Consider the following 62598-nt stretch of genomic DNA (forward strand, 5'->3'; position numbering starts at 1 on the left):
TCGGATGAGTAGCAATGTTGGTAAGGGATGAGTCAATCGGATGAGTAGTCATGTTGGTAAGGGGTGAGCCAATCGGATGAGTAGCCATGTTGGTAAGGGATGAGCCAATCGGATGAGTAGTCATGTTGGTAAGGGGTGAGCCAATCGGATGAGTAGCCATGTTTGTAAGGGATGAGCCAATCGGATGAGTAGCCATGTTGGTAAGGGGTGAGTCAATCGGAAGAGTAGCCATGTTTGTAAGGGATGAGCCAATCGGATGAGTAGTCATGTTGGTAAGGGGTGGACCAATCGGATGAGTAACCATGTTGGTAAGAGGTGAGCCAATCGGATGAGTAGTCATGTTTGTAAGGGATGAGCCAATCGGATGAGTAGCCATGTTGGTAAGGGATGAGCCAATCGGATGAGTAGCCATGTTGGTAAGGGGTGAGCCAATCAGATGAGTAGCCATGTTGGTAAGGGATGAGCCAATCGGATGAGTAGCCATGTTGGTAAGGGATGAGCCAATCGGATGAGTAGCCATGTTGGTAAGGGACGAGCCAATCGGATAAGTAGCTATATTGGTAAGGGGTGAGTCAATCTGATGAGTAGGCATGTTGGTAAGGGATGAGCCAATCGGATGATTAGCCATGTTTGTAAGGGATGAGCCATTCGGATGAGTAGTCATGTTGGTAAGGGATATCAAGAAAAGCCAGTTTTTTTTTTCAAATTCGAAAAAAAACATCCACCCTTGGGACATTGCTTCGAGCCTGCAGTTGAGAATCACCGGTATAGGGAATTGCATAATTGGCGGGATCTTAAATCCCTCTTTTCTCACCTGCAGCCTGTGTTTAGCGGTGAATGTCGATCGTCATGGTTTGATGACCATACTTCACCACCCTACTGGTTAGTACGAGTTGGTTAAGTAGGGTGGAGATACCAGCACCGGTTGAGATGGTGCCTTGCCACTCGCTCATGTTGGCATGGTCGGGAATGAACGCGGGGTTGGGTGATGGTGGTGAGGTTATGAAGTGCAGTGTGCTAACCTCACCACCACAGCTTCCCCAATCTTTGTCTTCTATCTGTATCATGTTATGCTTGTTCGTGTATCTCTGTCTGTAATGGAACAGCACATACAGTTTTCAGTTTAATTTATTTGGTATAGCCCTGTGAGCCATTCGGCTCTTGAATCGGGCGCAACCGCAACAAACAAAAACATGAACAAGAAAACATCTTAAAGTGACTGTGACCATGTGCAAACATAAAATCCAAGAAAAGACGGCAAAATATTGCAGCAAAAGCACCTTACACCAACGCGGTGTGCAAAAATCCCAGTGGGATGCAAACTAAACAACCACAAGACAACTTAGATTAAAGTCATCAGTCTAACTCCGTACTACAACAAACAAACATGGCCAAACCAAAAAAGTTTTCGAAATCACCAAAATAAAGCCATAAAAGCAATGTAACAGTGATCATAGGAACTGTGACCGAATTTTCACAATAAGCAACATAAACAACATGTACCACAAAACCCTGCAGCCATGGCTGGCTGCATGAGTCACTCTACAACAGCAGGAGCATCAGTCGGAGTATCAAAATGTTCAATGCACCTTAAGATCAGCACACTAGATCAAAACACAGATTATACTTTGCAGCGGTCATCCGGAGCGAAACATTTTCTTTTATTTTAGGCCACTGAATACCAGTGGCAGCTAGGGGTGTACAACTCCTCTAGAGCAGTTTTGAATAAAAATCTCATAGGTAGTGATTCAAGTTGCAGTTTATTAGCAATAGCATTCCAGATCCTGGGGGCATCAATCGCAAAGGCCCTTCCTCCAAAATTTGCACGGCAATAGGGAATGTGAAGCTGGTAAATTAGTGAAGACCTTAGGTCAAATTTGTTCTTTTAAACATAGAGGAGATCCAGCAGGTAATATGCGGATTCTTTTTGTAAGTACATCGTGAATAAATAAGATCTGGTGCACAAGCCGTCGAACATTAAGAGATATTAAGTTTCACCCAATGTCGAGATCACAGTGGTGAGTCCTATTTGGGCAGTTGAATGCACATCTTAAGGCCGAGTGATAAATTGAGTCAAGCTTCTTCAGTACAGTACTTGAGGCTGATTTATACACGATGTCACAGTAATCAAGTAGAGGCAGTATGGTAGCTTTTATCAATTCCAAACGGAACACAGGGGGGAAGCAATGCTTGTGTCGATACAGAAAACCAATTTGTAGTTTTGTCTTTTTACCAATATAATCAATGTGACCTTCAAAATTCAGTTTTGATTCCAGGATGACCCCAAGATACTTTTTGATTTTGACTTGCTCTATTTGATAATTATTTAAGGAATGTAATTGGGGAAAAATAACTTCCTGCTCTGGTCCTGGTGAAAAGCATAGCACCTTGGTTTTGGAGGTTTTCAGGACTAGTTTAAGAGCAACTAGCTGATGTTGTAGTTTGTTGAAATCACCCTGGAGCTCAGCAATCACGTCATCTGGAGAGCAGCCAGCAGTAATCAGTATCGTATTCTCAGGTTTTTTCGGTAAAGTCACGTAGGTAAAACATTAAAAGTAATGAAAGTAAAATAAAACAAAACAAAAATAAAAATAAAATTCACGACGTTTCGGAGGCAACACAAGTCTCCGTCATCAGGTGGGACCGTCACAGCCAGATTAGCTGCATCAAGTGAAGCAATGATTCAAAATGTAATCCCTTATAAGCAAGTTGAAGGGGGGGAGGAGAGGGGGGGGGAGTTCATCAGAATGTGGTAGCCAATGAATGGAACGTATCGGGAGGGAGGGGGGTGGGAGGGGGAGGGAGCCAACAAAACATTTGGCGACGGCTTGGACGCGGCTGCTGCGCACGCCAACACAATGGGCAGAAAGGGGGGAGGGGAGGTCTGATACACATGATAGAACAAAGGAACGAAAATGCCCATGTTTATACCAATGCAGGCTGAAAAATGAAGAGAGTACTGTTAAAAAATAACTGGGGATGTTAACACTCGGTGAAGTAAATTAAAATAGTGCCTGTCAGATAAGATGGTCCAAAAAGTGTAATTAAGTCTTTTTTGCGTGGTTAATAACATCTTTCCAGTGATTACTGAGTTTGTACCCATCATCACGGTTGAAATTATGTCTGTGTTTGTATATTTGTATGGCTTCGTGTACAAACCTTTGATGGTAGCCAGGAGGCTTGCAGAGAACCTTGGTCTCGGAAAAGACAATATCATGAGAGCCCGCCGAGTTGTAGCAATGATCGGCAACGGCCGAAGAATCAGTTCTGCCGTGTTTCAGATCTGACTTGTGCTCGCGGACACGATCAGCAACATGACGTTTTGTTTCTCCAATGTAGCAATCACCACAAATGCAACTCAATTTGTAGACTCCAGGATACTGTAAGTCAGGAACGACATCCTTCACAGATGGAATCAGATCACGGATTTTATGCACTGTGCTGAATCGGACTTGGATCTTATGTTTGTTTAGAATTTTGGAGATCTTTTTGGTCACGCCTGCTATGTATGGTAACGTGATAGTTTTGGTCGGAGTTTCATGTGGTTGTTTCTGTGTGGTGGGAGAGACAGCTTGGCGGATAGTACGGTCAGAGTATCCGTTCATCCTGAGGGCCCGATGTACATGTCTTAATTCATCAGTCAGGTGGTGTTGGTCAGAAATGCCATGGGCTCTGTGGTATAGCGTTTTGATGAGAGAATTCTTTTGAGATGGGTGGTGGTGGGAATCCACCCATCTCAAAAGAATTCTCTCATCAAAACGCTATACCACAGAGCCCATGGCATTTCTGACCAACACCACCTGACTGATGAATTAAGACATGTACATCGGGCCCTCAGGATGAACGGATACTCTGACCGTACTATCCGCCAAGCTGTCTCTCCCACCACACAGAAACAACCACATGAAACTCCGACCAAAACTATCACGTTACCATACATAGCAGGCGTGACCAAAAAGATCTCCAAAATTATAAACAAACATAAGATCCAAGTCCGATTCAGCACAGTGCATAAAATCCGTGATCTGATTCCATCTGTGAAGGATGTCGTTCCTGACTTACAGTATCCTGGAGTCTACAAATTGAGTTGCATTTGTGGTGATTGCTACATTGGAGAAACAAAACGTCATGTTGCTGATCGTGTCCGCGAGCACAAGTCAGATCTGAAACACGGCAGAACTGATTCTTCGGCCGTTGCCGATCATTGCTACAACTCGGCGGGCTCTCATGATATTGTCTTTTCCGAGACCAAGGTTCTCTGCAAGCCTCCTGGCTACCATCAAAGGTTTGTACACGAAGCCATACAAATATACAAACACAGACATAATTTCAACCGTGATGATGGGTACAAACTCAGTAATCACTGGAAAGATGTTATTAACCACGCAAAAAAGACTTAATTACACTTTTTGGACCATCTTATCTGACAGGCACTATTTTAATTTACTTCACCGAGTGTTAACATCCCCAGTTATTTTTTAACAGTACTCTCTTCATTTTTCAGCCTGCATTGGTATAAACATGGGCATTTTCGTTCCTTTGTTCTATCATGTGTATCAGACCTCCCCTCCCCCCTTTCTGCCCATTGTGTTGGCGTGCGCAGCAGCCGCGTCCAAGCCGTCGCCAAATGTTTTGTTGGCTCCCTCCCCCTCCCACCCCCCTCCCTCCCGATACGTTCCATTCATTGGCTACCACATTCTGATGAACTCCCCCCCCCTCTCCTCCCCCCCTTCAACTTGCTTATAAGGGATTACATTTTGAATCATTGCTTCACTTGATGCAGCTAATCTGGCTGTGACGGTCCCACCTGATGACGGAGACTTGTGTTGCCTCCGAAACGTCGTGAATTTTATTTTTATTTTTGTTTTGTTTTATTTTACTTTCATTACTTTTAATGTTTTACCTACGTGACTTTACCGAAAAAACCTGAGAATATGAATCATTGCAGTCACGAAAGCTTCAAATCTAGAATCAGTATCGTGTTATCTGCAAAAAGATTTACCCTGGAATGATCGAGGTCAGTGCCCAAGTGATTGACATAAAGAGAGAACAAGAGGGGGCCAGGGATGGAACCCTGTGGAACCAGTTGTGTTATCTCAACACTGTTTGACCTCCAACCATCTGTGAATACAGTTTGGGTGTGAGATAAGAGGTAATTATTTTTACCATTTTACTGCGTTTTCGGAAAAAACGAGGCAACTTAGTTTACTAAGCAGGGTGTTGTGGTCTACTGTATCAAAAGCTTTGGACAAGTCAAGAAAAAGACAGGTGCAGTACTGCTTATTATCAAGGCTACTGTAAATGTGATTCAGAGAGTCTAATGCGGCAGATGTGGTGCTGCATATTTTTCAGAACCCAGATTGTTTAAGATGTAATAGATTGCTGGCAGACAGGAAACTGCTAATTTGGTAGTTCAATAATTTAAAAAAAATTTCATATCAACGGGGACAAAATTGAGATAGGTCGGTAGTTATTTGAATCATCTTTAGGGCCCCCTTTGTGAAGTGGACGAACACAGGAAAGTTTCTATTTTAGAGGAACTGATGCTTCTTTGATGGACAGGTTTAAAATATGGGCTGTAGGTTTGTATATTAGGTGACCAACAGTTAGTAGAGCAAAGACGGGAATATTATCTGCTCCGGTAGAGGAGGACCCTTTGAGGTCGGACAGTTGTTTCAGAACACTACTTTCCTGGATTGGCTGAAAACTCAATTCGTAAAATTTTTGGACAGGGGTGTAGAAATTTGCATGAGCAGGGGTGAGTCGCAATACATTATCAAAAAGGTTACCAGCGTCAGAAAAATTAAGGTTAAAATTCTAGATTTGAAGCTTCCGTGACTGCAAGGATCCATACTCTTTGCTCTTTTCGTAGGTTAACCTACGTGACTTTGCCACTTCCTAGTTTGAAACGAAAACAATAAAGTTTGGACGGGTTCCGTCTCAAGTTCTTTCTGACAAAAATTGAAAATCCGTGCGTCGCGCCGTGGACGACTGCAGAAAAACTGAAAATAAACAAGTAACTTGTTATAAAACCACAACTTAGTTTGTAGACACCAGGGTATTGCATGTCAGGAATCACATCCTTCACAGATGGGATCAAATCACGGATTTTGTATACTGTGTGGAAGCGAACCTGGATCTTGTGTTTGTTCAAAATTTTCGGAAATATTTTTGGTAACCCCTGCTATGTATGGCAAGGTGATGGGTTTGATTGGGTCCTCAGATGGTTGCGGCAGCAGTTACACTAAATAGACGCAGTTTAATCCATCACCTATTTTTTTTCAAGTCAGAATGTGTGTTGTCACCTGCTCAATACCTGCTGCTGTGTTTGTGTACAAGTAGCTTGCTGTCTGGCAATTCTTGCGAGCCTAAAGCACTAACCTGCTTCCATTCCTCCCTTCAAACTCATCTTTTCTGCCTAGCCCAGGGGGCTGGCAACTAAAGTTAGGGGCCGTCCATAAATTACGTCACGCGATTTTTGACCTCCCCCCTCAAATATGACGTCACAAAGCTCTGCCCTCCCCAAAAACCATATTTCCATTTTGAAATAAAACATGCTTCAAATCGCTTTAAACTATTGTCATTGTAGTGCTATTTAATGTGGCGCTGCACTCTGATATTGTAGGAGTGGTGTTATAACAGTGTTGTTATAACAATTCTATATTTATTTAAAGTTGCGCATTTTGATGTGATGTCACAAATGTCTGACCCCCCCCCCCAGGTGTGTGGCGTCATTTATGGACGGCCCCTTATCAAGAAAAGCCAGTTTTTGTTTTCAAATTCGAACAAAAAACATCCACCCTTGGGACATTGCCACTTGCCTGCGGTTGAGAACCACCGGTATAGGGAATTATATAATTGACGGTGTCTTAACCCCTTCTTTTCTCACCTGCGACCTGTTTTTAGCGGTGAATGTCGATCGTCATGGTTTGATGACCATACTTCACCACCCTACTGGTTAGTACGAGTTGGTTAAGTAGTTGTGGAGATACCAGCACCGGTTGATATGGTGCCTTGCCACTCGCTCATGTTGGCATGGTCGAGAATGAACGCGGGGTTGGGTGATGGTGGTGAGATTATGAAGGGCAGTGTGCTAACCTCACTGCCACAGCTTCCCAAATCTTTGTCTTTTATCTGTATCATGTTATGCTTGTTCGTGTATCTCTGTCTGTAATGGACCAGCACATACAGGAAACGAAAAAAAGCAAGTTTGGATGGGTTCCGTCTCCTGTTCTTTCCAATAAAAACTGAAAATACGTGCGTCGCGCCATGGACAACTGCAGCAAAACTGAAAATAAACAAGTAACTTGTTATAAATTAAAGTTGTGACATGCCTTCTCATGTTCCTTCTGTAATGACAGTAGAGTCAATCTACGGTGTGAGTGAACTAGTGGCCACGGGAGGTAATGACAGGGGAGTCAACCTTTGGTGTGAGTGGACTAGTGGCCACGGGAGGTAATGACAGGGGAGTCAGCCTGCGGTGTGAGTGGACTAGTGGCCACAGGAGGTAATGACAGGGGAGTCAGCCTGCAGTACGAGTGGACTGGTGGCTGCGGGAATGATCGGGAATAGGAGCGTGGCCAGGTCACGGGAAAAGACCGTAGAGAGCTGATGAAGCAAGCGTCTAGAACCAGTGAGAAGGTTCGGGAATTGGGGCGTAGCCTCGGACCGTATAAAAGGGAGATGCGCGGGAGACTCGGGGCTGTTGCGGTAGAATCTCCGCCTCATTGAGTGTGAGCACGTGGCTCCTAAATAAAGAAACCATCTGAAGACAAGTGCGTCCAAGTCGTCATTACACTTCCAACTCAACAGAGAGAAAGGTCGCGTGTTCATTCAGCTCGACCGTACAGTCACAGTGGATAGAGCATGCAGCCTCCTCCGGTGTGTTTCCTGAAGTTTAGTTTCATCCTCTTGTACGAGGAGTCTTGTTTGTGCGTCCGTCTCCCCGAGGCGCCCAGGTGTTTACTGCACAAACGATTGCGTAGTCTGTTTTGCTCTTGCTCATACTTTTATAGATTAAATTATTGTAATTCAGATATATTAAAAAATCTATATTTCTGTATTAAATTATTATTTCATGAAATCATCAGTGTCTGTACATACTCGACATCCTTTTACCACGGAGTTCCACGATAAAAGGATGGCGAGGACTCTAAAAGATTTGCTGATAGTACTTTTCTGTGGGGAAAAACCGGTGTGGTTTGTTAGACAAATATGAAGTACTGTACATCAATACAACGTAATACGGTCCACATTCAATCCACACCTTTATGTAACCTCCAAATCCCATTCACCAAATCCCTATAAATACAATCCCTTGTACACGTACAAGCACATATAATCAAGTGGTGTACAGATATGAAGGTTAAAACCATTTTAAAAACATTTTTAGTACAACTACAATTTGTAAAAAATAAAAACGTTTTGAAAGTGTAGACATACTTTTGTGTCACCATTTAGTATAGACGACGGCCCATATCGGATTCGATCAACTCCCATATACAATTTTCATCAAAGCCAGCACAGGGTTTCATAAATAAGTTGCTATGATGACCTTTGTACTCAACAAAATTTGCTTTGCCGTGCTTATTGTCACGGGTGTGTTTATTGCCTCGTTATAGGTGAAATTGCATAATTTTTTGTTTGCTGTAGTGTGGGGTGCCTTGGACAGCTGCCTGACGTTACAATATATCTTGGCAGTCTGCAAACGTTCACTCTGGAATGAAATAATGCTGTCTCTGGTGTGGACCAATCAGTTTCAAGAACAATGCATATACTATCAGAGTATGGGTTTTTTTTTTGCATTCTGGCCACAAATATTGCGGTTAATGCAGACACGATTCCTTGTAAAAGGTTTCATTTTGTTGTCTTAACATCTTAACACCTGTTTTGTTGCCAGAAAAAAGGGGAAAATCTATTCTCACACCCCAATGGGCTTTGCCGGGTAAATAATAAAAACTGGGGCTCTTGGAGTGCGAATTGGTGCGTGCGAGGACTTGGGAACACGTTTGTATGATCGTGAATGCAGATGGTGCGTGAATGGAGCCTCCATCGTTGGAACGCGGCGTTTCCCCGTATCGTCTTAGGAGTGTACAAGGCAGAGTTACAGCAGGAAGAGGAAGGCTGAGTGCTGGTGTTGCATAAGTTGTTGCATTTGGTAGTGAACTTCGTGCGTCACACATCAGTCGACCCGTGGCACCTGGGTCTGCCCCGTGACCTCCTGCCAGCGGGCGTTCGACACTTCACGTGGCCTCAAGGTGCATTTGGCCTGGCACAAGCGTCGTGGTGACGTCACCGCCACTTAGTGGCGAATGGCGGTTGTTGTTGTTGTTGATGGTGGGGCCCACCTGGCTCGACGCGACGGCCCTGGTTACGCTATGATGACACACACCCCTTCAGAGGCTCATTTACGGCCGAGTCGACCTAAGCGAGTCCCAGAAAAAGTTTCCAATACCGCCTGCCACTCTTGTTACCAATTAACAAGAATAAAACACAATGTCATGGGTTTCCAAGAAAGTGCGCAATTATACGTGCCATTTGAGGCCATAGAAAGGTGTGGAAGGCTCACTGGCAACGGGGCAAACTCAGGTGTTGTAAGTTGACTTTGCTCCCCGCTGTGCCAACTTGCTGCGTTTTATCCGCCCGGCTCTCCAATCGTTGTTACGAGCATCGCTCTTCTGTCCTCCGTTGTTGGAGGGCGACTGCCTCCAGCTGCCCAGTAGCGTCCGCCACGAGTCTCCACCACAGAGGTCGATTAAATTCGCACCATTTAATCTACACCAACTTTTCAAAGACACTTAAAGGCCTACAGTAACTCTATTACATGGCTACGAAGTGACATTAATCTTTGATTCCATGCCTCGGATTCACAGTAATTGACATCTGTTACATATTATGAGCATTATAAATGTCAGAATTATTATTTTCATCAATCCAGTGTAAAAGACATTATTAAACTGTGGACACACCCACGCTCAAGGGCTGTGTGCTCATATTTTTGGTTATTGGAGCAAATCTCCACGGGATCTTGAGTATAGCTCAAGCATCTTGAAATAAAACCCGACGCGACAGCATTGCAGATGCTCTCATGAAGAGAATATTGACATGTGTGAAACACATTCCAGAATATGGGAAAGCAGTGTTTACAGATTCTGTACACAGTCTGTTAAATAATAACAATAGTAAACCTAAGGATTTGACAAACAAGAGCAATGCTTTAGAAAAGAAAAACCCTGAGTTAAACAATAAACATTATTTTAAAGCTTCCAAGTAACCAGCCAACCAAATAAAGCATTCGAGCTCTCCGATGTGTGTTTCTAGTTGTCCTGCGTGTGCCATTGTGCACGGTGATTCACTCCACGTGTTGGGAGCTTCACGCCGTGACGACACGCGGGTAGCACAACCCGAAAACGCAATGGAAAGCCGCACAGCACGCCTCTTTGTTTAGTACAGCTTGGCTACGTGCAGTGCGGAAGAAGTTCAACGTACATATGAACAGCACGACCGCAAAACCATATGCAAATCGTGAGTTTGCGGTTGGCGATGGATGGATTCTCGCGGCAGCCCGACCGGTTACGCATTTTTGTAATATTGTCGTCTGGTCTAAATCGACGTCGTTTTTTCGAATTCCAATAGGATCGTTGCCCCCATAGTTTGCGACAACCGATAAAGTCCACGAATATTTAGTCGATTTGGGAAGTCATACAGCTAAAAGCTTCTCTCCTCCATGGGTTCCATCTATCTTCATTTTGTATAGAAATGTTGAACTTCTTTCGCATCGTACGTGGCCAACCGTGCTAATCGGAGGAGTGGAGTTTTTACGCCTCGTTGAGGAGGAGCCGCGGATGTGAAGATCCACAAAGAGAACCCCCCCCCCCACAACCGGTGAGCTTTCTTGACCTCACTTCGGGCACAAGTACGACAGGACAAGGTTAATTTCATTCTTGATGATCAGGGCGGGTGGGTGAATCCTATCTGGGAAACGGTGGGCCGCGGTCATGTCCCAGACGTCCACAATGACGACTTGCAAACCCGCCATCATTCGCCGCATGACTTGGTCGAGCTGCTTGGCCAGCCAGTCGCTTCCGATGACCGACTTGTAGCTGGTGTTGGCCGTCTTAATGATGACCAGGGTCTCGGGCGAACGAGCCAGCAGGCGAACGATGGAAGCACGGATGTTGCGGATGCGTTTCGCGTAGATGATCACGGGGTACGATGTGAAGTGAGCCCACAGGGTGAAAGCCACGACCGTGTCCTTGCCACCTTTCGGGGGAAAGGGTTGGTGAACACACGCGCACACAGCAGACAAAGCACAAAGGGTGTCCACTGAATGCGAATAAACGGTAGGGGAAAGTGCTGTTGGCAGGCCAGAGCTGCATATGGACACCTTGTGCCGGCATAGGGACAGAAGCAATTGGAGGTCCCGGTCCCCTTGGCTGGACTGCTGATGGACAAAGGAGCGCCATATAAATAGAAATAATTACCCTTATAAAGCACCTATTGACGTAGGCATGGTGCAAGATGATGGAGTGTTGTGGTAAGCACCACGCCAGTGTGCCTTCGTTACGCTAATGCTGATTGTTTACACACCGTATCGGGTGCTCACATTAAGATGAGTCCAGTTATGGGAGGTCCAGGCTAAGTTCAAAATATCAAGGCGCAGCCCTGAAATTGCACGCTCTCACCACCGCTAGTGGACGCACCTCCACGAGAGGGATCTCAAGAGAGAACCCGTTAAGAGGATGTTTGACCTACTTTCCACGCCGGCCAGACGTATTGGAAGAGGTGGGAGTCCCGATTGACTAACTGCGCTGTACCTATTCACATTGAACTCATTCTGGGTGGACAGAGTGAGGCATGAGGAGTCTTTCTTTCGATTCGAACCGAAAGAAAAACTAAAGTAACTTCATCCTTACCGAGGCAGCTATCGTAGAGTGCGGTCGTGTCGCTACAGCTCTCTGCGGTGAGTACAGATGACGCCTTTTGGCGTCATCTGGTCCAACACCATGTGAGACTAGGCTCTAAGGAAAGCTGTCTCGGGTGTGGACCAATCAACTTCAAGGACAGTGCATACATTATCAGATTTGTGTTTTTTTTTGCATTACGACTACAGGTATTGTGGTCTATTCAAACATGACTCCTTGTAAAAAAAAAAGGTGTCAGTTTTGTTGCCAGATAAAAGAGTAAAAAAACAATTATCAATTATCAAGACTGATGATGTACATGCACGTCATCCGAATGGGAAAGGGTGGTGTGAAGTCTGCATGAGCTGGACTGCTGCTGCCATGCAATCTCCTGCTGCCGATGCTGCCATTTGGGCCACTGCTATATATTCGTTGTTGCTGCTACACTATACACCTAGTCTACACCAAGTCGTTTGTACAGAACTGCAACCTGTGAACATTACAACTCTAATCACTGGTGACGTATGTATGTACGTATGTTGCATTTATTTCGCACCATACATGGCCAACCGTGCTAATCGGAGGTGATGTATACCATTGTGTAACACCACTCAATGGTATGGAGACCGAGAGTAGGTGTGGCGACTTATGCAACAGCTTCTTGATGAAGGCACACATGCGGTCACGCCACAATTAAGTTGTCATGGTTTAATTAAGCAGGCCTGCAGAAACCTGAAATAACTACAGCGGCATTCCGGCTTCGACGTGCCAATCGCTCACCAGGAATGCCATCGAGCTCGTTGGCGATGTAGTGCATGGCGGCGAAGGATCCTTTCTGGGACCGCAGCGGGAAGCCGTGACAGCGATAGGACAGGAATGTCTTGCCGCCCATCCCCGTGGCCAGGAGAGGACCCATTTGTTTTGGCGAATGCACGTCGATGATCTGCATGCCTTCGCAAAGGCAAGGGGAGGGAAAAAAAATGGCACGACAGCTCGGAAACGAACGGCAACGTAGCGATGCACTTAAATATGAACGTTTTTTAATCGCTCTGCATTACCTGCTATGATGTATGGATCATACACACGCATGGGATTTTGACAATGAAAACGTGGAGAGAGCAGCATGGAGAGGCATATGGACGCTCCTTGCAAATCTTCCACGGTCATCCCGCCATATGACCCCTATCGGCCTGCAATCCACTGGTAATCTTGCCCATCTGTCATCCGATGTCCTCAATTATTTTCCTGTTTTTGAATTTTACCAGGTAAGGCCCACTGAGCTATGAAGCTCTTTTTCAGAAGGGACCTGGTCACAAGTGATAGCCCAATGAAGTAAGTGGCTTACGTGGAAATGTTTAGCAGCCAAATACTTCAAAAGCATGTTTCTAAATGTAGTGGGAAAAACCAGAGGACCCGGAGAAAAATGCACCCACGACCTCCTGTATACCAAGCGAGGTAGTTAACATCTCGCCACCGCGGTGCCCTGCTCCATGCCAGTTTTTTCACTTCGTAAATGATTTCCCTGGTCTCTTGATTTCTCACCTTGTGCTTTGTGTGTGTGTATATATGCCTTTCCCCAAAAAATTATATTAAGTGTGATATTGCCTATGTTTTATGTCATGGTTCCTCGTAGACATATATAATCAAACCATGGATTGCGAGTAACTTGGTCTGCGAGGGTTTTGCAAGATGAGCAAACTTTTTCAATAAATATTAATTTGATAAACGAGCGAGGTCTTGCAATACGAGTAGTACGTATACGCTTTGTCTGCCGAGCGTCACGTGATCACAACTGATATACGAGTGCTTTGGATTACAAACACGTTTCCGGAACAAATTATGTTAGCAATCCAAGGTTTTAACGTATGTGGATTTAATGTGCCCTGATCGTATATAAAAAAAACAGACGCCGAAACTAATTCGAATTCCACTGAGAAGTTGAACAACATGCTTGGTGGCTTAGGCAGATAAGAAATATAACCAGTGACACACACACACCTGTGACACTCCACCCTTGAGGTAACAAAGGCCCTCGGGAGGCCAAAGGGAACACCTCTGCTGTGTTAACTGTGCCCATGGCAAAAATAACACGGCATTAGAGCTGTTAACTTAGTACTAAGCCTTGGCATTTGGGAAGTTGAAATGTTTAAAATGACAACCACCGCATATGAATATTTTTAAACGTCATGGTATTAAACGTTAACTTTGGTGATAGGACGTACTGTTACAAGATGATACAACCTCAGGCCGGAAGGTTTCAATATGACTATTTTGCATATTCTTATTAACAATCACTGTTATCCATGGATAATTGCCATAAGGTCTGGGTTAAGCATGTGGAACTTAAATGATAATGAAATGATGGAAGCTCGGGTTGAAGCTCGAACCTAAGGATCATTCAGGACAATAGGTATTTTTAGATATGTATTATAATTGTCAATTCCATGCGACCAACATAATGTATGTAATGGAAATAACCAAAGCCATGCCTAGACGCCTTTGTCTCCCCATTATCTATCATTGCATACTGCAGCAGGTATTCATATTACGGCTGAGTCGACCTAACGGGGGAATCATAACACTGTCTAACAAACATTTTCTTTTTGTTCCTGGGTAGTAAGTGGTATTTCCTAATTCCTTATGCCTCAAAAGTACAGAAAATGGCTATTATTCCCCACAAACTTTGCTTTTGTGACCAGGACAGTGATATTTTAAAATTTACCTATTTTCAATCAGAAAACGTGTGCATGTGTCTTTCGTTCACATAAAGTCCTGGTCACAAAAGTTTGTGGGGAATCATCGCCATTTTCTATACTTTTTAGGCAATTAAAAAATAACACTTAGTACCCAGGAACAAAAATTGTGTTATATAGTGTTATATCAGAGCAGATAACCGCCACTGTATTTATTGAGGGGGAATCGAACTTGGCGAACCAAACTCAGTAGGAGAGGGGTCAAAGAGATAAACAACAAAGAGATCAACCACAAACAGATAAACAAAGTGATGATAAACAAAGAGATAAAACCCAGAGTGAGGCAGGCGGATTTATCCCAAAGAATGTGCCACAGACACACAACAACAACAACAACCGCCATTCGCCACTAAGTGGCGGTGACGTCACCATGACGCTTGTGCCAGGCCATGTGCACCTTGAGGCCACACACAAACACGCCACATTGGGGGGCAGGGAGGGTCAGCTTCTACGAGTCAAAAGACATCGCTAGGGGCAACTAGATATATTGGGATTCTCATAATCTTGGGATGAACTCCAAGAAAAGATGTTAAGCCGAGCTGATAACCCCTGGGGCCAGGGTATTCAGGGAGCCAGAACAAGAGGTAAACTAAGACTGACCGAATGAATAGAGGGATGTAAAAGTGGGAGGAGCATCTGGGCGTTTTGACGTGTCTTAGGCAAATAATTTAAAAAGCTAGACATTCCTATGTAACAACACACAAAAGCACACGATCCGGTCCTGCATTGGTAGACTCCGGGGATAGCACTCGTAATTTGGCTAAGAGTGAACTTTGCAGAGGCAAAGTGTCTGAGTAGTGGAGTTCTTGGTGAGGAAGTCTTGAAGTATCGCTGAAAATTTTCTTTTACGTTTTTCTTTATATTTTGAAGCCGCTTGCCAAGTCACGGACTTCGAGATGGTGTGCTTTACTAAGCAAAGAGGTGTGAAAAGTTACGTGGTTGAGGAAAATTGTTGATGAAGAGTGTCTGGTGGCAATGGACCTGGTATAGCATTCCTCATGCTAGTGTTGTGGGCGAAGGCATTTTCAAATAATACTGTGATAAGCTAAGATGTGTGAGAAGTTAAGTGGAGATATGAGTCATACACAAATATCGAACGTGCATGAAATATTGTCCAAGCTATAGGCTGGAAAAAGTTGTGTTTAACACTTAGGTTTTCGTGACTAATATTATCCATAATATCAACAGAAGGTGTGTACCGGATTAATGGCTCCTGTTGCAAATGATGTGTTGGTCAGACAGGATGATCAGCATGAGACTAAAATAACACCAAAGGAATATTAAATACTCCCAAATACAACTGTCGGCAGTGGAAGAACCCGCGTGCCAACAAGGACACTCAGTTGATACTCTTTTGTTCTTTCAGTAAAGTCACGTAAATATAAAATCAAATAAATCACGACGTTTCGGGCGCTCGAAACATCGGGCGCTCGAAACGTTGGGACGTCGGGAAGCTGAGTGTGGGACACGGGGGGTGGGGAAATAAAGATGTACTAGTAAGCCGACAGGTATGATGGAAACAACCACAACCAGTTAAGGCATTACCTGGTTAATAACATCCTTCCAATGATTGTTCAATTTGTATCATTGACAGTATTACGTATTGTTCAATTTGTATCATTGACAGTATTACGTATTGTTCAACTTGTATCATTGACAGTATTAAGTATTGTTCAATTTGTATAATTGACAGTATTACGTATTGTTCAATTTGTATCATTGACAGTATTAAGTATTGTTCAATTTGTATCATTGACAGTATTACGTATTGTTCAATTTGTATCATTGACAGTATTAAGTATTGTTCAATTTGTATCATTGACAGTATTACGTATTGTTCAATTTGTATCATTGACAGTATTACGTATTGTTCAATTTGTATCATTGACAGTATTACGTATTGTTCAATTTGTATCATTGACAGTATTACGTATTGTTCAATTTGTATCATTGACAGTATTACGTATTGTTCAATTTGTATCATTGACAGTATTACGTATTGTTCAATTTGTATCATTGACAGTATTAAGTATTGTTCAATTTGTATCATTGACAGTATTACGTATTGTTCAATTTGTATCATTGACAGTATTAAGTATTGTTCAATTTGTATCATTGACAGTATTACGTATTGTTCAATTTGTATCATTGACAGTATTACGTATTGTTCAATTTGTATCATTGACAGTATTAAGTATTGTTCAATTTGTATAATTGACAGTATTAAGTATTGTTCAATTTGTATCATTGACAGTATTAAGTATTGTTCAATTTGTATAATTGACAGTATTAAGTATTGTTCAATTTGTATCATTGACAGTATTAAGTATTGTTCAATTTGTATCATTGACAGTATTACGATTGATTATACATACTCCTAGACAACAAGCGAGCCAATGTTACTTGTGATAACTTTACACATAATCCCTTCTTAATCACATCCGCATTAATATTAATCAGTATATATTTTCGTATCACGATCATCATTCATAATACTTAATGACACACACATTCTTCATTAGACTTAAAAACATTTAATTATATTAACATCACACAATTACGATTTCTTTACATATTTTACATCATTTCCACATTATTTGAATCATTTTATTTTATTATTTTATTCATCACAATTTATACAACACTGGATAAACAAAAACAATTATCCGTTATCCTAGTTTTAATTGTCAAATCTTCATTCATAATTGTTTTCCTGCTCATCACATTCAAAGTCCTCATTTTTATTGCTCTGCACAAGAACATAATTTTCATTTGGTGATAAATGTGGCACCGATTACATGCTTTCAAATAGCCTCAGTAAAAAATCACGTTGTGAGCATCTAAAGCCATAAGTCACTTTTTGCTGTGTCTTTAAAATAAACATTATTGCCATTTAAATTTTAGAGAGGGCCTTGGGGCTTTAGACATTTACTGGACCTGTGAACCAGTTTTACACCCAATAATTACTTGAGCTAACGATTAACCGAACGCTCCCAAGTGTACATCGTGACCGTTTTGAATGACAAGAGCAAGCATCCGTGTGTAGTGTCGCACTGCCTAAAATATATATAACTATGATAATCAATATGTGCTATGCCCTAAAATTATCATGGCTCGAACGTAGGATCTTCACTAAAAAGAAACATTAATTTGACAAAATAAAAAATGTACAGCATTTATAACAATGGAGTTAAATGTATATTTGTTTAAAATTTCCATCTAAATGTCCGTGTCAACCCGGTGTATATTTCAGGAGCTCAGCAAATACATTTGTTTCTTTCGGTTAAGTCACGTCTAAAGATAAAATAATAAATTAAATTAAATAATTGAATACGACGTTTCGATTGCAACACAAGCAATCATCATCAGGTATAATGAAATAGCGACATAAAATCTAACCAGAAAACTATAGACAGACATATTAGCAGACAGATATCACCAAGATACATAGCGAGAGCAACACAGGTAACAGAGAGGGGTGATCGTCTCTCTGGGGTGGCCTTAAATAGACAGAGGGGGGGGGGGGGCGGAGGCAGAGAGAGGGAGGAGGGTTAGAGAAAAAAAAATTAGCATATCAATGAGTGGTCAACAGACGTGGTGCTGCGAATGCGATGGCACGGCAAGCAAGCCTGAAAATCAGGAGAAGGACACACTAAAATTAAATAACCTAGTAAAATAAAAATTAAATAATAGAATACGACGTTTCGTTAATTGTGTGTTGACCGACCCTCTGTGTTGTATTACATTACATTTCGATATTTTACTAGGTTATTTAATTTTAGTGTGTCCTTCTCCTGATTTTCAGGCTTGCTTGCCGTGCCATCGCATTCGCAGCACCACGTCTGTTGACCACTCATTGATATGCTAATTTTTTTTTCTCTAACCCTCCTCCCTCTCTCTGCCTCCGCCCCCCCCTCTGTCTATTTAAGGCCACCCCAGAGAGACGATCACCCCTCTCTGTTACCTGTGTTGCTCTCGCTATGTATCTTGGTGATATCTGTCTGCTAATATGTCTGTCTATAGTTTTCTGGTTAGATTTTATGTGGCTATTTCATTATACCTGATGATGATTGCTTGTGTTGCAATCGAAACGTCGTATTCTATTATTTAATTTAATTTATTATTTTATCTTTAGACGTGACTTAACCGAAAGAAACAAATAATAATTCCTGCAGTCACGAAAGTTCTAAAATTAAGATTGAACCACTTCTACGGGGAAGTTTTAAGCTTATCTTTTTCTCTCTCTCTGGCGACTTGTTTTCTCTGCCTGTGTCCTCGCTTTGGATTGTTCACACTTAAATTCTAACTTAGCAATCTTTGAAATACGTAATCAACCAGGCTATGCGTTAATTGTGTGTTGACCGACCCTCTGTGTTGTATTACATTACATTTCGATATTTTACTAGGTTATTTAATTTTAGTGTGTCCTTCTCCTGATTTTCAGGCTTGCTTGCCGTGCCATCGCATTCGCAGCACCACGTCTGTTGACCACTCATTGATATGCTAATTTTTTTCTCTAACCCTCCTCCCTCTCTCTGCCTCCGCCCCCTCCCCCTGTCTATTTAAGGCCACCCCACAGAGACGATCACCCCTCTCTGCTACCTGTGTTGCTCTCGCTATGTATCTTGGTGATATCTGTCTGCTAATATGTCTGTCTATAGTTTTCTGGTTAGATTTTATGTCGCTATTTCATTATACATGATGATGATTGCTTGTGTTGCAATCGAAACGTCGTATTCTATTATTTAATTTAATTTATTATTTTATCTTTAGACGTGACTTAACCGAAAGTAACAAATAATAATTCCTGCAGTCACGAAAGTTCTAAAATTAAGAATCAGCAAATACAGTTGGTTGAGAACAAACCCACCACAAACATTGCTGACGTCAGTCGTGTTCCTCGCGACGATCATCGTGTCGTCAACATTGAGTGTGCCTCTCGCAAGAGCTGTGGCTACAGGGAACACGGCGACTCTGGTCTACCAGTGACCAAGACAAGATTCGTCGAGGAACTAAACCCTGGTGGACCAGCTGAGCACTTTTAAAGCTTGATTGAAAACTAATTTCTTTAGAACTGATTTTTTTGAGTGTAGTAAAGTTTTTTTCTTCTGGCAAATGAGGTTCCAATGGTGTAAATGCTTACCCCGAGCTCTCATACTCTGATGGTGCATTGTCTTTGAGTTGTGCGCCTTTTGGCGTCATCTGGTCCAACACCATGTGAGACTAAGCTCTAAGGAAAGCTGTCTCGGGTGTGGACCAATCAACTTCAAGGACAGTGCATACATTATCAGAGTTATGTTTTTTGTTTGCATTATGACTGCAGGTATTGTGGTCTATGCAAACATGACTCCTTGTTAAAAAAACGGTGTCAGTTTTGTTACCAGATAATAGGGTAAAAAAACAATTATCATATTTTTTCTTCTGGCAAATGAGGTTCCAATGGTGTAGTAAAGTTGTTCTTCCCTCCAGTAACACCTCCGATTTGCACGGTTGACTACGAACGGTGCGAAAGGTACATACATTCACACAATTGCGTACCTGGAATTGCGCTGGTGAAATATTCCCACCACTGCCTCATGGTGGAATCGCCATACATGTAGAAGGTCTTTCCCCTTAGGCACTCGGTCATGTTTGCAGGCAAACTAAAGTCCCGTGCTTTGCAGGCCAGTGAGACCCACTTGTCATTGATGTAGTAGCCACTGGGTGTAGCAACTGGATGTCCCGGTTTGCATATTCCCAATCCGGATCCTGTCGGTCAACAATGAAAGACATTCGTGTTAACATACGGCTAATTTGCCATAATAGAGGCGTTTTTGGGATTTGATTGCGTAGGTATAAATGTGTCGTTTAAACCCGCCACCGACCGACAACGCCAATGAGTAAGGTTTGTCACACAAAACATGCCAATTAGTTACCAGTTCAGCACACCAGTGTGTTGGAGAGGCAAACCCACGACATTTACAATTCGAGAATCGTGACATTTCACGAGTAATTACAGCAAGCTTCATCAGGCGACAGTCAGAATTGTGGAGACATATTTACATGACCTTACTCATAAAACACCTCTATCATTGATGATATTTGTCTCCAAAGCCTACGCGATAAACGTACAATCGTTTTGTCGATTCACTGTTGGGTGAAAGCCACCCCAAACTGCCAACCACCTCTTGCCACAATAATATTTCACAATAAACGACATAAACAACATGTGCCACCAAACTCTGTCGCCATAGCTGACTATGGCTACAGAGGGTTTGGGGGTACATGTTGTTTATGTTGTTCATTGTGAAATGTCGATCACAGTTCCTATGATCACTGTTACATTGCTTATGGCTTTATTCTGGTGATTTCGAAAACTTTTTTGGTTTGGCCATGTTTGTTTGTTGTAGTACGGAGTTAGAATGATGACTTAAATATAAGTTGTCTTGTGGTTGTTGTTGTTTGACTTGCATCCCACTAAGATTTTTTCACAGCGTTGGTGCATGGTGCTTTTTTTCTGGAAAACTTTGCAGATTTTTCCTGGATTTTTCTGTTTGCGCATAGTCACTTTAAGATGTTTTCTTGTTCATGTTTTTGTTTTTTGTTTGTTGCGGTTGCTCCCGATTCAAGAGCCGAATGGCTCACAGGGCTATACCAAATAAATGGAACTGAAGCATGCAAGTCGTCATTTTATATTCCTGTCGCGTTTTTTTTTTACTACGTTGAGCGCCTTGGGCAAAGGCGCTCCATACATATAAATACATCGAGTCCACTTTTCGGTGTTACTACGTTGCATCCGGAGAGATAGGCGATGATGGCACCTCATCGACGCCCATGGGGAAAGGAGTTTCCCAAAAATTGCGCGGTGATCCTCCAATCTTCGCTGCCACTGCCTCCACAGCGCTGGGTTGCAGGCAGCCGCTTGCGCAGCCAGTTTTTTTTAAATATTTTAGAGGTTGATTTACGGGTGCAAAGGATAAGAGTCTCAGGTGAACGATAGACGGTTACGTGGGTATTAATGTAAGGAATGCAAGGTTGTAGGAGGTAAGTGGCAGATAAAGGATGTTAAGACCGCACCTCCGATTGGCACGATTGACTACGTGCGGTTCAAAAGTATTACAACATACGCACAATCTTATTTTTGGAGCTTTCGTGACTGCAGGAATTATTCTTTGGTTCTTTCGGTTAAGTCACGTCTAAAGATAAAATAATAAATTAAATAATAGCATATTACGACGTTTTGATTGCAACACAAGCAATCATCATCAGGCATAAAAGAAAGAAATAGCAACAAAAATCTAACTCGAAAACTCACAGAAACGACCTCTCTCTTTGTGTCGATATGTGTTCTCTCTCTGTGTGTCCTTGTGATGTCTGTCTGCTTGTATGTCTGTCTATAGTTTTCTAGTTAGATTTTTGTTGCTATTTATTTTATGCCTGATGATTGCTTGTGTTGCAATCGAAACGTCGTAATATGCTATTATTTAATTTATTATTTTATCTTTAGACGTGACATAACCGAAAGAACCAAAGAAACATACGCACAGTACATATACTAGACCATGGTTTTAAACGTCGCAAAGGTGCTACAGCAGACGTTGTCAAGAACATAAGAGTTCTGGAGGGGTGGGGGGGGGCGGTGGAGAGGGGAGTTAATGTGGCGACGAGGTTTTCCAAGACGCTGCTTCGTCAAGGAAGATGGACTTTTCGATGTAGGGGAGAGTGTGGCCAAAGTGAGAAGAGGATGAGCGATACTGGAGAGAGCAGAGAGCGGAGCAGCGCGGTGACAGGCGAGAGAGATGGGGAATGCTACGCGTGGGAGCGTCCCCGACCACGAATGTTCACGAAGTGCGACGCGATCTCTCTCTCGCTTTGCAATTCCCACCGTTGTTTGCGCATGCAGCCGCATGGCTGAGATTCCCCGTGGCCTCGCTATCTCTCTCTTTTTTTTACGATCAGTCGGAAACAAGAAGATGCTCGGTGTAGTCGGCACTTTGCTTCGTTCATCATTTCGTATTTTTTTTACTTTGCGTTATGTAACCCCCCCGCTTCTCGCTCTCGCTCGCTCACTCTCTCGCTCACTCTCTCCAGCTCTCTCTCGTTCTGCACGCAGCCCTTCTCGCAGTCCGACGGCCTCCGACGGGTAGCTCATAATTGCATGCAGAGCTCTCCGTCATCTGCCACCGAGCACACGGCCTCCTCCATCGCCCACTGCTCCTTAAAGGCCGGCACGGCGTGGGTCAGCCGCACATGGCGGAACTCCAGCCCACACACCCTGGCTCCGACCAGAGCGCGGAAGATGCCCAGGCTGCTGGCCGGACGTTTCCCCTCCAGGGCCACCTTCCTCGCCCCTGAAGATGTTGACCAGCCCCTGAAGATGTTGGGATCCGTCGCCCTTTGGGTATCCAAAGATGAGGACCGTCGGGGAGAAGTGGAGGCTGAACCTTACGAGGATGTTTCTCAGGACCTTGAACCTCTCTCCCGCTCAGGCGCAACAGAGGGATACGCCTCGAGCGCTTCACATTTGCATGCCTTCACACACCACGCATTGCTTAGCTGGTGCGTGCTTTGTTTTTCTATTTACCGTGGCGATAAACAACCCTCTCTTAAATTTTAAAGTCGCACAGCACTGCAGGCAGTCAGTTCTCGGCTCTGCCGTGTTCAAGAACGCCTGTCCAGGTGTGCGTCTGTCAAAGCGTGAATGCGTCGATCACAGGTCCGAGTCGCGTCTCACTCGGGTTAAATGACCTTGCAAAGAGGGCCCCTTTCTTCAAACAAAAACCGTCCGAAAGTTGTGGAGCGCATTGTGGAAACGATGAGGCCACACTCGTCAGATGCACTGCTGCTGCTGCCCATCGTGAGCGGCGTCTGTGTTTTTCTCTCTTTTACATCAACACATTTCCACGAACGTCACCTCATCATTTGGGGGGGGGGGGGGTGCGGGCCACGAGGGCCCAGCGTGAAATCCCAGCGATCCCGTTCTATCGTTCTATCACCAATGGCTCTTAATGATGTTGTACAATTTCGATTTAAAGATTTCGTGACTGCAGGGATTCATCTTCTTGGTTCTTTCGGTAAAATCACGTAGAAGGGAGATAATAAAATAATAAAAATAAAACATAATAAATCATTCTCACGACGTTTCGGCCACAACGCAAGCAGCCGTCCTCAGGTGAAGAATGAAACACCACCAAGCTTGGAGCGTATATTAAAGCTGGGTTGGAGGATTGAAGAAGAGCGCCTTGATATGCAAATGTCTTTTGTCAAGGCGCTCTTCTTCCCCCCTCCAACCCAGCTTAAATATACGCTCCAAGCTTGATGGTGTTTCATTCTTCACCTGAGGACGGCTGCTTGCGTTGTGGCCGAAACGTCGTGAGAATTTTTCTATTATGTTTTATTTTTATTATTTTATTACTTCCCTTCGACGTGACTTTATCGAAAGAACCAAGAATATGTTGTACAATTTGCGTTTGAAATGCGTGAGCGACGTGCTCGCGTGCGTGCGTGCACTCCGTGAGCGTTCCTCGCGGGAGGGAAGAGCAACACGGGGTGTGGTGTCTTCTGAGGGATTAAGGTCCTCTCCACAATGTCGGTTGGCATCTTGTGGGATTTTCGATTTAAAGCTTTCGTGACTGCAGGGATTCATCTTCTTGGTTCTTTCGGTAAAGTCACGTAGAATGGAAATAATAAAAAAAAAATTCTCACGACGTTTCGGCCACAACGCAAGCAGCCGTCCTCAGGTGAAGAACAGGTCTTAGAGTCGCAGCATCTAAGACCTGTTGTTCACCTGAGGACGGCTGCTTGCGTTGTGGCCGAAACGTCGTGAGAATTATTTTTATTTTTTTATTTTTATTATTTTATTATTTCCATTCTACGTGACTTTACCGAAAGAACTAGGGGTCGGCACGGTTTGGCTCAAACCACCAAACCGCGGTTTGAACCGAACCAAATCGGTTTGGTTTGACTCTGTTTGAACTGGTTCGGTTTGGTTTGGGGCTACGAAAACCGAATCGGTTTGGCTCGGACAGGGTGGAACCGGCTCAAACTAGTTTGGTTCAAGCCAACTTAAGAGGTTTGGTTTAGCTTAGTTTGGTTTGGTTTTGGTTTGGTTTGGTTCAGTCGTCGCTGGTTTGGTTTGGATTGCTCAATTTGAAACCAGTTTGAGTCGGTTCAAACCGTGCCGACCCCTAGAAAGAACCAAGAAGATGGATCTTGGGGGCTGTGAATGATAGTAAGGAACCTGACGTAATATGTCTTTGTTGACATTCATTTATTTCTTTACTCGGTCCAAGATAGCAATCTCGTTGTCAAATGTAACCCCCCCCTGTTCTCCACCTCGACGAGGTGGAGAACAGGATTGGCAGGACAGATCATTAAAGAAAAGCCGTTACGCCAACACTAAAAGGTTGAAACATTTTCAGCAACAACTGAAACTTGAGATTGACAACGATGCACTGTGGCATTGAAAGAACCACACACTTACCTTTACCGCGTGCCGCAGGACATGGACTCAATAATATTTTCTAAATATTATATTGCATCTTAAATTTATATATTTTAATTAAAAGTTTGCAATTGGAGGTCATGTGGCGGGGGGGGGGGCGTGTGAAGTGCACACACGATGTGGAGTCTGGTTATTCTGAGCATAATGGAAACGATCGTGGACGTTTTTTTTTATTTTACCAAGTATGGCCCACTGAGGCTATGTAGCTCTTTTTCAGAAGCGACTCGGCTATCACAAATGATAGCCCGGACGAAGTGGCTTATCGTCACGTGGGAATTTATAGCAGGCAAAAACTCCAAACGCACGTTTCGACATGCGGAGGGAAAAACACCGGAGGAGAGAACATGCAAACTCTAAATATACAGACGTCAGAGTCAGGATCAAACCCACGATGATAGCTCAACAGATGACTCAACGAAGTGGCTTATCGTCACGTGGGAATTTATAGCAGCCGAACACTCTGAACGCACGTTGATTTTCAAATGTGGAGGGAAAAACCGAAGGACCCGGAGAAAAATCCACTTGACTGTGGGGAGAGACACGCAAACTCCAAATATACCGCAGGCGTTAGGGTCGGGAACGAACCCACAAACTCCTCCATACCAGGTACGGAAGATAATATGTTGTATGGGCAGCAACATTCAGTATTGATGCCTTGCACGTAGCAAGTTTGAGAATTACATTCATAGCTGTTGACCCGGGGAAAGACACTGCAGATTTGAAGTTTGGGCTTTTTTTTATATATAATGTGCGCGTGTGCATTGCATTTGTACGAATTAAGTATAAACATTATATAGAACATTTCAAACATTACCTGGACTGAATGTTGAATTCACCAAAGGAAGCACATTGGTTTTACTTGGAATTCCCCTAATATTCACGTTGGTAACTTTTCTAGATGCACAGAATGGGAAGAAGAAAAAAAAAGTTTAAAACACAATAGAAAAGGCAAAATCAGCAAACTTTATACCCTCCGATCGTAAAGACCTGTCATTATCGATGAACATCTTTCTAGGGTAAAGATACAACCAAGGTCCGAGGCGTGTTTTCGTGTTTTCAGTCACTGGCAAACCCAGCTCCTTCTTGTGCCAGCGAGCAGTGCCAAAACAGGTGATAACACCCCAGAGCGATGGAGGGGTTGGTCTTAACCTCTTAAATAGGGCCTCTTATACGCCTTTGCAAAGTGTGTGCAAGTTGTGTGTGTGTGTGGTTTTTTTACACGTGGCAGTCAAAACTGAAAGAAAAAAATTCTCAGAACCAAAATATTGTCAAATTAAGCGAAACCACCAAATCTGTGTTTTTGTTTTGTGTGTGCAGTGTGTTGGCGACTGCTGGGCGAGCTGTAGTGTAGTGGTTAACGTGCTGCTCTCTGAACCCGGCGACCCGAGTTCGATTCCCACTCATGGCCACCAACACCGGTGACGATTATCTAAAAATAAGTCCTGTGCCTCCCTTAGGTCGACTCAGCCTCGAAAGAGTACTTTGTGCGGTATGTAAACATCGCCACTAGAGAGACAAAGGCGGTTGGGCATGGTGCTGGCCACCCACCCCCTCGTATGCCGTGCCGGCCTTCATAGGTGCTCGCTAACAGCACTCGCCCCAACAGTCTGTTCAGGCAGTTTTGTCGACTAGGCAGTGGAAAAGAGACATCGATGTCAAACAACTGAATACGCGCAAACCCCCCTTTATCCGAAAAACCGACAATATTTCGTGCAATTCTCTTACGCGCTGAGGAAGGGCGAGTCTTTTTTTGTCGTCACCGTTTTGAGACTTCCCATGGAGTGATAGCGAAGGCTTTCGCACGACAGGATTTTGGGCTTCACGCAGAACCACACCTCCCCCGTCGCCCGATCGGGATACTCGCAGGTCTTCGAGTTGCCGTCCACCGGCTTGAACATGTTGCACACGGTCCTCTCGCTCGCCGCTCCGCTCTGCTCGAAGTAGCCGTAGAAATACACCTTGTCCGGCGCGGAGTCGCGTAGCCTCCTCAACAGCTCCACCGTCTCGCTCGAGTGGATGAGCTTGACGTCGATCTGGACATCGCCGGCCCAGAACAAGGTGACGTTGCCCGCGTACTGCCCGTTCTCGAGGTCGCGGACAGAGCCGAAGGCGCCCGCTTTCAGCTTGCTGGAGTAGATTTTGAATCGAAAGTAGTCGCCGCCATACGTCTTGCTGTCGTTGTTGTGGTTCATGGCGTGGATGGCGATTCGGAGGGTGTCACCCACGTGGAGCTCTCCCTTGTTTAAGATCTCGAAGAAGCTGTTCCTTGCACTCGTGGACGTGGCAAAGGTGTAATTCGTCTGCGGCGAAGGCCACGCTAGCACCTCCTGGAGAGATTGAATTTCCGTATCGATCGGATTGGCTGTGCTTGGGATGCTCGTCGTCGAATTTTTCACGTCGATGTATTTTAAGTACGGCGGTTGCTGGAATACGGGGCTATATTCCCACTGCAAAGACAAACGGCAGAGATTGTTTAATGGATTTAAAAAAAATAAACATGTTCTGAAACAGGTGTGGTCATAATGACAAAAGTCACTGAATGTCCAATGAGAAGTAGGTAATAGGATGCAGCCTATTACGTATTTGTTGAATAAATTCGCCGCATTTCTTTTTCAGAAACTTTTTAGTTCAGCCAAATTAAACAAAAACACAGAAATCCCCAGGCACGGACTCAGAACTCTCTGAAGTTTTATCGATATTCGACATTGCGTTGAAAACAAAAGTTATGTTCAACCATACGCACAAAAAAGCGCGCACCACTGTCACAAAAATAAAACTCTCAGCCTTTAAGCATTTTTGCAAAAACCACCAATTCCTGAAGAAACTGCATTGTGGGTACCTTCAAGGAATTTTGACTTTCCTACAACGTTTCACTGTTGACCCCCTGCTGAAAATCATCTCAAGGTTTTAATGTCAGCGCGTTGCTTCTACGCCGATGGCACCCGGTTCTACATTCAGCCCAACCACCTGTAGCAGTTAGCAAACAGGCTTCACAATAAATAATTAGACAAATATATAGCACCTTCATATATGTTTCCTGTTATGTAAAAAAAAAGTAGTGTTACCCCATGCACTCGTCAACCACACGAGAAAGGTAAATAGTAATTTGTCGGAGTGCGTCATTTCAGCAGCATGGGTTCAATATGTAGGGGTCTTACGGAGGAAATATGTGTAAAGCTGATTTGTATGGGATCCTACGGGAAACTAGCACAGTGGGCGGGGCTACGTCAGTGCACGGGCAGGTGCCCTCTACGACGTCCGCGCTTCGGACGTTACGATCCCCTGGGGCCCCACCCCTCAGGGAGGGGGATGTATAAAAGGGGAATGTATCGGGGGGCTAGGGAGAGTTGGGTTAGCTAAGAAGAAAAGACGGAAGACGTCCTAGATAGAGCCCTGGTCTCCCCCTGGTACGCCGTCCTTGTCAGGACCGCGCAGGCTCGAGCCAGTGGCGTGGTGCCAGAGCCAGAGCCAGTGCTGGTCTGGACTCTGAGTACCGGGCCCGACTGACCAGTGTCGGGCCAAGATAGCCTCCCCTAGTCCACGAGAGGAGGACTCTGAGGCAGGCTAGGGTTAGCTAGGAGGTGTGTCCTCAGATAGACGGGTGAGGGGGCCAATACCCCCTCAAGTGTGTATGTCACAACGTTTGGTGTAATAAACCTCAGTGTGCCTCAACCCCGGGTGTCGACCTGTATTCGACGGTACTACATCTGGCGTCAGAAGTAAACAACAACGAACATGGACACGCGCCGAACAGCTCGGGCCGGGGTGCAGGAGGCGGAGGACACCGCGGGAAGTGCGGTACCAGAGACGGCTGATGGGGGCAACGAGCAGCCGGGACCGAACGCATCCTTACCGGGGCATCGGGAGGAAGGGGAGTTGCTGTCCGACGGACTTCGGCTGGCGCACGCGAGGTTGGCGGAGCTGCTATACGCTGCTGCCGCCACACTCGAGACCATCACTCGGCTGGGGGCTGCTGGACCACCGCGGGGCGAGGACGGCCGACGGCCGTTGCACCTTCCCGCCATTTCTACCGACGGCACTTTTGAAAGTCCCGCCATCGCCACAGCAGCTGCCGAGGGCGTGGCCAACCTCAACTTGGGGTCCGACATCGGCTCCGCTGGGGCTACCGCGTCACCGCCTTCGGACGGAGCGTCACTATCTGCGCGACAGGCGATTACAGCTGCCGTTCGTGCTGACGCTCGGCCGAGTTGCGGGGACATCAAAGTGCGGGCCTCCACGGCGGTCGCTGCGCTACACCAAAGGCTGCCCCCGCTGAAGGAGTTTGTGGCTGAGGAGGGCGACTGGGGGGGATTTCAGCGGCGCTTCCTCGCGCATCAAGAGATGGCGGGGTGGTCAGACGACGAAGCCCTCTGCGCACTACCGGCGCTCCTTGACGGCGACGCCCTCGCCGCTCTTACGTCCGCATCGAGGGACAAGCGCTCTACTCTTCAGATGGCGCTGCAATTGCTGGCTGGGGTTTACGGACCCTCGGCGGAGTGTAGGCAGCGATTCTACGACCGCCAGCGGGGTGCGAAGGAGTTGCCCCTCGCCTACCGTACGAGCCTTCTGGCGCTCGCAAAGACGGCCTTCCCTCGTATGGATGACCAAGGCGTCGACGCCATGGTCACCGAGAAGATCCTTCTGCTGGCGGACGACCTGGACGTCGCTATCGTCGCGCAGGAGGACGTGGAGATGGGTTCCCTCCAAGCGGCGCGGCTCCTCCACGCCAACCTCCTGTCGCAGCGAAGGAAGGCCAGCAGGGCAGCTGCCGGCCGTACGGTGGCTGCCATCACCTCACCGACGGAGGAGGTCTACGCCGCCGACTTCCGACAGCAGCAACGGATGGGAGCACGGGCGGACCGGGATGGGTCGGCCCGCTCCGACCGCCCGTCTTCACCACCTGCGCTCCCGCGCTGCTATAACTGCGGCATCCGGGGCCACGTCGCCTCGGGGTGCCGCTCCCCTCGACAGCGGGGGACGACGCCTCGCCGGGACGCCGGCCCTCCTCCTCCTCCCAAGCTCCACCGACATGACCCGGCGAGTCGCGGCACCCCACATGTTTGGCCGAAGCACACACCGGTTACACATGTACACACCGCAACGAACGGGGGGCCAACATTGCACACCGTGGGGCCAACACGAACCACTATGGGGACCGAATTCGAACCCGCCCAGTGGTCCGTGTTGGCCCATCGCGTTCTAGCTGCGCCGTCGGGGTCGTCGGCCGTAGTAGGGTATATTGACGGGGTCGAAGTGCGTATCCTCGTCGATACAGGTGCGTCGGCAACCATCATTTCGGAACTAATATACAACATTCTCCCTGTCCAAAGTCGTCCCTTGCTACCGGTTAATGTCCCATTCTACGCTGCTAACGGGGGCTCACTGGGTATCATGGGGCAGATTCGCGCGCAAATTTCGATCGGTGATATTAAATTGTCCGGCCCTATTTTTGTGTCCTCCTCGCTGGCGGTTCCGTGCCTGCTGGGGACGGATTTCTTGGGCAAAATGCCGATTCGGATTATGATTAATCAGGGTTGCATTGAACTCTGGTCGGGACGGCGGATGGCGTTTTTGCCTTCCCCTACTACGGATCGCTCGGTGTTCGCGACGGTACCCGCATTTGTAGTTCAGACGGTTCGCGTGCCGCCGGGGGCACAAATGTTGGTGCCCCTAAAGCTTCGTAGGCCCTTCGCTAAGGGTGTTGGAGACCAGGGTGTCCTGCTCGGGCCATCTAGGGCTGGGGTTAGCGGGCCGCATTTGATTCCCACTCAGACCATTGTAAGGGGGGACGGGGACCCCTTCATCGCGGTCCTCAATGTGGGGTCGCAGGCCGTGGTAATTCCCCAAGGGACCGTGCTTGCTCACGCAACGCCGGTGCCCTGTGAGGAGTCTGTCGCAAATCACGTGCACACTGCCACTCTGCCGACTCCACATTCGGACACCGATGAAGGGTGGCTTGAGGCGCTTTGAGCGGGATCGACGGACCTGTCGGATGTAGGGCGTCAAAAACTTAGGACACTATTGCGCGAATTCGCCGATGTGTTTAGTCAAAACAAATTCGATCTGGGCTGCACCCATTTGCTGCGTCACCATATTGATACTGGTGACAGCGCGCCCATACGCCAAAATCCCTTCCGGCTGAGTCCCGCCGAGAAGGACCATGTCAAATCGGCTGTTGATGACATGTTAGCCGCCGATATCATTTCTCCCTCTACCAGCCCGTGGGGAGCACCGATCGTTCTGGTAAAAAAACAGGATGGATCGTTGCGGTTTTGCGTCGATTTTCGCCGCCTCAACAAAATTTCCGTTGCTGACGCATACCCGCTTCCCCGTATTGATGAATCGCTCGACGCCTTGGCGGGGGCGCGATTCTTCTCCACATTGGATTTGCTTTCGGGATTCTGGCAGCTTCCTCTGGACGATGAATCTAAGCCTAAAACCGCATTCCGTACGCCACATGGTCTCTTCCAATTTAACCGGTTGCCGATGGGATTACACTCGGCGCCGGCGACTTTCCAGCGATTGATGGAATTGGTTTTGGCTGGATTGCAGTGGGATTCGTGTTTAATCTATTTGGACGACGTTATCGTCTTTAGCAGAACATTTGACGAGCATCTCCAGAGGTTGCGGGCCGTTTTCCTCAAAATTTCGGGCTGCTAATTTGAAATTTAAACCCCAAAAGTGTCATTTGTTGCGCGAATCGGTACGTTATTTGGGGCACATCGTAGGGCGCTCGGGTATTGCTACCGATCCCGCCAAAACGCAGTGCGTCAGCTTCTGGCCGACTCCCACCTCGGTGGGAGAGGTCAGGAGCTTTGTTGGTTTCGCGTCATACTACCGACGCTTTGTCGCGGACTTTGCCACCATTGCTAAGCCCCTGCACGCTTTGACGTCAAAGGGGGTCCGTTTCCATTGGGGACAGGAGGAAGAGGCTGCGTTCCGCTCACTTCGGGACGCTCTGGTTAATGCCCCTCCCCTGGTTTATCCCGATTTTTCAAAACCCTTTGTGCTCGATACTGACGCGAGCAACACAGGTATTGGGGGCGTGCTGTCCCAGGTGGTCGAGGGCGTCGAACGGGTGGTCGCGTACGGTAGCCGAGTGTTGTCTCCAGCGGAGCAACGATATTGTGTCACGCGTCGGGAACTGCTGGCAATTGTCTACTTCATCCAGCAGTACCGGCCGTATCTGTACGGACAGTGTTTCACCGTCCGTACAGACCATGCAGCGCTACAGTACGCCCTGCGAGTCCAACAACCATCGGGACAATTGTCTCGATGGCTGGAGGTTCTCCAGGATTTTGATTTTCAGACCACGTACCGTAAGGGCGTTCGCCACACCAACGCGGACGCCCTGTCACGCATGCCGACCACCCCCGAATGCGCATGCCTCCTGGGGTCGGGTCGGTGCAGGCATCCTGCTGAATTGCCTGTCCCGGTCTTGGCGGCTGCTGATGACGCAGCATCAATGACTAATTCTATCGCACAACAGGGTTCTGATTCCCTGTTGGGGTTGCCTGCTACGGAATGGGGCCGGTTGCAAATGGAAGATACTTCCCTCCTTGCGTTGCGCCGCCGCGTCAGGGACCGGGGGCGGGGGAGGGGTGATGCCGACGCATGGGAAATGCTCGGTGGGTTGTTAATGCATTGGGACGGGAAATCCCATCGCCACCGGCTGGTGGTCCCTTCGGGGTTACGGGGTAGGGTGGTGTGGGCAGCTCACGAGCGCCTCCTCCACCTGGGTACCCAAAAGACCCTGGCCTTGCTCCAACTTGATTTCTTTTGGCCGGGCATGACAAGGGATGTCGGGGATCTATTAGGATCGTGCCCTAGATGTGCGCAGCGCAAACCACCAGCGAAGGAGTCGAACCTGCCCCTGCAATCTATCAGGGTTTCCCGGGTGAACGAACTCGTCGCGCTGGACATTCTAGGACCGTTCCCCGCCACCCCTAGGGGAAATAGGTATTTGCTAACCGGGGTTGAATATTTCACGCGCTGGCCTATGGCCTGGCCCCTGGCCAACCAGTCGGCGGCAGCCATCGTGGAGGCCTTTGTCCAGGGATACGTCCTTGACAAAGGTGCTCCCGAGAGGCTGCTGACCGACCAGGGTAACATTTTTTCAAGCAAATTGCTCAAACAGGTCTGTGAGATCCTTGGCACTAAAAAGATTCGCACCTCTCCATATCACCCACAAACCGACGGGATGGTCGAGCGGTTGCATCGTACCATCACGTCGATGTTGTCGCAGCACGTTTCTGACTCACAGACGGATTGGGATTTGAAAATTCAGGGGGTCCTGTCAGCATACCGGTTGGCCCCCCATGCTGCGACGGGATTTTCCCCCTTTTTCCTTATGTATGGCCGCGAACCGGAGCCACCTGTTCAGGCCCAACTGCAGATCCCGGCGCCGCAGGGAAAAACTCAATTGGCCGAACATGTTAAATTCAACCTGGAAAAATTAACGGAGGCACGGGATGCTGCCATGCAGAATTCTGCCAGGCGGCAGAGGGCTAATGAGCGCCTCAGAATGGGTCGCGCGCATGTGATACAGTGGAAGCCGGGGGACAGGGCATGGTTGCACTGTCCCCAGGTACCGCTCGCGTCCTCCTCTAAACTGCTGCGACCGTGGCGGGGTCCCGTCGAGGTGGTTGAGGTCCTGAGACCTCAGTGCGTGCGCATTCAATGGGGGAGGCGCCGGTGGTTTGTACACCCCTCCAGGCTAAAACCCTTCGTTGCGGTGCGAGATCCCACTACACACGCGCGTGGCCAAGCATGTGGGGGGGCGTCCGACTCAGAGGGGTCTTCTCCGTTGCTCCCGCCTAACGTGCTGCCGCTGTCCCACCCCCAGGTGCACCGGGAGTGACGGGCTCATGCCCGACGACCCCCGCAGGTGATGCTGAGGGTCTTGCGACGTCGGCAACAGACTCGCTCTGTGATGAACACCTGCCGGCCAACGACCTGCCGGCCGACGGCCTGCCGGCCGGGCCTGTCCCGTGTGACGGGCCTGCGGCGAGGATGCGTGCAAAAATGCGCAAACTCTCGTGAAAAAAAAAGAGAAGAAAATTTTTTTATTTTTTATTTTTTTGCATCTTTTGTGGCTTCTCTTTCCGGTGTACATTCGCATGTTGTGCTCACGGTGTGGGGCGTCCGTGCTGTGTTCCCGGCACGTGCCACGTTGCGTTGTACGATTATTGGGTGTTGTGTGTGTTGTGTGTGTTGTGTGTGTTCTGTGGGGGCTGGGGGGGGACTCCAGGTAAAGAAACACGTGTATATACGCTCGTCCTACGGTTTTCGTATTTATTCGCGGGGGGGGGGGGGTTCGTCGGGTTATTTTTTTTCTCCTTCCTGTTGTTCTTCTCGTTGCGTTATTGTTGGAAAAAAAATGAGGCACACGCTGGGAAATCGAGGGCTGAATAAACTTTTATTGTCAATGTTGCAGCCGGGACGGCTGCGAGCTGTACAGGGGGGGGGTGATGTAGGGGTCTTACGGAGGAAATATGTGTAGAGCTGATATGTATGGGATCCTACGGGAAACTAGCACAGTGGGCGGGGCTACGTCAGTGCACGGGCAGGTGCCCTCTACGACGTCCGCGCTTCGGACGTTACGATCCCCCGGGGCCCCACCCCTCAGGGAGGGGGATGTATAAAAGGGGAATGTATCGGGGGGCTAGGGAGAGTTGGGTTAGCTAAGAAGAGAAGACGGAAGACGTCCTAGATAGAGCCCTGGTCTCCCCCTGGTACGCCGTCCTTGTCAGGACCGCGCAGGCTCGAGCCAGTGGCGTGGTGCCAGAGCCAGAGCCAGTGCTGGTCTGGACTCTGAGTACCGGGCCCGACTGACCAGTGTCGGGCCAAGATAGCCTCCCCTAGTCCACGAGAGGAGGACTCTGAGGCAGGCTAGGGTTAGCTAGGAGGTGTGTCCTCAGATAGACGGGTGAGGGGGCCAATACCCCCTCAAGTGTGTATGTCACAACGTTTGGTGTAATAAACCTCAGTGTGCCTCAACCCCGGGTGTCGACCTGTATTCGACGGTACTACAAATATAAAAGAAGCTCTGGACGCGTTTCGGCATACATTGTCTCAACAGCAGATTCCGACTAACTTGAACCGATGCTGTTGAACTGCCAGATGTTACAGGCAAGATATGGGTCCTAGTTCAACGGCAAATGATGTGATACGTAATGAAAAATAATCGTGAGTGCGAAGTAATCGTTCGCATAATTAACGCCATCGGAGGTTGCCGCTTCAATTCCATTTTCTGGCTTGACAGTAGACAAGTTTCTTAAATCAAATCTTGACTGAAAGCTTTCGTGACTGCAGGAATTCATGAAGCCACGTAGATAGAAAAATAATTTTTCTATTTACGTGGCTTTACCGAAAGACCCAAAGAATATTTCTTAAATCAGTCCACCGAGCATTTTATTTGGCTGCTATAAATGTCCACACGATAAGCCACTTCGAGCTATAATCTGTGGCCAGGTCACTTCTGAAAAAGAATCTGATAGCTCTTGGAGCTTCACCTGGTAAAATAAAACCAAACAAATTTAGTGAATTGCTTACCTCTCCGATACTTTTCACTCCTATCATGTTTTTTTAAAAGTTTTTTTCTGTAACTTGCCAACCCGCCCCTAGTGGACGTCTGTGAAAAAGTGCTTCACAGCTCATCGGATTCCTCCTGCAGTGTCAATAAATATTCTGATTCTGATATGTCGGGATAACGTAGATCGAAGATCGGCATGCTGCGCGAAGCAAGATAAAGTGTTGGTTCTCCCTGTCTCTTCCAACGCCACGTCTGATCAGCATGAGAGAGTAGACCAAATATTCTTAGGTTTTTTTCGGTAAAGTCACGTAGGTAAAAAAATAAAAATTAATAAAAGTAAAATAAAAATCACGACGTTTCGGAAGCAACACAAGCAACACGATAGCTGTATCAAGTGATCGTGCTGTGACTGTTCCACCTGAAGACGGAGGCTTGTGTTGCTTCCGAAACGTCGTGATTTTTATTTTATTTTTATTTTACTTTTATTAATTTAAAAAAAAATGTACCTACGTGACTTTACCTAAAAAAACCCTAAGAATATGAATCCTTGCAGTCACGAAAGCTTCAAATCTAGTTGACCAAATACCGTCCAGACTTCCCTCCCTAAAACTATTTTTTTAAACGTTGCTCCTGAGCTACGTAGTTCTTCTTCTTTTCAAAAGTGACGTGGCCAAAATTGATAGCCCAATGTGAAGTGGCTCATGTGGAAATGTATAGAAGCCAAATATTCAAAACGCGTGGTGTCGATTCTAAATGTGGAAGGAAAATCTGGAGGACCCCGAGAAAATTCCACGCGACGAGGGGGGAGAGAGAACACGCAAACTCCAAATATACAGCAGGCGTCAGGGTCGGGATCGAACCAACACCCTCTTGTATATCAAGCGAGTGAATTAACATCTCGCCACCACACCGCCCTCCTAGTGGAGGCTTAGCCGTCAGCAGTTGTAAGACTGTACCATTCACCTCTTCATAACCATGAAAAAATCTTCCATCGTTGCATAGCAATAATGGGCAGAGTTTACATTTTTACAATAGTTCCTCATCATTCGCGATGAGGGCTACCTTCCGGAGATGATTGTGAATAGCAAATTTCGAATAATGATATTGACCTACGAAAATCGATCTTTTTTTTACGAATAACCTAAAATAAAAACATAAATAAGACATGATGTGAGAATTACGCATCTCTCTCACAATTACGTAGTCTCATCACTTTCTTTCCCGTCACTTTATCTCACGTTCTTTCTTAATTTCTCTCTCAAGGCAGTCGTGTAAAGTTCCAGATGTAATTCGCGGATAGCCAAAATCGCGGACAGCAAGTTCATAACAAGAGAATTACTGTACACAAATAACCGCGCGAGACCTTGACAAATTCTGCCCCATTGCCTCAAGGTTGTGAGAATTGAAAGAATGTCTTGGCTGAGTTTGGAAAACTTGTTAACACATTTATAAACCTTCTCTCTTTTGCAGTATTTGCATGGACTCTCTGAGGTTGGACGTCCGTCGGTTCGATTCCATCTCACGGCGCGAGTTTTGTAAAATCTCCACACGCCCCCCTCACCTCGGTCCAAGGAGCCGATATGAATGGGTACACCACGGTTAGTCAATCAGCAGGCAGGTTGCGTGCGGCGTAGGTTAAACTGCGGGTACTCCAACCTCTTCCAGAATGTCTGGCAAACGTGGAAGAGTAGGCCAAAATACGCCATGCACGGGGGATCATTGGAGCTTTACCGGTTATTTGGCTTTCTGCCAGCGGGTGATATGAGCAATAACGGCAATTTCAGGGCTGCACCTTTATACCTTGTGTGTCGGTTACACAGTGCAGCGGTCAGTGAACTGCAAGACAAACTAACAACTGATAAAACCGACGTATCAGAATCATCATCAGAATATTTGCATGAGGAATCCGATGAGCTATAAAGCTCTTTGTCACAGATGTCCAGTAGGGGCGGGTCAGAACGTTACATTAACAAACAATAGCAAAACAAATATAGGAGTGCAAAGTATAGGAAACGTAAGAAAGTCACTTTTAAAAATATAAATGAAACTCAATTAAAATTGTATTTTTATCAAGTAAAACCCAATGAGCTATTAGCTTCTTTTCCCAAGTGACCTGGTCAGAAATGATAGCTCAACAAAGTGGCTTAAGATGTGGACATTTATAGCAGCCAAATAATATCATATTAAACACATGTTTCATATGGCAGATGAATGACACGGGTGCTGTGAAGTATTAATTATAGTCACATCATAATGATAACCGATGCGATTAATTATGAAAGTTATGGTGGCCCACAGGAATTACAATTGGACAACGAGTATACAATTTTATCTAAACAAAATTCCACATTCCCACGGCAGGAATGAGCGCATCGACGGGACATTCGCCGTTCACAAAGTGGCGCTGCGGTTGTCGACCCGAGAGATGTGACCTCTACCCGGGGTTTGGACTCGTGAACTCGCGATGGCAGACGAAGGGACAGCGGAGGAAAGAGGCAACACGGATTCAGCGATTAAACAAACTTGGGTATTGACTCGACTGGCTTTGATGTAAAAAAAAAAGCGGCCATTGTTGTCAAATATTGTGCCCATAAATATTGGCCCGACTAAAGGCGTTTACAGGAATGAAGAGGGACGTTTTCCAGTGCTGTGATGGTCGGCACACTGGACTTGCAATCCAGAGGAGGGGCCACTTCGGAGGCGTAGCTAGGGGGGGGCAGGGGGGTACATATGTCCCCGGGCGCCAAGGTAAAGGGGCGCCAAAATGAGGCTTACAACGTTACATTATAACTTATTGCGGCGGGCGCGGCAGCCTGAAACTACTGCACAAATCTACACCTCAACCTAAAAGTGTATATATCCCGCCACACACAGCCTACATGTCATGTAATTACATGTTGGTATGTGATTAAACGGGGGGAGGGCGCCAATTTTTTAATTCGTCCCCGGGCGCAAAATATCCTAGCTACGCCACTGGGCCACTTTGATTACATCTGCCCGGCACGGCGGACGAAACGACGGCGCGAGTTTCTTCAAGTCGCCGACGCTGCCTCTGTCCACTCAGCGGCATCGATGGGTGTCGCACAACCTCAGTCAAGTCCCGTGTGGTGGGGTAAAGTGTGGGCGCGGATCTCCCCCCCCTCTTTCTGAAGACGTGGCCAGGATGGAAGAGTACACAACAGAGACCCACGAGGTGGGGGCATTCTAAGGCTTCCTCTACGCGTGGAGGCCCTTCTGCTTGGATCGGAATCTTCTTCTTCTTTCGCATTGACTAATGACGGCGGATCAAAGATGTAATTTTGGATTTGTTATCCACTCAATTGTTTGTTCGAGAAGCAGCAGTGGATCATCATCCGTTCCCCTCCTTTAAGGGGCTTAAAGACAGCGGCGGAGTGTTTACGATGCCGGTCGATGGTTTGGGACTCGTGGCCACGCACTCGCAGGCCCTGCAGAATCTTCGACGCGCCATTTGCGGCATCAGGTGGCCGCATCGGCCATGCCTGATCCCGATTCGGTTGATGGTCGACCATTGGCGGCGCGCGAAGGTTGAAACCCGGGGGCGGTTGGAGATTTTTATTTTTGACGTCGGTAGCAGTCCAGACTCTCGCTTCCATCTCTCTCGGCTTCATTTGTATTTTAGTGGCATGGAGTGAGGGTGTTGCCGCTACTGCGATCCAGAATATTTCATATAAACTCTGTAGATTCTGTAACCGAGTGAACTATTTGCTGTATTGCCTATTCAAAAATAGAGCAGTTTGGTGTTTATGTTTGATGCTCACTCAGATATATTAAGGTAACCATTGGGATTATGGTTGCAAATAAATTCCAAGCGTGCACCTCTTTACGCTTCTTGGCACACTTTGAGCATGCTTCATTTTCTGTGCTTCTGATCCACACCACTGCAAGTATATATTTCCCGATTAAGGATGTTCTCTTTTTTAGGCAAATCTGTACGTTGCTTTTGAATGTGTTGAATAATGTGTTGACTCATGTGTAAAGATACAACAATCCCTTGCCAAACGCGGGGGGTTAGGTTCCTGGAAAAAGTGGTTGGCAAATCTGCAGTGGGTAAAGTACAGAGGGCCTGTAGGAAATAGCGTGTTAGAGCAACCACGGCTGCGATCAGACTCGTTATCGCTGAACTAAGTTGTCTTTTTATTCAAGAAACACCGAATTAAATATGGAACATTACACAACATAACAAAACATAAGTAAACATTTTGATTCTTGTTCTGTCTGTCTCGTGTCCAACCTATATGGTATTTTCCCAATATTCTGCACAGGCCACCGCTTCTGGTGTTGGCATTGCCAAATCTTGAGGAGTGCCATTGTGGTTGCTGCAGGGCATCTCGGGAGATGATCCCATGTTTTGCTTCTCCTGACAAGCATATTGGTCGCCTGTGTAGAAGCCCCCCCCACCCCATGATATTGTGAGAGAGTCACCTTCTGCCGAAATCCACTCTCAGTCTGTTTAGGCTTCGTCATGTGAGCCATTTGGAATTGATGCCAGATGCGAGCTCCTCACTGGGGGTGATTCATCGCATAATAGATACCGCCTCACGATGCATCTTGGTAACTTCTCGAGGGGTATTCCCCAGAAGGCTAAATCTATTAACCACTCCTAAACCAACCATGTCTCCCCACGAAATAAACATTACATACATTTTACATACCTTTAATATTAATGACGATGATGATGATGATGAAAATGAGATGATCAGGGAAGGGGTTGTTAGGAGGAGAAGGGGCTCAGCCCAACCGCCCCCTCTTTCTCCGTGTCATCAATGACAGATGAGTGGGCAGGTGTATGTGTGCATCATTGGAACGAAATCGGAAGAAAAACTAAAATAATTTTATCGGTACTTATTCATATTGGAAGACGTACGGAGTTTTCCCACAAGGCCATGCACGAGGCGGTGTGGCACAGTTTGGCACCAGCTATCACAGAGTGCGGTCGTGTTGCTACAGTTCTCTGTGGTGAGTAACGTCTTTAAAAACAACGGCACTACTACGCCTCTCTAAATCAAATTAACGCTGAACCGCAGATATCTCGAAACGGGAAAAGGGTTGATGTGAATGCAGTTGCGATTAGTCCGTGGGAAAGTAACGTAAAAGGTAATAACGAGCCTACCTTTACCCTACCTTTTACCTTACCCCAATACCATCACTCTACTCTTACATTTTACCATTTAGCAAGGTAAGGTAAAAAGTAATAGTTAAAAAGCAACGAGCCTACCTTTACCCTACCTTTTACCCTTTCCCCATACAAATTACCCGATTACAGGGTAATTACCGGGGTACTACACATGAAAAAGGTTAATAAAAGGTAAATGCGAGGTAGAGCGCTTTATTCATGTAGAATACTCTCGAATCTGGCATTGAGGATGTCGACAACACCGTCCTCCATAACTTCCTCGTCCCAGTCGTCTTGGTCGATGACGATCTCATCAACAACCTGATCAAGTTCGTCATTGCCGTCGTCCTCAGACGAATGACGGGAAATAAGATCCTGCGCCGCTCTGGCCCGGTTAGAAGGGACCTTCAGGCAGCCGGCCGCAAACCACAAGCGCAAGCACATGGACTGGATGAAGAGCGTCGTTGACAGTGACTGGCGAACACCGTGAACTCCCGCCCAGCTCCACTATTCACGCGTTCCCAGGGAGTTGACGTCGCCGGCGCTCCTAAGTAGTCGCAGGCCATCTTGTAGTGGGCGCGGAGCAGCTCTTTGCGGGGAGACCATCGCTGCATTATGTCAATAAAGGCGCTGGCGGTCGTGACGCCCATGCTCAGAAAACGATCAGCTTCATCGCCGTCGTCGATGGAGCTGCCAACGTTGCTGAATAGGGTGCTGAACAGCAACCCCTCCTCCATATGGGCAGCGACTGCCGTCGGCAGGATCGCGAGCACGTCCGAATAGCGATGCTGCAGGACAGAGCGGATCGTGGCCTTCAGTGTAGCCAGCTTGTTTTGGTCTGTCGTTTTCGGCAGCTGTGGATTCAAGTAGGATGCCACAATGGCGGGTTCCTGAACCAGGAAGTCGCGGTACCGCACCAGCTCGGCCTTCAACCCGTCGCGGTCAAGGACTCATCTATCGCTCTAAGAGCGGTTTCACCGCAATTGCAATGATGAATCAGGTGCTCCATCGTCACTGGCACGATATCCAATGTCGACTTGCGGTCTGCTGACAACGACGTCATGATCTGGCAAGGCATTCGCAGGAATGCTATCACGCCCTCGATGTTTTCTCACTGCAGTTCAGAGAAAGCACCGACGCCGATCACATCCTGAAAGCGCGCCATGATAATGTCCAATGGGACACGCTTTTTTATGGCGTCGTCACCCATGTCAAACGTCGAATTCCACCTGGTCGGCGAGCCCTGGCGCGTCGGCTCCTTGCTGGCGAGCTTGGCGATCTCGGCCTCGCGGCGGTACGACTGCCGGACGACCTTGCTGCGCCTGATATTGACGAGCGCCTCGTGCAGTTCGGCGTTGGTCGACTTGATCAGTTTGAGAACTTGGACGACGACGATCTGGACCATATGATCCGTGCGATATGGTGGCAAGCCCACAACTGCTCATATCCGGCGTCCGCGTTGACCAGGGCGAACAACGTCTTGACAGCACTGTTCGCATTGGAGCCATTGTCGCTGGTGACGGCGAGCAGCTTGGTCGAGACATTGTGCCCAAGGCTTTGGAGGTGCTCAAACAGACTGCACATCGAGGATCAATAGCAGCATGGATGTCGACACACCAGATTTGGTGTCGATCCAGTGCACTGTGACCATCCAAAATCCCTTCAGGTTGCGGTTCGACCACCCGTCGATGGTGAGCGAGATGGCGACGTCCAGGTTGGAGAATGCCCCGACAATGGGCAGCATGATGGCGTGAAGCTCGAAAACCCTGCAAATGACAGTGCGGGTCGACGGGCCCTCGTATCCCTGCGTCAATGTGTGGACCAAGGTCTTGAACTTGTCGCTGCCGGCGGCTCGCAAAGAGATTGCACCTTGGATAACAAAATCAACCACCGTGTTCTCAAACTTTACCAGGAGGCGATCCGGGATTGCAGTCAATGGGTCTCCATGTAAGACAATTTTTTCCTTTGTCATTTTACAGATCAACTAAGTGTATGCGAGTCCGTGGGTCTCTATGTATGTCTATGGATCTGTACGTGAGAACAGTGGATGTGACTGGAGAAGTGGCACAGAAAAGAAACTCGTCAGGAAATAAAATTCCGAGCAGGGAACCCCGTGCATTTGCGGGCCAAATACAAACGCAACTGAAACCCCCTTTTGACTCCACATGTGGCTCATCCAGGTGCATATAGCATCACAGGTGAAGGAGCTTTCCCTGACCCTCTTGATTAATTCTCATTTACACGGTTGTTGAGCACAGGTCCAAAGGTCGAAATCATCAAGGACCAAACAATAAAACACTATAAGAGTTACATAGACACATACTGTACGCGCTTTGGTAACATTTTCTGCCCATTGTACGTAATAAGAGCGCCCTGAATCCAAGAAAGCCTCACTGGCCTACGCTTCCACACCGACGAGACATCTTAGAAGAGGTGGGATTACCTGCATTTTTTACCCACCTGAGGTACACCCATTTATACTGCTGGGATGAGCAGGCGCAAAAATGTGTCCAATGTTTCAACTCGCAATCAGGGAGATCGCATCAAAAGGGGGTAACTTCTGGATTACAAGTCCAGTGTGCTTGTTACACCCGCGCCCGTAAATACCTAACATCAATGGTACTTGTCGCCTTCATACCAAGCCTGTTATTAATGACAAATGTTGATGCGCGGTCTGGATACTCACATTGCGCATGACAACGCACATGCTGATCACGATTCCGATGAGTACCATCCACACCCACAGCACTGCACGGAATAGGAAGAAAAAAACACACGCACAATGCACAAAGCGTCATGAAATGTCCGAAATGAAATATTTCCAATCTTAGGTATTGGAGTGGGTGGCGAGCAGTGTGAGCGAAATTGGTGGCGAAAATATTCGACGGCCAAGTTTATTGTGGTTTGTTTTTCAGTCAACGGTGAATTGAAATAATAAAAATAAAACATAGACGCTGTCTCCCCGACAGACCTGGTCTTCACCTGAGGACGGCTGCTTGCGTTGTGGCCGAAACGTCGTGAGAATTATTTTATTATGTTTTATTTTTATTATTTTATTATTTCCCTTCTACGTGACTTTACCGAAAGTACCAAGAAGAAGATCGTTTTATGTGTTTAGTTTGTTGTCCTTCCCCCGCACCTCCGATTAGTACGGTTGGCTACGTACAGTGCGAAAGAAGTTCTACATACATCATCAATGGTACTTGCATGGGCAGATAGCCCGTATGTGTCTACTGCACATTTCGTAATTTGTTGCCGCTTTGCTCTGGCTTGTGCCGACTTTTTTAGAAGCGACCGAGCCACAAATGACAGCTCAACAAAGCGGCTTATCACGTGGAAATTTATAACAGCCAAACACTCTAAACGCCTGTCGACGCAAGGGAAGATCTGCAGCCATAATCGCGACAAAAAAAATTCTGAAGCAAAACGGGCGATGCGATTATCGTGGACCTTGCGTTGTCACGATACATCGTAGTGTGGCCGCGTTCTAGTAAGCATTGACGCACGTCCTCGACGTCCAAGAAACAGGTTTTGCTTCTCCCACAGCCACCACCCCGAGGCAGCTACAACGTCCCAGATGGTACCACCTCAGCTTAATAACAGAGCAGAGTTTTGCAGCAATTTTGCGCGTTCATGCAATTGCCTCAAGACCACCACGGGCTGCCAAACCTCTCCCAATTGTATAGCAGCGTATTAAATAATTATCATCGAAACACCCTTCCTAATCAAAATTACCCCAAAGGTATGGTGAGGCGACTTGTGCCAACAGCCCTCGTGCTAATGAGTAACGATTGACCTTGGGCAGTTTTTTTAAATACACTGATACCTTTGCATTTTTTTCATAAAGATGCTGACTATATTTCCCCTTTAAGGTCTAGAATGTTCCAGTATTTCTTGCAAATAAGTGACTCATATATATTTTAAACACCCCCAACTTTGAGCCACATAATTCCTGGTTTTCCCCAGGAATTCCAGTTTCCTCCCATACACAGACACTCCCAATGCTGACCTGTGCAACAATCTCTCCCACAATAACCCATCAAGCGGTTAAAAGCATTTTCTTTCTGTATTTTTCTTAAGTTTCTTCCCCAGTGCTGGTTAACAGCTCCTTGCCCCGGTAGTCTACAAGGTTAAGCAGGGGCACTTCCTTTTCAATGTTATCCCGGTTGTTCTATCGCACTTCACTCGCACGAGATGTTTAATCCATTCGGATCTCTCGCAAGGCATCGCGATCTCACTTCGTGTTAGAGAACGGACCACGGGAAGTGGTCACCACATAGCCACCGCCACCCTCCCCCCCCCGAAACCCCCCTTCATGTGACCTCTAGAACACAAAGTAGGGGCCATCCATTTAGTACGTAGACATGGAGGGGGAAGGCGGGGTTATTCCAAATACGTACGCTTGCGTATGGGGGGTCTACTGACAATGTAAGTACGCATAGGAAACGGGTGGAGCTTCGATAATAATGCAGCCGGCGGTGGACTATCTGTTTGCTTAAACACGTTAATATCATTCAAGGCCGTAACCATGGAGTCAACATTGGGGGGGGACCAAATTTTCCAGGGTGTCTAGGGGTCCCAACCCAGAAAAATATCTAAATTTGAAAACGAATTTCCTGCCTAAAATATTAAAAAAATTCACGAACACATTGGATGGACTTTTTATTTTATTTTTTACAATGTCTAATAGTGTATTGTATTACATTGCTCTGTTTTTACTGTTTAAAGTTCTAATTTGTAATTTCTCACGTTAAAAAAAGTTGTACAACAATGGGACATTTTTTGAGGCCGAAACGTAACTCAGCTTTTAGCAGAGGAGTCAATGGGAAAACGATGATCGTTGAACGAATTTTCACCGAACGTATCTCGCTCGTTATGCGAAACGCAGCTGTACGGTCCTTGACACACCACACGATATGCAGATACAGGCACAAAACACCCTCTCACGCGCACGCAAAGACAATGCCAGGCAAACCACACTCGAAGAATTACGTATGTGGACTCGCACTAAAACAAACGTTCAAATTACTTTGAAGACAATGGAAAGTCGAATACAGGTGTGCACACCGCGACAGCATTTATCCCCGGTATGTCCAGCGTGGTCCAGATGTCTTGTGACCCTCATTAATTTCTCTAACGTTTAACATTTAAAAATTAAGGTTTATTTAAAGCAGAAGTGAAAACGTGACGGGGAAAAATGTTCGAGGTCAATTAGGGGGGTCATAAAACATCTAGACCACCTTATACAACAATAGAAACGTTGTCATCATCAACATCAGTATCACCACCAGCAGCCAGGCTATATCCACTGCTGTACGAATGCCTCCCCAAACCTTTAGACGTCTCCCACGGTCTCTCGCGGTGCAACGATCCGTCTGTCCACGGTGGTTTACAAAATGACAAAGTATTGCGTTTTTTGTTCTGGATAATTGTGTTAAATCGCAGGACCGCGCGAGAGGCGGATAATTAAGGGCGGATTGTGGATGGGCTTTATCCAGCAGTGGATTGACCATGGGTCCCTGGCTGACTATTGTGTTTGTTTTTAAAATAAACAAATACCAAAAACGAAATCCCGTAAAATCCACGACGGAGTCAAATCATTAACCACGTTTTTAGAGTCGACGAATGCGGACGAGCGGGCGAAGGACAACAAACTAAAGACATCTAAACGAGTTTTCAATTTAAAAGTGAATCAGCTCCAGTGGCTTCCTAATATTGGGAAGAGCGTTTCAGACGACCGCAGAAGCTCACCAGATGGGAATGGAAGCGCAAAGTGTGTGGAACAAAGTATGCAGTAGGATATATTAAACTTATTTTCAAAGACGAATAACTTTTTTCGCACGGTACGTAGCCAACCGTGCTAATCGGTTGGAACTGATCGATGGACTGACGTTGGCCCGAACAACATTGGATGTTAAAAATTCGGACAGTACTTCTTGTATAACAACTTAAACAAGACATGTTGGAGAAATAACGTTTAAAACTTACCGGGGGATTTTAGTTTCATATTCTTCTTTGTCGTCTAAAAAACTCCCAAGCGGCAAAAAACAGCGATTTTAAAAGACAGCAAAATGAACCTAAATCTCACGAAGTATTTTTGGTGCTAAATTCTCAAGTAAAATAATAAAAAAAAATGGTACTTAAATAAACAATTTGTGTGTTTCTTCCCACAGTTGTTACGACGAGACTCGCAACACGGGACAACGAGGCGATGCTAATAAGAGCAGCAGCATGAATAATACATTTTGATGACGTCGAATATGAACTCGTGTTGTCTGCACGGTGAATACGTCTCTGACACTTCCTCCAGTAGCATTACAAGTGAGCCCCCCCCCCACACACCCCCAAACCTACCCCCCACACACCCCCCCACACCTACCCCCCACACACACCCACCCTTCACCCACACTCTCCCCCCCCCCACACTCCCCCCCCATACAACCCCCCACACCCACCCCCCCACACACCCACCCCCCACCTACACCCCCCCACCTGCACCCCCCCCACCTGCACCCCCCCACCTGCACCCCCCCCCACCTACACCCCCCCACCTACACCCCCCCACCTACACCCTCCACACCAACCCTCCACACACCCACCCCCCACCTACAACCCCCCCACACCCCCCTATACACTCCCCCATACACTTCCCCATACACTTCCCCACCCCCCACACCCACCCCCCCAACCACGCACGCATTTGAACCCAACCCTCCGCCGACAACGCCCAGGGTCTGGGCGCGACTTCATCGCTCCGTTGCCCACCGTGGTATTAATTCAACGGCGTTACGTGTCGCCAGCATTTTTGCCAAATTATAACTTTTACTCGCTTCGGACCAATCCTGCTGGAGTCGTGCGCTCCCCCCCCCCCCCCCGTTAACCCCCCCAGGAGGCCGCGCGTGAAGTCGATGGGGATGTTGTAAATACTTAGACTCTTTGTTTTTTTCGGTAAAGTCACACACCCACCCCTCACCCACTCACACACCCCCCCACCCACTCACACACCCCCCCACCCCACACTCCTGCCCCACACCTCCCCCCCACACACCTCCCCCCCACACACACCGACCACTCACCCACTCGCACCTCCCCCCCACACACCCACCCTTCACCCACCCCCCACATACCCCCCCACACACCCACCCCCCACCTACACCCCCCCCCACCTACAACCCTTCCACACCGCCCCCATACACCCCCCCCCCATACACTCCCCCACACACTCCCCCCCATACACTTCCACACACACTCCCCCCCCATACACTCCCACACACACTCCCACACAAAGGCAAAGATCCCCCGTATAGCCTTAACAGACTGTAGGGGCAAGTGCTGTTAGCGAGTACCTATGAAGGCCGGAACGGTACACGAGGGGGTGGGTGGCCAGCACCACGCCCTACCGCCTTTGTCTCCCCAGTGGCGATGTTTACACACCGCACCAGGTACTCATTTAAGGCTGAGTCGACCTAGGGGAGGCCCAGGACCTGTTCAGATAATCGTCACTGGTGTTGGCCGTGAGCGGGCATCGAACCCGGGTCGCCAGGTTCATAGCGCAGCGCGCTAACCGCTACACTACCGCTCCCCACACACACAGAGACACACACACACACCCCCCACACACACCCACCCCCCACACACACCCACCCCACACACCCACCCCCCCAACCACGCACGCATTTCAACCCAACCCTCCGCCGACAACACCCAGGGTCTGGGCGCGACTTCATCGGTCCCTTGCCCTCTGTGCCCACGCGGTATTAATTCAACGGCGTTACGTGTCGCCAGCATATTTGCCAAATGATAACTTTTCTCGCTTCGGACCAATCCTGCTGGAGTCGTGCGCTCCCCCCCCGCCAACCCCCCCAGGAGGCCGCGCTTGAAGTCGATGGGGATGTTGTAAATACTTAGACTCTTGTTTTTTTTCGGTAAAGTCACGTAGGTAAAAAAAAAATAAGTAAATAAATTACCTACGTGACTTTACCGAAAAAAACAAAGAGTATGAATCCTTGCAGTCAGGAAAGCTTCAAATCTAGAATTGTAAATACTTGTTGTGTTACGTTTACATTGATGTATCATCTGCTGGAGAGACACATGAGCGAAGAAGACCGTGTACATTCTTGTCGGCTTTGGCTAGACAATGGGGGGGGGGTGTTGGTTTGCTCATCGACAGTGAACAACTACAGCACACGAAAAGTTCACGCAACAATACATTTTATTGGAATGGGACCATAATTTTGACTTAAAGCTTTCACTACCGCAGTGCATACTGACTGGTAAACCCTGCTTCCACTACATCACTGAATAATGACTGCGGTGGCACCTGCTATGATTACAGCAGTGCATACTGTGGTAGCACCTGCTTTCACTACAACAGTGCAGTGACGTCACCACGGTGCCTGTGCCAGGTTATGTGCACGTTAAGGCCACGTGGTGTTGAACGCCCGTTGGCAGGAGGCCACGGGACAGATCCCGGTGCACTACCTGTGCCACCTACTGTTACGCACACTTTATGACACCACACGTGACCTTCCGATCGACGAATTGGTATACAGATTTATACTTTCTGGTTGGATAGTGGCATTAAGATTTTTATAAAACTTGTCCTGTTTTGACTGCCACGCTGGGCCATCCAATCGAATCTGGATTGCAAGTCCAGTGTGCTGCTTACCATTACACCACGGTGGCATCATCCCTTCTCTTGAAAAGTGATCTCGAATTCCTAATTGCTCTCATTAACCAAAGCGACTGGTACCGTCATTTGGCTTTCATTTTGTTGAAAAGAATTCAAATGATAGCAGCCCCAGCCAAACATTACAACGTGATATAAATTGCATAAGTCGTGAGAACAAACACAACATCTGCCATTCGCCACTAAGTAGCGGTGACGTTATCACAGTGCTTGTGCCAGGCTAAGTGCACCCTGAGACCACGTGGAGTGTTAAAAGCTTGCTGACAGGAGGTTACGGAACAGACCCAGGTGCCATGTTGTCACTATAATTACTTATTGACAGATGTAGGTCGCGTTTTAACCGCTCGTTGCTCCACTCTTTGTTGGGAGCATCGCTCATCCGCCTTCCGTATTTGCCCGAGAGCGACTGGTTCCAACTGCCAAAGTAGCACACTTCAGAAACCTCCTCCACGTCCTTCTGTACCACATCAGCCCTTATCTTCTCGAGCCTGTACCGCGGCCCATTTTAGACAGCTCCATCGGGTCAAACAGCAGTTGATTGGGTATGGCACAGCAGGGTAAGCGGGCTACGTGACCCAGCCAACGTAGCCTCTTGTGCCGAATGAGCTCATTGATGGGAAGGTGTCCAGGACCTTCTGACTTTCTTACACAATCCTGCCTGGTATAACGCAGGATGGATCGTAGGCAGGTCAGCCTGAAAGTTAGAAATGGCACAGATGTTCCTCCAGAGGAGCCCAGGTTTCGAAAACAAAGAGAAGGGAGAGCATAAAAGTGGCCGATAATACCTGGAGCTTCGAATGGAGTGATAGGCCAGGTAGCTTCCACACAGTATGAATGAGCTGATAAAATGATACCGCTCGACTTATTGGGAGTGAGACTTCTGCAACCAAAGCAAACTGCCCAGGCAAATAAACTTCTCCACTATCTGCACAACTGTCCTGTATCTCTTGGGGAGTCGAGGGGTGGAGTGTTATTACGACAGATAAAACGAACAGATACCGTCACAAACACGTGTGCAACGACACACACGCAGCCATACACCACCATATAAGTTGGTACGCAATGGTACAACATGATCTCCCGCACCGTAATAAATAGATAAAGCTCCTGCAAAGCGTCTATGAACAGACGGTTAGCGAGTACAATACAGGCGTGTCTCGCTTTACAAGCGTTCTTTCTACGCGAATTCGCCGCAACGAGTAATTTGAATTTAGACCAATTTGTTCGCAAAACGAGCGAAGACCAATCAAACCAATTGCAGGGGGCGCTTCGTGGCCCGCAGTTGTTTTGTGTGCGCTCGTAATTGGCCGTGTAGGGGGAGGGGGGGCTCGTGATGTCAATGTACAGACAGGCCTCGACTTACGAACACCCGCACATACGAACACCCGCACTTATGAACCAGCTTACATGAAATATGTATTTTTGTACATTGACTTAAAATACGAACTCGCACTTGCAAAATAGTAAAGTAGACAGCATCAGGACTGAAGGAAAGTGTAACTTTATTTTAAGATTTAATTACGGTAAAGTATTCTTTTTTTTTACAGCGTGACATGCAAATGTAAACTATTTCTTCTTATTCACGAGTTTAACAATGCTTCACTTTTTTGTTGAACCGTAACACATTTCATAACACTGACCGTATGGGCATTTGAACACAATACATTGTTGTGTTCCGACTTACGAACAGTTTGACTTATAAATGGGTCCCAGTTACTAATTGTTCATAATAAAGGTTTTTGGGTTCGATGTTATATTACGTTTATTTTAAAGTTATACTTTCTCACTTAAAGAAAAGTTGTACAACAATGGGACATTTTTGAGGCCGACACGTAACTCAGCTTTTAGCAGAGGAGTTAATGGGAAAACGATGATCGTTGAACGAATTTTCGTCGAACGTATCTCGCTCGTTAAGCGAGACGCAGCTGTACGGTTCTTGGCACAGCACACGATACGCAGATACAGGTGTAATGCGGGCGTAAGCGACCTTCCGGATGTGACGTCACGGGGAGGCGGAGCCAGGTGACGTGGGTGAAAGGTTGGGGTCCTTAAGTGGGTAAACCGGAAAGAGAAGTCAGTCGGGGTGTGAATGGAAAAGAGTGGGGCCGCGCGGGCGAACGTGAGGAGGGGGCACCGTTGGCCAGCGGGAGCCAACCCCGGAGAATAGCAGGGAGCTAAAGGGTGGTGAGAAGCTGCGGAGAGTACAGCCAGGAAGGCTGTGTGTTAGAGGCAGCGGTGTGGCTGCAGAGAGTCGCAGGAGCGACGAAGAGAGAGAGAGAGACAGCACGAGGCTGTCAGCGCTGCGGAGTAAGCAAGAGGGAGAAGAGCAGCAGCGATTACAGCCAGGGGGGGCTGAGAGTGAGTAACAGCAGCGGAGCTGCTGTGGGGGCTACAGGAGCGACAGAGGCCAACAGAGGGGCTGCTGGTGGAGAAGAGAGAGACATCTGAGTCAGCACTGTGGGGACCAGGTGGATGCTAAGATATCTATTGGGGATGTGTCGGCTTCGGGTGTTGTGTTAATATCAAGATCTTTGGCGGTTCCTTGCTTATTAGGCACCGATTTTTTTGGCTAGAATGCCCATTTTGATCAAAATCAATGAGAATTGTATTGAATTGCCGGGTGGCCGTCAAATATCGTTTCTGCCGTCGCCCTGGGGGCGACCTGCTTCGGCCGTACAGGTGCAGGCGCTGTCCGTCGCATCTGTGGACATCCCACCTGGTTCACAGATGCTTATACCCTTGCGGTATCGGAAGCCCCTGCCTAATCGTCTGGGAGCAGTAGGGGTCTTGTTGTCGCCATCCGCCACGATAACAACAGGATTGGCGTTAGTTGGGGCACAGACCATTGTCCGGCCGGATCAATTGCCGTTTTTACAGGTGCTTAACGCGGGGGTGGAAAACATCCGTGTTCCGGCCGGTACGGTTGTGGCACATGCCACTACGGCGTTTGCGACGCACGATTGTCCGCATAGCCGGGGAGTGGTCGCTGGTGTTTCCGAGCCGAGGGGTTCGGATAATCGTTGGATTGCTAACTTATGTGACGAAAATTCTTCCCTGTCCGTGGAGCAACGTGATGCGCTGCGTAAATTGTTGTTGACGTATTCGGATGTGTTCAGCTCCGATGATTTGGATCTGGGCCGCACATCGTTGCTTTCCCATCACATTGAGACGGGCGACGCTGCCCCTATTCGATTAAATTCGCATCGGATGAGTCCTGCGGAGCGAGAACACATTCGGGGGGCAGTAGAAGGCATGTTGGCTGCGGACATCATATCGCCATCTAACAGCCCATGGGGCGCTCCTGTGGTCTTGGTTAAGAAAAAGGATGGCAACTTGCGATTTTGTGTTGATTTCCGGAAATTGAATAAGATATCGGTGGCAGATGCGTACCCCCTGCCGCGTATGGACGACTCCCTTGACGCATTGTCGGGGGCTAAGTTCTTTTCCACACTGGACCTCTCTTCGGGATTTTGGCACCTCCCCCTTGACGAGTCCTCACGGGAGAAAACCGCTTTCCGTACGCCGCAGGGGTTATTTCAATTTAACTGCCTCCCGATGGGATTGAATGCGGCCCCTGCCACATTTCAAAGATTGATGGAGCTCGTTTTGACGGGTTTGCAGTGGGAGACGTGTCTTATATATTTGGACGATATCATTGTCTTCAGCCGCACATTTGAGGAACATTTAACACGGCTGGAGACAGTGTTCACGAGGATGCGCTCTGCGAATTTAAAATTTAAACCAAAGAAATGCCACCTACTGCAACGGTCCGTCCGTTATCTGGGGCACATTTTGAGTGCTGAGGGGGTGTCCACGGATCCGGAAAAGACGGCGTGCGTCCGGGATTGGCCGACTCCGGCCACCGTGGGGGATGTTCGGCGGTTTTTGGGATTTGCCTCGTATAATCGAAGATTTGTGCCGGGGTTTGCGACGATTGCAAGGCCCTTGCATCTCCTTACGGGTAAAGGACGGAAGTTTGTTTGGGGACAGCCGGAAGAGGCGGCCTTTCGGAGTCTGCGTGATCTATTGGCAACGGCCCCAACATTGGATTATCCCGATTTTGATCGCCCATTCATTCTTGATACGGACGCGAGTGACACAGGTATTGGGGCGGTGTTATCACAGTCTAAAGGGGGTGTAGAGCGCGTCGTGGCGTATGGTAGCCGAGTCTTGTCTCCTGCGGAAACTCGCTACTGTGTCACTCGTAGAGAACTTTTGGCGGTTGTTTTTTTCCTACGGCAATTTCGACCGTACCTTTACGGTCGTTCCTTTGTTGTGCGAACGGATCATGCGGCCTTGCAATATGCACTTAAAATGGACCAGCCATCCGGACAGTGGGCACGTTGGTTGGACATGCTACAGGAATTTTCCTTCCAAATTCAACATCGGAAGGGGGTGCGCCATGCGAACGCTGACGCACTTTCCAGATTACCGCGGCGAGCCCCTTGCAAATGTGAGTCGGGGACGCATAGGTGTTCGCCGATTCTGAACCCCCCTCAGCCGCTTACGTTGGCCGTCGAGAAGTCGGATACTCCGATGGAACCGGGACCGACTGACGGGGTTTTGAATCTGCCGCGGTCTGTCTGGATTCGGGAACAGATGATGGATGAGTCGTTGTTGTCCATGCGGAAGCGGTCTACGAGGGACAATGGGAGTCCGAGTTCGGCTGTGGGGCCGCGAACCGCTCTCCGAGATGGTCTGCTTATGTGGCGAGAAGGGGTCCAGGAAAGCTGGCGTGTGGTGGTACCGACGTCCTTGCGATTCGAGTTGATTAGGACTCTCCATTGTGAGACACTCTTACATTTAGGGGTGCAGAAGACTTTGTTGACGTTGCAACGTCATTATTTTTGGCACGGCATGGCGACAGATGTCGTAGGGCACGTGCGCGCGTGCCCTGAGTGCGCCCGACGTAAGCCGCCTAAACATCCTTACGTGCCGCCTCTCCAGTCGATTCAGGTGTCTCGAGTCAATGAATTGGTGGCACTGGACATATTGGGACCCTTCCCACCATCGGCGAGGGGAAATAAATATTTGCTGGTAGGGGTTGAGTATCTCTCCCGTTGGCCGATGGCCTGGCCGTTGCCCGATCAGTCGGCCGCAGCCATCACCGACGCCTTTTTGTTTGGGTACATTATGGATAAGGGGGCGCCTGAGAGACTCCTCACGGACCAGGGCCGAAATTTCTCTTCTAAATTATTGGCGGAAGTGTGCGCGGGCCTTGGGACTAAGAAAATACGGACATCCCCATACCATCTGCAGACGGATGGTATGGTCGAGCGGCTGAACAGGACATTGTCTGCCATGCTTTGCCATACTGTGAGTGAACAGCAATCAGATTGGGATCTGCACATCCCCGGAGTGCTTTCGGCGTACAGGATGACGCCTCATGCGGCTACAGGGTATTCGCCGTTTTACCTTATGTATGGTCGGGAAAACGTGCCTCCGGTGGATGTGCAATTGGGTACTGGGGTGAAGGGACCTCGTAAACCACTTCCTGAATACATTCAGGACACGGTTCGCCGGGTCACGGAGGCGCGGGAAAATGCCCGCGTAGCTACGGCCAAAGCCCAGGCCCGGAACGAGCGGTATGCTCGGCGGTCCGAGGGGGAGTGCCCCTGGAAGGTTGGAGACCTGGCCTGGCTCCATTGCCCGCAGGTGCGCCGGGGACCTCTCCTAAATTGCACAAACCTTGGCATGGTCCTGTGCGCCTCATTGAGGTTCCCAATCCACAGTCGGCGCGCGTTCAGATTGGTTCTCGCCGATGGTTTGTTCATACGTCGCGGTTGAAACCATATGTTGCTCCCCTACGTGATGTGTCATCTCCCAATGTTGCCTTGCCGGGGTCTGTTGCCGCCGACTCTCCCCTGCCTGCGTCCACTGATCTTGCTAGAGCGCCTGTCGTACCTGTTCCAGACAGGTCGGCCGTGACACCGAGGGGGACGAGGTGCCCTGCTCGGAGGGCGCCTGCCAGCTCTGCGAGACCTTCGAGCCCTGCAGCCCTTCTGACCCCGCCGCAGGCACATTCGAAGGACACGGCCAAGAATGATTCTTCAGGAACACGGGACGTTGGTGGACTTCCAACCGCAACAGGAGAATTACCCCCTGTCATTCATCGAGTTCCATCGCGTTCCCGTTCTGCGAGCGGGCCGCCGACCGTCCGGGACGGTCCGGCGACCCGCACACGCTCTAAATCACTTACGTTTCGTTGATTGTATGTTGTGTTGTTGTTCTTGTTCTTACCCTTGTATTTATTGCATGCTTTCTGTACGTCCGTTGATGTTACTTGTTGTTATTGTTCTGTTGTTATATTGCATGCTTGGTGTCCTTTAGCTCAGAAGGTCGGTTCACCGCATTACGCTTTGGTATTGTTCAGCCGAGGTCGGCTGGGTTTTTTCTACGGGGGAGGGTGGTGTAATGCGGGCGTAAGCGACCTTCCGGATGTGACGTCACGGGGAGGCGGAGCCAGGTGACGTGGGTGAAAGGTTGGGGTCCTTAAGTGGGTAAACCGGAAAGAGAAGTCAGTCGGGGTGTGAATGGAAAAGAGTGGGGCCGCGCGGGCGAACGTGAGGAGGGGGCACCGTTGGCCAGCGGGAGCCAACCCCGGAGAATAGCAGGGAGCTAAAGGGTGGTGAGAAGCTGCGGAGAGTACAGCCAGGAAGGCTGTGTGTTAGAGGCAGCGGTGTGGCTGCAGAGAGTCGCAGGAGCGACGAAGAGAGAGAGAGAGACAGCACGAGGCTGTCAGCGCTGCGGAGTAAGCAAGAGGGAGAAGAGCAGCAGCGATTACAGCCAGGGGGGGCTGAGAGTGAGTAACTGCAGCGGAGCTGCTGTGGGGGCTACAGGAGCGACAGAGGCCAACAGAGGGGCTGCTGGTGGAGAAGAGAGAGACATCGGAGTCAGCACTGTGGGGACTGAGCAAAGAGGAGACAGCCGTGTGGGTAATACAGTACGGACCAAATAAAGGACACTGAGCCAGAGATCGTGGTCAAGTCTTTTATTACACAGGTATAAAACACCCTATCACGCGCAAGCAAATACAATGACAGGCAAACCATACTCGAATAATTAGGTACGTGCACTCGCACGCAAACAAACGCTCATAATTACTTTAAACACAATGGAAAGTCGAACACAGGTGTGCACACCGCGACAGCAATTATCCCCTGTATGTACAGCGTGTTCCAGATGTCTTGTGACCCTCATTACATTCTCTAACACTTAATATTTTTAAATTAAGGTTAATTTAAAGCAGAAGTGAATACGTGACGGGGAAAATGTTCGAGGTCAATTAGCGTTTTATGTTCTGCTTGTTGTTAAACACGCGATTTTAAACAAAGAGCTCGTGGTGCCAAAGTTTAAGAAGAATAACGCATTATCAGTGTACGTTTCTTGTTTGCATCCTGACCGCAAGTATTGTGCAGATATGATTCCTTGTAAAAGGTTTCCGTTTGGTGTTATAACATCTTAACACCTCATCATCATTGGACCTCCTTTGCCAGTACCAAAATATAATAATAGGGTTTTTCCCCGTTTTTCTGGCAACAAAACTGAAACCTTTTTACGAGGATTCATATCTGCTTTAACCACAATACCTGCAGTCAAATGCAAACAAAAAACACACTATGATAATATATGCATTGTCCATGAAACTGATTGGTCCATACCAAGGGACGGCTTTCTTTTTAATGTTTCAGTTTTGTTGCCAGAAAAAAGGGGAAAACCCCCATTATTATTATCTTAACACCTGTTTTTGTTGCCAGAAAAAAGGGTGAAACCTATTTTCAAGGATAACTGTTAAATCGCAGGACCGCGCGAGAGGCGGATAATTAAGAGCGGATTGTGGATGGGCTTTATCCAGCAGTGGATTGACCATATGTCCCTGGCTGACTATTGTGTTTGTTTGAAATAAACAAATACCAAAAACTAAATCGCTTAAAGTCCACGAAGGCATTCAATCATTAACCACATTTTTATAGTCGACGAGTGCGGACGAGCAACGCGTGTGTACGTTGAGCTTCTTTCGCACCGTACGTCGCCCACCGCAATAATCGGAGGTGCGGGCGAAGGACAACAAACTAAAGACATCTAAACAAATGAGTTTTCTATTTAGATTTAAAAGTGCATCAGCTCCAGTGGCTTCCTAATATTGGGAAGAGCGTTTCAGACGTCCGCAGAAGCTCACCAGATGGTCACAGAAGCGCAAAGTGTGTGGAACAAAGTATGCAGTAGGATATATTAAACTTATTTTCAAAGATGAAGAACTTTTTTCGCACGGTACGTAGCCAACCGTGCTAATCGGTTGGAACTGATCGATGGACTGACGTTGGCCCGAACAACATTGGATGTTAAAAATTCGGACAGTACTTCTTGTATAACAACTTAAACAAGACATGTTGGAGAAATAACGTTTAAAACTTCCAAGCGGCAAAAAACAGCGATTTTAAAAGACAGCAAAATTAACCTAAATCTCACGAACTATTTTTTGTGCTAAATTCTCAATTTTTTTTTTTATGTACTTAAAAAAACGACTTGTGTGTTTTTTCCCACAGTTGTCACGACGAGACACGCAACACGGGACCAACCAGACGATGCTAATAACAGTGTGGGGCCCGACATCCTTTTCCCCGCTCCCCGTGAGCGGGCGGGGCGCGACGTCCACCCCCTCCGCTCCCCCCTCCTCTTCTTCGGCCGCCTCTTGCCGGGCCCCCGCCGATCGTGTGATCGCCAGAGGTGGGACAAAGTCATTGTTATGCAAGTCCAAGTCGAGTCGCAAGTCATCAAATTCATGACTCGAGTCTGACTCGAGTCCAAGTCACATGACTCGAGTCCACATCTCATAGGTGGGACAAAGTCATTGGTATGCAAGTCCAAGTCGAGTCGCAAGTCATCAAATTCATGACTCGAGTCTGACTCGAGTCCAAGTCACATGACTCGAGTCCACACCTCTGGTGATCGCCCCCCCACGCTAGCGGCTGGCTTACCACCGATGAGGTTATCCCGCACCCGCCGAGCGCTTATCAACAGAAACGGCGGCGGTATTAATATGCCCCCCCCGCCGCCCGTGGATAGCCTTAATCCGCTGTGCAAACAGACGCTAATGGGACTATGGGGCACGCCTCACCGTTCAAGGTCAAGTTCATTTATTAGGTATAGCCCTGTGAGCCATTCGGCTCTTGAATCGGGTGCAACCGCAACAAACAAAAAACAAAAACATGAACAAGAAAACATCTTAAAGTGACTATGTGCAAACAGAAAATCCAAGAAAAGACAGCAAAATATTGCAGAAAAAGCACCGTACACCAACACTGTGTGCAAAAATCCCAGTGGGATGCAAGTCAAACAACAACAACCACAAGACAACTTAGATTAAGACCATCAGTCTAACTCTGTACTACAACTGTAGGGGTGTTACGGAGGGGCTGTTATACATGGGATCACACGGGAAACAAACACAGTGGGCGTGGCTACGTGAGTGCACGGGGAGGTGCTCTCAACGACGTCCGCACCGAGCAGCCTGGGGGGCTGACCCGGAGTTGTGATCCCCCGGGGCCCCACCCCTCAGCGGGGGGTTTTGGTATAAAAGGGGATGAGCCGGAGGGCTCAGGGGATAATGTTAAAGCTAAACCAGTGAAGACCGAAGATCGTCCAGATAGAGCCCTGGACTCTCCTGGATCGCCGCCCTTATCAGGGCCGAACAGGACCGAGCCAGCGGCGTGGTCCCGAGAGCCAGAGCCGGTGCTCTTATCAGAGCTGGTCTGGGACTCCGGGAACCGTAAGCCCGACTTACCAGTGTCGGGCCAGATAGCCTCCCCTAGCCCGTTAGTGGAGGACTAGGAGGTAAATTAGGCATAGCTAGCAAGTCTATCCCCAGCTAGCCGGGTGAGGGGGCCGATACCCCCTCCAGTGTTGTATGTCCGTGATTGTGCCAACTGACACGGAATAAATACGTGTGCCTCCAACCCCGGCGTCCAAGAGTCCTCAACTATATTACACAAAAAACAAACATGGCCAAACCAAAAACTTTTCGAAAATTACCAAAATAAAGCCATAAAAGCAATGAAACTGTTATCATAAGAACTGTGACCGAATTTTCACAATAAACGACATAAACAACATGAATTACCAAACTCTGCAGCCATAGCTGGCTGCATGAGTCACTCCACAACAGCAGGAGCATCAATCGGACTATTCTAATGTTTCAATGCACCTTTAAGATAAGCACACTAAATCAAAACACAGATCATATTTTGCAGTGATCATCCGGAGCGAATCATTGTATTTTAGGCCACTGAATTGCAGTGGCAGCTAGGGGTGTACAACTCCTCTAGAGCAGTTTTGAGTGAAGATCTCATAGGTAGTGACTCAAGTTGCAGTTTATTGGCAATAGCATTCCAGACCCTTGGGGCATCAATAGCAAAGGCCCTTCCTCCAGTATTTGTACGGCAATAGGGAATGTGAAGCTGGTAAATGAGCTAAGACCTGAGGTCAAATTTATTCTTTGAAACAGAGAGGAGATCCAGCAGGTAATCTGCGGATTTCTTTGTAAGTACATCATGAATAAACAAGATCTGATGCACAAGCCGTCGAACATTGAGAGATGTTAAGTTTGACCCAATGTAGAGATCACAGTGGTGAGTCCTATATGGGCAGTTCAATGCAAATCTTAAGGCCGAGTGATACATTGATTCAAGCTTTTTCAGTACAGTACTCGGGGCTGATTTATACACGATGTCACAGTAATCAAGTAGAGGCAGTATGGTAGCATTTATCAATTCCAAACGGAACATAGGGGGGAAGCAGTGCTTGTGTCGATACAGAAAACCAATTTTTATTTTTGTCTTTTCACCAATATAATCAATGTGATCTTCAAAATTCAGTTTTGAATCAAGAATGACCCCAAGATACTTATAGATCTTGACTTGCTCTATTTGATAATTATTTAAGGAATGTAATTGGGGAAAAATAACTTCCCGCTTTCGTCCTGGTGAGAAGCGTAGCACCTTGGTTTTGGAGGTATTCGTTAACGCTATTTCTACTGTGTAAACGTGCACGCGAGCGCAAGGACGCGCAGACGACGGCGGCCGTATATGCTGCAGTACATGCGCCTCAAATCACTCACACCACCCTCACGCTGCAGCCCTGCGCTCGCGCTCACGCCGGGCACGCCGTCTCTCCACGCAAACGCGCCACACACAGATTACAGACGCTATGCCGAGGTTCTGCCCACACACACAGAAATGACACTACACCGATATTCTGTACTAGAGTTTATTAATGGCGTCAATACGCGTTAAAAAACACGATGGAAGCTTGCGCTTCTGCATAGATTTTCGTAAACTAAGGTCTCTGTCGCTGATGCATACCTGTTGCAAGGATGGATGATTCGCTTGACGCCTTGGCTGGCGCTAGGTACTTCTCCACACTTGACCTCCCATCGCGATTTTGGCAGTTGCCATTGGATGAGGCGTCTCGACCCAAAATGGCTTTCCACACGCCGCAGGGTCTGTTTGAATTCAATCGACTCCCCATGGGCCTCCATTCCGCACCAGCAACATTCCAAAGGTTGATGGAATTCGTTCTGGCCGGGTTGCAGTGGGACTCCTGTCTCATCTACCTGGATGACGTCATCGTCTTCAGCCGCACCTTCGACGAACATCTCGAACGGTTGCGTGCTGTGTTTGGCAAAATGCGGGCTGGCAATCTTAAATTCAAACCGCAAAAACTAGTACGCTATCTCGGCCATACAGACGCTATGCCGAGGTTCTGCCCACACACACAGAAATGACACTACACCGATATTCTGTACTAGAGTTTATTAATGGCGTCAATACGCGTTAAAAAACACGATGGAAGCTTGCGCTTCTGCATAGATTTTCGTAAACTAAGGTCTCTGTCGCTGATGCATACCTGTTGCAAGGATGGATGATTCGCTTGACGCCTTGGCTGGCGCTAGGTACTTCTCCACACTTGACCTCCCATCGCGATTTTGGCAGTTGCCATTGGATGAGGCGTCTCGACCCAAAATGGCTTTCCACACGCCGCAGGGTCTGTTTGAATTCAATCGACTCCCCATGGGCCTCCATTCCGCACCAGCAACATTCCAAAGGTTGATGGAATTCGTTCTGGCCGGGTTGCAGTGGGACTCCTGTCTCATCTACCTGGATGACGTCATCGTCTTCAGCCGCACCTTCGACGAACATCTCGAACGGTTGCGTGCTGTGTTTGGCAAAATGCGGGCTGGCAATCTTAAATTCAAACCGCAAAAACTAGTACGCTATCTCGGCCATATCGTTAGCTAATCGGGCATTGCTATGGATCCCGCACCTCCTCTCCGCTAACCCGATTTTTCTACTCCTTTCATCCTTGATACAGATGCGAGCGATACTGGTATCGGCGCCGTCCTGTCACAGGTTGTGGACAGGATTGAGCGCGTTTTTGTGTATAGCAGTAGAGTCCTCTCGCCGACTGAACAACGCTACTGTGTAACGCGCCGCGAACTGCTAGCCATTGTGTTCTTTGTCCGCATGTACCGGCCATATCTGTACGGTAGAGAGTTTACGGTGCGTTCGGACCATGCGGCGTTGCAATATGCCCTCCGCATCGACCAGCCATCCGGCCAGTTATCAAGATGGCTAGAAATTCTTCAGGATTACTCCTTTCAAGTTGTGTTACAGGAAAGGAACCCAGCATTCCAACGCGGATGCCTTGTCTCGATTGCCCATGTGCGCTGATCGTGCTTGCCTTTCGGGCTCGGGTCGATGCAGGCGGCCCGTGGTTGATTCGAACCCGCCTCTGGCGGCCTCGGCCGAGGTGGGGCCTCAGGAAGAGGCCACCAACCCGGTTGCACATGACAGGGTTTTCCACCTTGATCTGGCCGAATGTGGACGCCTTCAGGTTGAAGACGTGTTGTTGCTAGTAATGCGTCGCCATGCCGCTCGATCGGAGGAGGGGGTCGATCTGGGGCGTGTGGTGCCTGTCGTATTGAGGGACGGGTTGCTGATGCGCCATGATGACGCTGCCTGCAGACACGTCCTCATCGTTCCCGCGGCCCTTCGTGGGAGGATTGTGTGGGCCGTGCACGAACGGTTAATGCACCTGGGGGTGC

General features: G+C 47.7%; 1 protein-coding gene across 1 annotated transcript; it reads right to left on the minus strand.

Annotated features, from left to right (window-relative positions):
- Window positions 1-10900: 10900 nt before the first annotated feature.
- LOC144945907 (NXPE family member 3-like) lies at window positions 10901-43550 on the minus strand. Its single transcript, XM_078874540.1, has 6 exons — window positions 43494-43550; window positions 26865-27586; window positions 25954-26033; window positions 20195-20404; window positions 12684-12854; window positions 10901-11262 (listed from the first exon to the last, which is right to left on the minus strand). The coding sequence occupies exons 1-6, from the start codon at window positions 43539-43541 to the stop codon at window positions 10901-10903; spliced, it is 1593 nt and encodes a 530-aa protein (XP_078730666.1). The 5' UTR covers window positions 43542-43550.
- Between the last annotated feature and the right edge of the window lie 19048 nt (window positions 43551-62598).

This window comes from Lampetra fluviatilis, chromosome 39 (assembly GCF_964198595.1).
Source record: "Lampetra fluviatilis chromosome 39, kcLamFluv1.1, whole genome shotgun sequence".
Lineage (NCBI taxonomy): Eukaryota > Metazoa > Chordata > Hyperoartia > Petromyzontiformes > Petromyzontidae > Lampetra > Lampetra fluviatilis.

Bases quoted from the DNA above. Each gene is read 5' to 3' on its own strand.
- LOC144945907 (XM_078874540.1), bottom strand. From the start codon at position 43,541: ATGGTACTCATCGGAATCGTGATCAGCATGTGCGTTGTCATGCGCAAT. The intron at 26,034-26,864 runs GTAAGAGAATTG...CTGTGCATCTAG, and splicing joins GACTCGCCCTTCCTCAGCGC to AAAAGTTACCAACGTGAATA. The intron at 20,405-25,953 runs GTAATGTTTGAA...GTTGACCGACAG, and splicing joins GAATTCAACATTCAGTCCAG to GATCCGGATTGGGAATATGC.